At 34.3% G+C, this 72,089-nt stretch overlaps 5 protein-coding genes and 1 pseudogene across 5 annotated transcripts; 3 read left to right on the top strand and 3 right to left on the bottom strand.

Annotated features, from left to right (window-relative positions):
- The window catches only part of LOC116132055, a 3,993-nt pseudogene extending 3,246 nt beyond the window's left edge, over positions 1–747 (top strand).
- A 13,788-nt stretch (positions 748–14,535) lies between these two features.
- On the top strand, positions 14,536–16,005 carry LOC116132054 (factor of DNA methylation 4-like). Its single transcript, XM_031417730.1, has 5 exons — positions 14,536–14,541; positions 14,653–14,838; positions 15,061–15,267; positions 15,469–15,678; positions 15,775–16,005. Exons 1-5 carry the CDS (start codon positions 14,536–14,538, stop codon positions 16,003–16,005), a joined length of 840 nt encoding a protein of 279 aa, XP_031273590.1.
- Positions 16,006–18,840: 2,835 nt separating this feature from the next.
- Positions 18,841–26,520, bottom strand: LOC116132061 (expansin-A6). Its single transcript, XM_031417736.1, has 3 exons — positions 26,256–26,520; positions 25,834–26,152; positions 18,841–19,196 (listed from the first exon to the last, which is right to left on the bottom strand). The coding sequence occupies exons 1-3, from the start codon at positions 26,407–26,409 to the stop codon at positions 18,887–18,889; spliced, it is 783 nt and encodes a 260-aa protein (XP_031273596.1). The 5' UTR covers positions 26,410–26,520; the 3' UTR covers positions 18,841–18,886.
- A 5,913-nt stretch (positions 26,521–32,433) lies between these two features.
- LOC116132053 lies at positions 32,434–36,572 on the bottom strand. Its single transcript, XM_031417729.1, has 4 exons — positions 36,456–36,572; positions 34,665–35,682; positions 33,342–33,528; positions 32,434–33,275 (listed from the first exon to the last, which is right to left on the bottom strand). Exons 2-4 carry the CDS (start codon positions 35,673–35,675, stop codon positions 32,434–32,436), a joined length of 2,040 nt encoding a protein of 679 aa, XP_031273589.1. The 5' UTR covers positions 35,676–35,682; positions 36,456–36,572.
- Positions 36,573–36,979: 407 nt separating this feature from the next.
- On the bottom strand, positions 36,980–42,044 carry LOC116132067 (RHOMBOID-like protein 1). The gene is made up of 6 exons (XM_031417746.1): positions 41,526–42,044; positions 40,310–40,473; positions 38,764–38,927; positions 38,414–38,673; positions 37,840–37,966; positions 36,980–37,257 (listed from the first exon to the last, which is right to left on the bottom strand). The coding sequence occupies exons 1-6, from the start codon at positions 41,924–41,926 to the stop codon at positions 37,132–37,134; spliced, it is 1,242 nt and encodes a 413-aa protein (XP_031273606.1). The 5' UTR covers positions 41,927–42,044; the 3' UTR covers positions 36,980–37,131.
- A 5,663-nt stretch (positions 42,045–47,707) lies between these two features.
- Positions 47,708–49,672, top strand: LOC116132052 (xyloglucan galactosyltransferase KATAMARI1 homolog). Its single transcript, XM_031417728.1, is given in 1 exon segment — positions 47,708–49,672. A coding segment is annotated over 1 exon segment (1,965 nt).
- Positions 49,673–72,089: the final 22,417 nt, after the last annotated feature.

Here is a 72,089-nt window from a genome sequence, read left to right as displayed (position 1 = left end):
AATCTTTTTAGTTCAGTCAAATGTTATATAGGAAAGTATTTCCCTCTTGCATGCATAAGTATGTACATTGTTACCTACCTACAAGCATATATGGACTCGTGATTACTATCTTTGGTTTTCCGATTCAAAGTTTTAATTATCTAATGGTTTGCCTGCAATACAAAATGCCCTGTTAAACTAAATCAACTTTAGAAACGCCCTATGTATAAAATAATATGAAAAAGGACTCCTGCTTTCATCTCTGATTTTGGTTGTGCTAATCTGTTCAATAAATATATTCTTTCCTGTTGTTTTATCCAAAGTGAAAATAGTTCTCTGAAACATCTCTCGATTTAAGCTGGTTTTTCTCTTTTAAAAGATATGCTTCACAACACTGCTAAAAGTTTTATATCAATGAGTAACTATGTTAACATGATTACCTGTTTCGCCCTGGTACCAATAAATCATAACCATGTTGCAAACTGTTTCCTGCTGTGATTTGTTTGCAATAACTAAGATTCTGTGGGTTTGCTCACGCACTTTATTATTGTTTATACAACGAATATTGTTTATATTGCCTTCCCTTTTCTCATTGTTTTTTCGTTGGCATGGTCAATTTTGCTGCGATATAATGCCATTCACTTGTTTAGCACTTACTCAAATATTTATCCATGTAATTTGCAGGCGTGGTCGTGGAAGGGAAGCGGTCATGGTCATGGGCTAGTTTTAGATCTGATTGGGCCAGTCCAAGTCCAAGCAACTGCTTGAATGCTAAACTTTGGAGGTACTCTTTGGTATCTATAGTTGAAAATAGTATGGGATGCCTGTTCAGCACTTGATCTTCTAAAGTTAAATGAACTTTAGCTTAAATTATTTATGGCAGCGGTTAGTTACTTTATGATTTGTACAAGATTGGCAATTTGATCTTCTGTAGGTTGCAATTTTGTAGAGTATAGATAGATGTGAGTTTATCACTATGTCCTTATTTAATGTTTATAATTTCGGAGTTTTTTCTTTTTTTAAAATGTCAAAACTCTTTTCTATAAATATAGAGCAGTGCATTCTTTCATTATGATTTTTTTGGCTTTGCTTGTTTTCTAGAATTAATTAAAGAAAGAAGTTTTGTTGTTAAGGTAGCCCTTTGAAGTTCGTTGAAATATGAGTTTAAAAGACATGATCTGTTAGAAGAATGAATAATATATAAATCCTGATGAGGTTTCTTAAATACAAAAACCTCTCTAATCGTAAGTCATTACATTTTACACTATATATGATTTTATAACTATTTATCGAATTGCTTTCTTGTTGATAATTTAACACCCTAAAACTTATAGGTTATTTCCATTGCTTTCTTCTTCCTTCTTCTCGTCTCCTCTTTTATTTCTTCTAATCTTCTTCCTTCTTCTCTATTCTTCTTCGTCTCCTCTTCTTTTTCTTCCTCTGTTCTTTTTGCTTACTCTCTCTTCGTCTCCTCTTCTCTTTCTTTTTCCTTCCTCTCCCCTTGCTTCTTTGCATGGTAATTTTAGAGTAAGTGAAGAAGAATAAAAGATGAAAATGAAAGATACATTGGTCTTTGGAGATGAAAAAATGGTATTGAAAAAAATGGAGAATGTTTGCTGGCTCAATGAAATGAGAATGAACGGTGCTGCAAATCTGGTTTAGGAATTAGGGATCAGATTAACCCTAAATAGTGAACCGATTTAAGCTCCAAACCGGCCAGACCGACGTTTTGTACTACTCCACTAGTCTATAACCGGTTCAAAGCGAGTTGTATGTTATTTCTGGTTTTTATGTTAACTTGAACCAAAGTTAAGGTCGGGTCCCGATCGAGCCAGTTGGATCGGTCGTGGTCCGATCTGGGTTTTTAAACAAGTTATTTCATAAAGCTTAGGGTGAATTTTATTATTTAGTCAAAATTTTGAAGAGATATATTCATAATTTGAACATAAAGATTGACTCATAACCAAATCTTGTAAACTTTCTCTTACCAACCTTGACATGTCAACTTATAATTGGTCAGTTTGCAATGGGTTTCGCCTCTCTCCAATTGCGAACTTGATCAGTTGCAAGCTACTACGTCGTGGTTGTGAAGAAAATTATAAAATTGGATTGTAATGTAGTATTGCCCTTAGTCTAGATGTTTGGATTATAAATCAAACGGTATTATAATTTGAATGATACAATTGCTAGCTAAACATATATCAAACGTGTACTGCATGTGGACTAGTCTATTCATTTAACTACCTTATAACTTGTCACATCAAAAGTTTTATATTCTTATATTTTGGTATAACAGACACTATATCCAATTTGGATTCATGTATCATACATGCATATGTTGCCATATCAAGGAAGCATTAATTACAAATTGGCTTTTAATCTTCCAATAACATATTGTTTTAACATTAAGAGCATCTCCAAAAGACTCTTTATATGATTTAAACTCTTTATTATGAATGTGTATCTATAAAAACAAAAGTCAACAGACTCTTTATTAATATAAATTAAAAGTGAGTTTGACTCTTCACATCTACAGAGTCAAATTTACTCTATCCTAATTTTAATTAATAACTACAAGTTTTATTGCATTTTATTTATTAATTCTCTCTCATATTAAGTCTCTTTTTTGAAAAAAAAACACTCTTTATTAATTTGATAAAATTTTGTTTTTTATATTTATAAATTATGAAGATGTTCTTTTTTATATAAAAGATGCTCTTTAAATAAAGAGAACTATTAGAGATGCTTTAAAGAGCATCTCCAAATGACTCTTTATGACCAAACTCTTTATATAAAGGTTTATCTATAGAAACAAAGTCTAATAACTCTTTATTCTTTAAATATAATTAAATGAGTTTGACACTCCACATTTAGAGAGTCAAATTTTACTCTCTATCCTAATTTTAAATAAAAATTTCAAGTTTCTATGTATTTTATTTATGATTTATCGTCTCCTATTAAGTTTCTTTCTTGAAAAACATATTCTCTCTCCTAAAATTTAATTGTCTATTGGATTTAAATAAAACTTTGTTCTTATATTTAAAAATTAATGAAGATGTTTTTTTATTTATATGAAAGATTCTCTTTAAAATAACGAGCACCATTAAAGATATCTAACACTCTCCCTACTATTTTTCAATTATTGTACTTCTAAAGAGAGTTATATCTTAGAATAGATCAATTTTTTTAGATATTTCCTTCCTTGTACAAACAGAGATATCTTCAAACGGTAAGACACAAGTTAACTTTTCTCTAAATCAGTTGTTTTAAAATTCGCCCGGGTGACTTCGTTTAATTGGGAACCGAAGCTTGGGCCGGGTTTTAAAGGGATAAATCTCGGAATATGCAATTCACTGTGGTATGACTTGCAGTTGGATCGGGGTTATTGTAGCTAACCTTCAGTTCAACCGGTTTTGGGACAAAACCAGTTACTGCATAAAAAAATCCCCAATCCCTTTTCATTTTTTCAAATCTCAATTCGATGACATTAGATGGATTCAACCTCCACGCAATTCATTTCTTCATCTTCATTTCAATCTCAATTCCTAAATTAAAATCCTTAAATCCTATTCTTCAATTTTGTTTCTTCCCTTATTTTTAAATACTTCTCTATCTGCATTTTCAACTCTAATATCAACAACAACCGATTAATCACATATAATTCAAATCCCAAATCCAATACATTTTTTCACATCCAGCTTCAATTTTTTTCAAATAAACTTTAGTAATACAAAATAAATCGAACCCATAAACCTTTCATAAATCCTAGCTGAGAATTCTACCAGAATAAATTTTTAGATTCATAAAAATAAACCAGGGCAGAAAGAAAACAAGAGAAAGAAGGGAGAAAAAGAAAGAGGAAGGAAAAGAAAGAGAGATGAGAGAAGTTACAAAAGAAGGGGAAAGTGATAGAAAAAGAAGAAGTGACAAGAGAAAGAGAAAAAACACAAATATAGATTGCTACAGTAAGGATAGGGCGCAAGGCTGATTGAGGTTGGTTGGGGGATCACCCGTCCCACCTCATCCCTGGGATAGGAGGTCGAGGAATCCCCATCCTATCCCTCCCTTGCCCTGCCTCGAGGTTAGGGATTTGCGGGCATTAATCCTCGTGGGAAAATTCTTCCCAGCTCTTGGCGGGGAATTTTCCCCAAATGAGGATTATTTCAAACCTTTTTTTTTTTTTTTTTAAATACATTTGATTTTGTATAATTCTTTAGTGATAATTCTAGATAGTAAAAGAAAAACTCATTGAAGGATGAATAAATTATGATATGAAATTGTTATAAATATCAAAGTCGAATATTTGTTGTCTATAATTAGATTAGAGTAGCTGTTGACAATTTATTTTTGCTAGCTGTAGGATCTTTGCTACTAGTATAGGATCATTGTAGGATTTTTAGAGATTGATTAGTTTACTAATTATTTCTTTCCTTACTTAATTTTCCTGTAAATCCTATAAATACCTACTATTTATATCAATTCAGTATAAGATCATATGACTTCGATTCCAATTCTATAGTCTTTATGGTATCGAGCAAGGCTTTTTTCTAGGAATAAAATTGTTAGAAAAAATTCTTCACTATGTTTGAGATTTCATCTGTGTCTCCCCCTGTTGTAACCCACAAAAACAATGAAACCAAGATTACCCATACCGAGTCCCATTCCGTCCAGTTATGACTATTCGACTCAAAGAAGGAACTTTATTCGCTGGTCCCAATCTGTACTTTGTGTATCAGGGAGAGGCAAGATTAGGTACTTGACTGGTGAAATCAAAGAACCTGAGAAGACAGATCCATCATACACTACATGGAATGCAGAAAATTCCATGATTATGTCATGGCTGGTGAACTCTATGGATGAGGACATCATTTCCAATTATATTTGCTACCACCCCACTACAAAGAACTTGGATAGTGTTTTGTTGAGATGTATTCTGATCTTGGAAACTAATCTCAAATCTATGAGTTACAACAAGGTGGGAGAAATCCACAAGGAAAGGCAGCGTGTCTAAGTACTTTAATGCCCTTAAGGGCCTTTCGCGAGATCTGGATCTGTTTAACAATTATGAGTTGGAAGAATTCAGATGATTGGAATCACCACAAGAACCTGGGAGTGCAAGAATTTTTAAATTCTTGGTTGGACTAAACGTTGAGTTTGATGAGGTTAAAGGAAGAATCCTTGGCAGACAACCTCTTCCTTCCATTGGAGAAGTCTTCTCGAAGTAAGAAGGGGAGAAAGTTGTCGAAGCGTTATGCTGGGTAAGAGAGAACTACAAGATCAGGATCTACTGAGAACTTTGCCTTGGTTACTATCACAATGCTGAAATTCCGCATTTGCTACAAACTGGTCACAATACAACAACCAAAACCAGTAAAGGCTTTATGAGAAACCACAGTATGGGGTGACTACTGCAACAAAGCACATCACACTAGAGAAAATTGTTGGAAAGCTCCTTGGAAAACTAGCAAATGGAAGGCACAGACCTAGAGATAAAAGTAGTCACATAACTTCCAAAGCCAATGCAGCCGAAACTAATCATTTGAGCAAGGAGCAGTTTGATCAACTTCTTCAACTACTACAATCCAATCTCCATCATCAGGTATCCCTCTTGATCTGTTGCCCCCATCAGGTAGAATTCCTAATGTTAACTCTAGTGTTTTAGCCTTTGCACCATGGATCATTGATTTAGGTGCATTCGATCACATAGACTGTATTCCTCATTTGTTTAAATCATATTCACCTTGTCCGGTAATAATAAAGTTAGGATTGCAGATGGAAGCTTTTCATCCATTGCTGGAAAAGGCTATAAAAATTTCAGAAACAATTGAACTAAAATATGTTCTTCATGTTCCTAAACTCTCTTGTAATCTTTTGTATGTGATAGATTACACAAATTCTAATTGTCATGTCACATTCTTTGATTCGCATGTGAATTTCAAGACCAAATTCAGGACGATGATTGGCAGTGCTAGATGATTGATGGCCTATACTATTTTGATGAACAACTTCAACAATAAACACTCAAGGTTTGAGTGGTAGAATCGTTCAATCCCTGTGTGTGAGCAAATAATGCTTTGGCACCTTAGACTAGGACATCCTAGTTTTGCTTATTTAAAACTTTATTTCCTGATTTGTTTAAGAGTTTTGATTATACTTCGTTTGATTTTGAAACTTGTCACTTATCTAAAAGTCATTGAATTTCTTATAAGTCAAACCATATCGTGCATCAAAGCCTTTTTATTTAATTCATAGTGATGTTGGGGTCCCTCAAAATCACTACTTTATCTGGGAAAAAATGGTTTGTGACTTTATATAGATGATCATACTCTCTATTTGTTGGTTTATTTGATGATTGAAATTTTGAAGTTGGAAAATTGTTCAAAGACTTTTATAGTATGATTGAATTCGGTTCCAACAAAAATTTGTATATTTCGAACTGATAATGGTATAGAATATTTTAACACATATTTGGGAAATTTTTTGAAAGAAAAGGGTATTCACATCAATCAGCTTGTCGTGATACACCACACAAAATGGCATTACTGAAAGAAAAATCGGCATTTTATTAGAGGTTATGTTCCAAATTTTTGTGGAGGGACGCTGTATTAACTGCATGTTTACTTGATTAATTGGATGCCTCGCGTGTTTTGTAGTATACACTCCTCTGTCAATTTTTGAAATATATGTTTTTCTGCAAATAGATTACTTTCAGACGCTGTATTGCACTGCTTTTGTTCACATTCCTAACTCCCTTAGAAGTAAACTTGATCCAAGAGCAGAAAAATGTATTTTTCTTGGGTATGCTCCAAATAAAAAGGGTATAAGTGCTTTAATCCTAGAACAAGAAACCTCATATAAGCATGGATGTGGTGTTTTATTAAAATCAAGCTTTTTACCAAAGTAATCTTTAGGGGGAGAAAAGCAATGAAGATCAGCTTTGGCAAACTACCACACCTATGCCTACTCTTTGAAGTTTTTGAAAAAACTCTTATGAAGAAAGAAAAAGAGGTTTTAAGTAATGAAAAAGAAGGAAATCCTAATTCTCTAGATCTAGGCATAGATGTACCCACAGTAGGGGGAAGAGTCCTACTTTCTTTTTTGAAACATTATTTACTTATTTGAAGTTTATAATAATATCGACTTGATTATTAATGTGTTATGCTATTTTTTAGAAAAAAAGGATTATCAGTAGATGAAAGAAAAAAAAGAACAGTTTCTTTCATCTACTTCTATGGCCAATGCGGAAATTCAAGTGTTGTCGAATGATGTTGTTATTACCCAGGTATGTGTTATGTATGTTGCATAATTGTAATTGGCTTAAGTTTTCTACAATGTGTACTAAATTGTGGTTGTTAAACAATGACAGTTGTCCATTAGTCTGGTTTAGAATCTCGCAGGACAAAGTAATTTCTATATTTGATAGAAGTTTGTAAATGATGAACATGTCTCGTTGGGAGATGTTTGATATTGTTGACAAGGTTAAGCATATAAAATTGTATTTGGTAGAAATTATTCATGCTTTGGTTAATTTGTGTCGAACGCAGTTGAGTTGTATGCTGATTTAGTTGTTTTGTTTTTAGTATTTTTGGTCATTGGTTGTGTATGAGTAGTCTATCTGTTGTAGGGTTGTGAATTCATGATAATGACCTTAATGTAACTTATTATGAATGTTTTCTATATATATTATCGTCACATTGCAAACTCTGGTTATAGGTGGAATTTTGGATATGCATTTCATTGGAGATTTGAATTTTGATGTCTTTGGGTATGTCCAATATTACATATACATATGCATTCAAAAGAGTATTTGAGATATGTATAAACAAAAGGCAAATCTATTTATAAACAAAAGGCAAATCTATTTATAAACAAAAGACAATCTTTATCAAGAACATCCGTTGAAATCAATCTATTTATAAACAAAAGGCAAATATAATCTTCGTACATAAAGTTTAATATTTGAAGAACACATAATCAAAATTAACATTTATAATGCGTTCCCCAAGAATGTTGATAAGGAGGAGGCTGTTGAAAAATTCTTCATCATGGTGCAGGGGATCAAGGTTGATTGAAGGAGGAGGAGGATGTTGAGAAGTTCTTCACCATGCTGAAAATCTCTGTCATGCGTTCCCCAATGATGTCAACTGTTTCTTTTATTCTTGATGTGAACGAATTGAAATCACTTTGTAATTGATCATATTGTTCTTGCATTTTCCTCTCAATACGTGAAAACGCTTCTCTTGAAACTTTTCCATCCGCTCAAATCTGCTTACTATTTCGTCTAAAGTATGAGAAGACATATCTTCTACATTCTGAGATGATCTAGGTTCAAAACTCGTTCTTCTTCTTTTGCGCACATAGACTTATCTTTCATTATCCCTTCTGGAACATTGATACCTTCTTGAATCATTGCATCTCCTTCTATTTCAGCCCTAATCACAAACCATTCTCTTGTCATATTCTTTTTAATCAAACCTATTTTATACAATGTCACATCTCCCAACATATTATTTACAGAAAACTTAATCTTATTTGTTGCATCATTAGGGGTGATCTCAATACCCAACTTCTCACATATTAACGTAACAAACATCCCCCAATATATTTTTTCATTTTTCTGCTTGAACCTCTCCAAACTTCTTAATCAATAACTTTGTTGAATTTACTTGCCTCACTGCTATTGCTGCTTCTATGGACATTAAATCCTTAACCGTCACATTTTCATTTGTCTATTTCCTACTATTAAATGTGTAAGTCAAATATCTATGAAATACTCTCATACGGGATTCTTTAACTTTGTAGATTTACACCTATGTGGATGGTAAATCTCTATCCCAGAAACATCTATCCAAGCTTGTTTGGAATCCCACGTTCTAGATACGTTATCCAAACCTTCAAAATCAAATTCTATCCAGGTTGCTAAATCTTGTGGTCTCACTATAAAGTTCTGATTCTTTAATCTAAAAAATATTGTATATGCCGGAAACTCATCAGTATCTATCTTTACAACCTCCAAATTACCAAAAAAACTCATAGATCAAATACTTATATCCATCATTTCTAATCCTCACCAACCGGTCTCATTTCAAATTATGAACCTAATCATTGATTTCATCACCTAAATCTAAACTTGTTATAAGTCCTAAATCCAAACATCTTCCAAGGAAAATATCTCTTTTCGACACCTTTTCGTATTGTTTTTTATGTCGCAAGTCTCAAAATTGGATTCCAGATGATAATGCACCTTCATGAGGAATGATTGTATTTTTTGCTCTCACCATTTTCTGCTTTCTTCTAAAACCTGTATACATAAAAAATTCATCATCATAATCAGTCATAACTAAATTTATCATCATCCCTTATTGTTAGTCTACCAACTGATGATGTACATGGTTAATAAGATAATCCAAGCTTACCTATCAACAAGGATATTTCCCACAAACAATCTGCAAAAATCCAGGTAACAGAATCGGTCTCTATTTAGCAAAACACTCAATAATTCATAACTCCCTTAGTAAGTGGAAGCATCATAAATTTGTTAATCCAAAAAACAAAAAACATTCTAATAAATTTGGATTTCTAAGGGCATCTCCAACCCACGCTAAAATGGTGCAAAAAACACCAAATTGGCATGGGTTGGCAGTCCAACCCGCGCTAAACACTGCACCAAAATGGCGCGGTACTGTAGCAAAAAAATTTATATTTTTTTTAATTTTGGTTTTTTTGTTTTTTTTTTTTTTAATTTTGTTAAGTTAATTTGAGTATTAAATTTTACACCAAAAATCACACCAAATTTGAGTACTTGTATTTAATTTAATTTGATTATTATTTATAATAATGATATAATTTAAAAAATGATGAAAAATTAAAAATAGAACTTTATTCAATGCAAATATTAAACTACAATAACTCAAAATAAAAATTAACACTAATTTAAAAATACTAAAATTAAAAGAAAATACAACATAAACTAAAATAATAATTTAGTATTCCGATAGATTAGTTCCGGATCCAGTAAGATCATCAAAATATTGAAAAAAACTTGAATAGATAACACATCTTTTTTTTTTTTTTTTGTATAATTTTATATTAGATGTAATGTTTTTCTATAATGTTTTTCTATATTAAATGTAATGTTTATTTGATTAAATAAATGCTTAATTCTATTAAATTAGTATAATTTTCAAAATAATTATTGTTTAATAAAAATATCATTCCTAATATTTAATTAATATATATAAAAATAATAAGTGAAATAGATTAATTGTTGATTATTACAATAAAAGAAAAAAAGAATATTCAAAAGAATATTCTAAGGAATATTCTTTTTGGTGCAATATTTGGTGTTGTGGGTTGGAGATAGAATAGTATTTTGCACCAAATTTTGCACCAAATTGATGCAATGGGTTGGAGATGGTCTAAGACTTATCTTTTTTTCCGTCTTTAATACTACTATGGAAGGCAATTTGGACCCACTCATCTCAATGCATGACACAGACCATTGATAATTTTAAGAAGACAAAAAGCAAATGAAGGACATTTTATTTTGATCACCGTAAGCAAAGACTTAAATCATCTTTCAGGCTATCCCCAACCATCATGACTTCATTGGGTTGAACACCCCATGTTGAACAAATATGTAGTAGCGGAGCTGGATCTGGTTTATAAGGACGAAACTCCCTGCTTAGTGCAGGAGAAAACGTTACCCGTAGCAATGACAAATAATTTAAAAGATTTATCATTACACTTGGAGCATAAATTTGGAGTAATTCAAATGATTAAATCATTTGGAATAGTAAAAGAAACCTTAAAGGTAAATGCCCCTCATACTAGGGACTGATTTGAATTTGGCTAAGGTGAGGTGTGATGAGGGTTAAAAAAAAATGAGAATCTTTGTAAGAGGAAAAATCAGGAGGATATTTCCCTCACAAGAAGTTTGCTCCTGATGAGAGAGAGAGAGAGAAACACCAGAAATAATTGTAGCTGAACAGATACATTGCTGAGCTAATAAAAGTCATTTATAAATTATAATTGTCAGTTGCAACTTAACAAAGCTCAAAATAGGGGTTCAGGGAGTGAATTTATTAAGAACCAAAATTAGATTAGTCTCTAGCTATGCTAGTCATTCATAACACAGATACTGAAAAGGGAAAGAGCATAATCTAACCATTTCTTTTTTTTTGGATAAGGTAAGTATGTATAAAAGACAAAAAAATACAAATACGAGGGGCATACCCCAAGAGGATGACTGATAACTATCAGTCAAGAACACGTGGGAAAACCCACAAAGTCATGAACAGCAAAAGAGAGCACGCAGGCTCCCCACAAAGCAAGAAGATGCCATAAAAAAAGCCACAAACCGGCATAAAGAGCACGCAGGCTCACCACAAACACAAAGCCACAAACCGGCAAAAAAGAGCACGCAGGCTCACCACAAACACAAAGTCACAAACCGACACAAAAGAGCATGCAGGTCCCTTACAAAGCTAGTCAGGAAGATGCCATATCACACGGAGCTGAGACGAGATCTCGTACTTAGGTGCTAACCATTTCTTTTAGTCTACTAAAACCTATGTTTGAATATGATACTTAAAACCTGCCATTAAGTAGTCCGCACACTCCCCACATCCAGAAATGTTTCATATGGGATGAAAATGTCAATTAGTCAGACATAGGTTTTGGTATTTCTCTAAAGATGCAAACAAACTGTCTACCACCTTGAAGTTTACTTCACAAGGTCACTTTTATGTTGGACGAAGTACAACACTTTCTGCACATTGATTGGCGACACTCAGAATGAAAACTCACTTGGAAAATTACAATTTACACAGACTAGGGTCTTCCCTCAATATTCCGACCATGGTAACCTTTTCATTAAAACACAATAAATAAATGATATCATCCAAACATTTGTATATCAATAAATTCATGTTTAATATCAAAAACTTGTACAATATCCCAGTAACAAGCTTAGAAAAAAAACTTACCCCAAACCGCTGATGAAATATATCAACTGCTTCCTTAAAATTGCGAGTTATCAATCCTCTTATGGATAAAGGAAACCAAAGAATAGTCACAACCACTACAACATGACTTCTAGTCGGCCAATTCCATTATCATAAAAGACACTACATTAACAGTACGAAAAGCCTAAGCAAAGTAAACTACACGAAGTATAAGAAGAGTCCCATAAATTCAGCAGGTACACCATGAAGTTATTGAATATACAAAATGAACTAAATATTAAAATCAAACTTGACCTTATTTTCTTTGAATCAAGAAACCCACAAAGCTGTGCTGCACCTGCACCATCATTAACCACATAACACAACCTGAATCAATAACAATATCCTTATAAACAAAAACACATCAAAATGCAGGAACAGAACAGAGACACACTTATAAGCTTCTTGCGAAACTTATATCATATTCAAATTATACAAGAATAAAATCCCAAGCATTAAAAACACATAAATCAAGCTCAACAAATTGAACGCTGTAAAACAAGCTCAATCATCAATCAAAACCAATAAAGCGTGATTAACAGAAACCAAATAGACTAAAACACTTACAATAATAATGGCAGATGAAGAACTTGAAGAAGAATAGCGGTAGACGAAGAACTTCGAAAAGAAGAGCGGCAGATGAGAACTTCAATGAAGAAGAAGAGCTGAGATGAGTAATGAAGACGAAGAAAAAGAGCGGAGATGGGGAATGAAGACGAAGAAGAAGAGCGCTATTTTTTAAAATTATTAGGGAGCCAAATCAATTTGACCTAAATCCCATTTAAAATACTCAGCGTCCACAATGGACGGGCATCCATATAACAAGGACGCCCGTCCATAAAATATGGATAGGCGTTCATAAATTTTTTTTATAATTTAACGTCTGGATGGGCATCCAAAATTCAGGGACGATTGTCCATAATATATGAATGGGCGTTCCTGAATTTTGTTTATAATTTTTTTAAACCATTAATAATGGACAGGCGTCCATTAACATATGAACGCTTGTCCATTAATTTTGTTTATAAAAATTTTATCATTTAAAGATTGGACCAGCGTCCATTATATATGGACGCCCGTCCATAACCTATGAACGGCCATCCATTATTTTTGTTTATATTGTTTTTCCTATTTACTGATGAACGGGCATCTTTTAAATGTGGACTCTCGTCCATAGTAAATGGACTCTTGTCCATATAATATGGACAGGAGTCCATCGTAAGTGAACGGTTGTCCATAGTTGATGAACGGCCGTTTACTAGCAAAATATTTGTGAATGTGAAACGTGGCTGGTGTGAGTCACGAGATACGTAATTCGGTGCACAGTTCCGGTGCCCATAGCATTATTGTTTCAGGTTTTGTAGTCATTGTCGTCAGTCTCATTCTATCATTCCTTTTATATAATTGTTTGTACATTCTGATTGATCAACTAGTATTGGAAGTGAAATTGAAGGTACTTTTCATAAGTCTTACATCAGAGAACATTAACTTTATTATGCAGCTTGACACAATTTTTTTTTTTTTTTTTTTTGAAACAGAATATGCTCACCCTGAAATTCTTTTCAGCTCTAACGGAAGTAGCGGTAAAAGATGAGACATAAAATCCCAGAATTGCTTCTCTTTTGTCACCATTATTTTCATTTGGAACCCATATTCTGGCAAATCATGTTTTCTCGACTAAGCTTTTATTAGCCCCCTGTGACCATGGGAATGGATTCATATCGCTTGTTAACCGCTCTATTAGTGGATACTTTCATTTCTAATTCCGAGACCATTATGACTACACCCTTTTACCCCCAAGTAAATCAAACTCTTTCACTGATTTTCTATTACAAATTAATTTCGCTAATTTTCTATCACAAACTTATATATGATAATTGATTGTTTTACTTGTTCATCAAATGAGAAAAATAATCAAAAGCTAATTATTATTAATACTAATTATTTGTGGTGATGAGTTTGTGAGAAAAAATCTGTTTGTGAGAGTAGATTACCCATTATACACATCATATTATTTCTGGTAATTTTACACATTAATTAATTAAACTCTACTAGAGGTCAAAGTAATGAAGAAAACAATTTTTCTAGAATAATATAAAATTTGTAATAGGAAGATGAAAGTGAACAAGATAAAGTTGGCAGTGTGAATCCAGAAAGGTACGAAGAGAAAAGGAGCCGGATCGAATTTGCGAAACGGTAACGTCAGAGCTTCGCGAACCGGAATTAATTAAACTGAGATTATCCAGAAAATATGATAAATGATGATACGATAAGTCTATTTCTGCTTACTTTCATTAAAGAGTCTCGAAGTTTGGGTACTGTGTTTATTGGATCTCTCTTCGATTTGGTGTTTGACGATTATTGATTGTCTTGTTAGTTGTTACAAAGAACAACTCAAACTGGGTTGTTTGTACTTTCTGGATATCAGGATAAGAATGTAATAAATTTTCCATAAGATGATATACTCATAATAAACTCAAACCTAATATACCAAGAGGCCTTAAAAAGTGTTGATGATTGGTAAAAAAGCATTAGAAGATCGCATAGCACAATGGAGGTATGTAATTGAGCTCAAGTTCACTGAGTTTGAAGTGAAACTGCTTAAAACTGTACCATTATCTTTTACGTTGCTAAGATGTTTAATTTATATTATGTTTATCTGGAATAGGAATTAAGAAAGATGATGCAGGATGGACGACGTGATAATTTTGAGAAGATACTCCTCGAGATTGAGACGGTTTCACTGCATTTGAATACGAAGGAAAAAGAATTAGGGAAGCGTGAGAAGCAATTGCTACATGCAGAAGCACAGAATGAAATACAGAGGACAGAACTTCATCATAACAGAAGAAGGGTAAAATACTTGTTCTTATCATATGTCTACTGAATTTATTATTGTTTGAGTTTCAAAACCAAGAAGACAAAACATCATGCATTAGTTTTAAAACTCATAATTTTCCACCTTTTTTTTAAAAAAAAAAATTTCCCTTTTATCTACATGTATTATATTGGTTACTGTTTTTTATTTATCATAATATTTGCTTTAAGAATTCATCGGACCGACTGTCTATGGCAGAGAAAGAAAATGTGCAGAAACATAATGGAGCTACGAAAGAAACTGAATGTTGAAAATGTACAGGCAGTTGAAGTAGAGCGTATGAGAGAGGCTTTACAAGTGATTAAAGACATGGCGCTGATTGTCAGGCAACTTAATCAGGCGCTTATTGTCAAAGAACGCAAAAGCAAGGTTGAATTGCTGGAAGCCCGCAGGTTTTTAATCAAAGTACGTCTTTCATCCCATTATTAAAAAAAAAATTAAAAAAAAAAAAAAAAATGTTACAGTGATTGTTTATAATCAGTCATGACTAATGAAGCTTCACTGGAATCATAAGTATGTCCTGTATATTTAGCTAGCTGCAGTGATATGATAGACGGCTTATAATTTGTGAGTAATACAGTTTTTAAATAACTATTGTTGTTGCAGAGTTTGAGAGAATGGAAATGGGGTGGTAAAATTGGAATAAAGAAAATGGGAGGGCTTAACATCAAACCATTCCGTAAAGCAATGAAGAGAAAATTTCCAGATGAAGGGGAGGAGAAAGCAGTAGAGCTGTGGTCATTCTGGGAGAGTTATTGTGGAGATTCAAGTTGTCATCCTATTAAAATAATCGCAGATAATAAAGGATTGTGTAAGGTAAACTTTTTATCTATTATTCAATTTCTATTAAGCTATCCAATTAACCGTTGAGTATCTTAATATTGTGCTTAAATGGTGGCATTAATTCTGCAGAAAATAGTTGATCTAGAGGATGCCACATTTAAACATTTGAAGGAGGAGTATGGTGAAGAGGCTTTTAACGAAGTGGCAATAGCCTTGAGTGAGATGGAATACTACAGGCAAAGTGGTGGATACACAAAACTTGAGCTGTGGAATTTCAGGGAGAATAGGAAAGCAACATTGAAAGAGGCAATATTTCGTATATTGAAGAAATGGAAAAAGGATAAAAATAAGACAAAATGAAGCTACTACTTTATTCTCAATTGTTACATGAGGAACAGTGCTTAGCATATGCTGATATTCATCCTAGTTTTAATGCATATATTACTCCAAATTTAAAACATTTGAATAGTAGAAAAACGTATCTGTTTGGAACCTCAGAATTTTCCATTTTGTAAATTCGATTGTAATTTATACTGGGTTTGGAGAAAGTTTTAATGGGTTTCAAATGACACAAATCTTCAACGAATCCATGACACCATAACATTTATGGACCTTGCCCGGATAAAATGAACATGGGCCTTTTGTATTCTCATTTCAAGGTTCCTGTAACCTTTTTTTTTTTTTTTTTTTTTTTTTAAGCGCCAATATTCCGAAAACCGGACCAGACTATGACCTGTTGGATCGGTCGGTTGGACTGTATTTTATAAAATTATATTTAGTCCTTAAAGGTTTGAAATTCATCAAAAACACCCCTACAATACTCCCTCAAGGTTTGAAATCTGTCTAAAACACCCCTATCACGCGAAGAGACTGGTGAGTGCTGGCGATAGTGACGATCGACGGCCAATCGAAGTTAGAACCATGGGGCTTTTGATGTATAGATGCCGACGAATCTGATGGTGGTGCTAGGGAGTTCCATCGGCGTCAAAACTCGTCGGAATCAACAAAAGAAATTCGACGGTCACGTAAACTTTAGGTGGATGGCGAGCGACGAAGGCTGGACGACGGCCACTGAAAATGGATGGGTTTGGTCGTGGAGATACCGTCACATCGAATGACGGTGTTTTCTTCGTTGAACGATGCCGGAATCTGGCGAGATTGAGCGACGATTGGACCGTGACTCGGCAGTATTCCGGCTTTCCAACCGCGGCTCAATCCGGTTTAACGGTAAATGCCCATTTTTATGAGATACCGGACTGGAAATACTGTCGGCTCCTAGGTCGGACCGGTCCGGTTCAGTTTTCAGAACATTGGTTTACGTATCTCAATTAATCTCTTAGGATCGTGAAATGAGCAGTCGGATAAATCCTCTCAATGATCATCCGTATTAATGTTTAAGGAGATTGGAATTCAAAAACTCATGTTGGATCCTTTTATTCTTTTACTATTAGGTCACCTAGTGGTGGCTTTCTGTAACCTTTTGGTAAAGAAGAAGAATTAGCATACTATGAATAGACACACATCACGAGGAATCATGAATCTCTGTTCTGCTTGTGGATGAAATGTGAAAAGAGGAAATTTACGTAAAGGTATCCAAAGCCTTAGAAACCCTTTAGCTTTTACCAGCTTTGTCTTTTGAGGAAGTTGGAATCCAAAGATATTTGGTCTCATAAATTCAACAAAACCACTTACTATATCCACATGCATTAACAATCCCCCCTAGCCCCCCGTCCCCACCGCCCATGTGCTTCTTCTTCCCATGTCTCTTTCCTCACCATTTTTCTCGCTTTTATTTCTTCATGCTTTGGTTCTCCAAAACTTATCTTAAAATTTCCATGTTTTCAAAGACACAAATAGCTAGCTGGCCTTCAGTAGTAAATACTAAACGACATTATCATCTACTAATTCTAAATGCAAAACTTGCGTTATTCAAAGGGCATTGTGTTTTGGTCCAAACTTCATTGAGGTCAATTCTCCTGTCATCGTGTAAACAGAGTCAAGTCGCCTTCAAATTACTTGGATTGGTCAATGTAAAGGAAACGAAACATCTCAGAATGTTCATTGAAGTTTCCCAGTAAATAAAGTATTGGAAGTTCAAGGTTGAGCTATTTTCCTTTGGTTTTGGAGAGAATCTTAAAGATATTGTAGTACTATCTTGTTCGATTAGCGGAGAGACCTTCATGAAGGATAAGTCCAAAACTGTCCATTACATGAACTTGGTACAGGGATCATTCATGGAAGCTATAGCTTAATTGACGTTTTGCAATGAAATTCAAAAGGGAAACTTCTCTACCAGGTGTTGAGAAGTCAGTATTGTCAATTAACTTGTCTTTTGATCATTTGTTTTTATATTAAGGTTGTAACGTATGCACCCAAGTACATGTTGATTCTTTTACCAATTATATAAATACAATTTTGTTTGGTCAAGAATTTATTCTCTTGTAATATTATATACAAGTGAACTACTTTTGGGTGGTTGAATGATTCAATAGAAACTTTTGAATGTATTATTCAAAAAGTTATGAGTTTGAATCCCTTTTTGGTTCTAAAAAATTAGTTGAAATGCGGATAAATTGGCACACACCCCCGCTCCCTCAATATACTGCCATTTCGAAAACAGTAAATTGAATCCAATTTTGGTTGAGTAAGAACACTTATTTATATTTATATTGATGGATGGATGAGTTTGGATTGGATCTGAAACAACTGTAGAGATTAAACAAACCAAACTATATAAGTTACCACATTAATAAACTTCTCATATATATATATACCAACATCATGATCATAATACACTTAAAATTCATATAACACTAGGAATATATATAAAACTAAGGCTGCGGGCCACATCTTTAGTGCAGTCACTTCAGCTTTCCTAAATTTACTTTTCCTCTCTCTCTCTCCCCCATTCACTACTCACTCAAACATAGAACAAACCCATTGGGTCACTGACCCACCAATCAATAAAGTCATAAATCAAAATTCAAAAAAAAAAAAAAAAAAGGTTTCAACAAAGTTTACTCTTTACCCTACCGAATTCCCTTCCAATTTCCCTCCAACCTTTCACATTTTTCCACATCCATAAGTCAAATATAATATTAAAAAGAAAAAATAATAATAATTATCTGAAAAAATTGGCGGCATGAAGGGTATACTTGGAAGAAAAAAACATGGCGGGGAAAGATTAATTAGTTCAAACACTTTTTTTTTTTTTTTTTTTTAAGTTTTTTAAGTTTGTTAATCAAACTCTGAAGTTCTTTCCGACGAATGTTTGACCGAACTGCCAGTTGGCCGGAGCGATGTTCCATGAAGTGGAGCTGCGTCTGTCACTTGCCTTAACTCTGAAGGAAAGTGGTTGACCGACCAAAACGGCGTTTGACTGCCAGTTTTGACCCCAGTTACGGCTCATGCTCATCCACCCGGTCCTTGTTCCTTTAACGCTCACCTTCACGATGTCTCCTGCTCCCGCCACGTTACTGACCAAAACCAAGTTGAAATAACGGAAACCGTTGATTGTGAACCTGATGCCTCCCCTCTTGCGGCATGGCACGCTGCGAAAATAAAAGAAAAACATCAGGGGCAGTTTAGTCATATATGAAAAAAAAAAAAAAGAGTAATTTTAGCATGAAACGAGGAGCGTGATTTGGGTCTGTTGGGTCTAGTGTTTGACCATGTCTGACACAAAACAACACAACGACATCCGTGTGGAAATATGTGTCGTCCGATTTTCACTCTACCGGAAAAAAGTATAAGTACGGACGGTTCAGATCTTCCCAGTAATAAACACATTATGGTCAAATGCAATTAAAGTTGAGTTAGGTGACACGTTTATGTATAAAAGCAAGTATAAAATGGGCAATTTGAAAATGAAACCTTTTTTTTTTTTTCCTATCCACGTTCTTTTAATTGGCCATTTTGTGGAGGAAAAATGAAAAAAACAAAGACGGGGGATAATGTGTTCGTTGAGAACGAAAGACAGAGAACATCAGAGTAAAAACAAACCACCGAAAGTGACCATAAACGGTCCACTGAATTCAACATTATTCAAGCTCCACTAACATACAGTTGCTCTAATTAACCCTATCAATGTAGCAAGAGAAAGTTTTTTTTTTTTTTTTTCACAATAAAATTTAAGACCAGTCGTATAAATATATTTAAAGATCATTTTGGTTCATTACGGATTTGATTTATAAAGAAAGAAAGTTAGAAACCCAGATAGGATCGACAGAAGATAAACAAAAGTCATAAAGGTCCTGCTCAGAATCCGAAGTCCGAACCACATTAACAGATCCGGACCCACCCACATGCATTAAAACCACAGAAACACAGTAGCATAGAGATATAATTACTTTTTTTTTTTTTTTCAACTAAAACTTTACCATGGCTATAAAATTACACAAAACAAGCAAAACAGAGAGAGAGGAGGCAGAGCGCTTACCGCGGAATGAAACTGGGACAATACCAGCACGGTACTCAGCAATCTTGAGAAACATAGGCATTCGAGGTCAAAATGTGGGCGAGGAGGTTCACCACCCGCCATTGTCGCTGGTAGGCGTAGTGTGTGGGCAAAAGTTTGTAGCGTAATGAAAATGGAAGGACTGCCTGAGTGACACCATGTTGGGTCACTTGCACACTTGATTTCAAAGCATGCACCGCAACTGAACCCATTGTTAAAAAGTGCTGTGCTTAGTGCCGCTGTGTTCACGCCGTAGCCTTGGCTGTATATACCATACCCACATGCTCCTCCTGCAGTAAAAAATTAAAGTTTAGTCAGAACTATACTCAAAAAACCTAAACTTAACGTTAAGGAGCTGTTAGTCTGCATTGTATGTTATAAACTTAACATACCCATGGTGCCTGAGCATCGGAACCACCGTAAAAGGTAGCTGGGCACCTTGCCATGCGCCGCCGGTGTAAACTCCAGGGATTCTTGCTTCAGCCATCCCCATTAAGTACGTAAAAGACAGAATCAAGCCACCACTCAAACGCAACATTGCCATTATTTTCTTAGAAAACAAACACAATGAGAGAAGTTGGAAGGGAAAGAGATAAAAAGGACCAAAGAGTGAAGGGGATGGATGAGGAGTTAAAGGAGGAGGGAGTTGAGTTCTTATTTATGAGAGGCTCGGTAGCGCCACAGGGGTATTGTTTGTAATTTTTCAAACCATTGTTGTTGTTATCGGTGTTGAACCGGAAGTTTTTTTCTGTTACATCCACTCGCTTGCTATTGCCATGTGCATCTCACCCTCGTTTTTTATTGGTTATGGTTTCACATGATTTGTTACACGTTAACTGCTAGAAAGCAAGATTTAGTGCTCGCACAAAGCCAATCCAAAGATATTCATAACGCTCATCGCTTTATTTTCATTTGACATTAATATCCCTAAAGATACGTGTAGCTCATGCTGAGGTTTACTATACATCACCAAAAAAAGGATAGGGCAATTTAGGAAACGTAAATTATAAAACAAAGAGTACAGGTAGTACTAATCACTGTGGATTACATTGAAAAGGACTTTAAAAATTGGCCCTTCGCCAGTTGGCCCCTTGCCATTGGTTATGGTTAAAGGACACCTTTACGCGTGAAATGTGAATTCTTAAATTTATTTTTTATAATAAAATAATAAGTGTGTTATAAAATAGATATACAATTTAATAATATGTTTATCTTAAAATTTCTTAATTATTTAAATGATTTTTCTCACATTTTATCGAAAAGAAAAAAAAAAAATATTTTTGATTGGATTATTATGATTAGAGCGGAGGTGTAAATGTTAGAAATGAATAATGGAAAAAAAACAAAAAAGGGTTAGCGTAAAGCAGAAGCGGAGGCGTGACGGGCGGTTGGGATGTAAGGACAGGTGGGTCCATAAGATTTGATGAGGGTATGAGCAGGATCAAGCTAAACCCCACTAAGGGGCATCTAAATCCAACTACATGGGAGATTCCAGTTTTTAGCATCCAACGTGAATGATAGACCCACGTAAATCCCGTAATCATCGGCCCATATAAACCGCTAAGCTTTAACTGTAAGTGGGTACACCCAATCTCGAGCCACACGCGCACACCTGATTTTTTCCTCTCACGCCAGTCGTTTTTGTTATTACCATTATGCATTGCATTTCATGTTCTAAGTTGTGTCATTTCATTAGCTCTTTTTATACATGAACCTTTCACTTTTGATTATTCAGTTGAAGCCTTAATCCATTTTTTATATTAATTTTTTTTTTTTCAACTTCGACGGAAAGTTAAACAGTTAGGTATAGCAAAAGCTATTGAATCAAAGCATTCAATCTTTGAATAACACTTTAATTTATTAATTAATTATCTAAAATCAGCCTTATTTTATAAATATTTAAACTTGGGAAATGCTAATTAGAAGCAAGATTATATTAATTAAAATGATTATTACAAGCAAATTAGGTGAAAAAAAAAAAAAAATCGAAGGCAGAGGCAGGCAGCTTGCATGAATGCACCGCCTTTGGTGCGGTGTCACGTCCAAGGATCGGACTCTCACTCAACCAGTCGTGGTCCAACCGACCATATTATATATTTGAGAATTTGATTTAATTGACCTCTCTAAGCACAAAAATTAAATTAATCTTAGGTAAGTTATTGGAATTATAATCTATCTGGTGACCGAATAAGAAATAAACACGTGGGCCAATGGAATCGCTCCCATAATGTCGGTGCATGGAGAAAGATTTGATTACAGGACCAGCATGGAAATGGTGATGATTACTTGTGATTAGACATGTGTTTGCTAATCATTTTAACTTTGCTTCATATTTTCTCAAGTCAAAAGCTATTAAATTACTTTAAATAAATAAATAAAGTAAATTGATCGCAATGCTGTAAACTGATTTGAACACGGTAGTTATTAAGAAATAAAAAATATTATGTATAATAAGACCTGCATCATATAATTAACAAGTATAATTATGGGTGGTCAATATGGGTTATATTAACTTGATTGAAATAGATTAAGGTTAAATCTGATTTCTTTAAAGCTTTATGGATGTAGACGTTTAATCTTTTCCGTGAAGCATAATAATCATATTGGATTGTCTTACGTAATATGAATCGAGATTGGTTCAATTTATCTATCTTATATGTTGATATAAGTATACTTTTTCGAAGTTTTCTACTTGGACATTTATCCAATCAACTACTTATCTTTGTCTAATACATATATCCCTTTGTTTTTATTCTAATGAAATGATACCCAATACTTTGGTTTTGGATGTTTGTATTTGTAATTTGGAATCTAAAAGAAATGCCAAGTTATTTAACATGATTTGTTATTTGACAAAGAGCTCCAGGTATATAGAATTTTAAAGTTATATACTGCTTTGGTATAACTTTTGACTAGTGAAATTATAATACTAAACAATTATCATAGTAGGCAGTTCAAATTTGATTTGTTAAATCTTTTAGGTCGCCTACAATTTCCTAAATCAAATCTCTATCAAATTACAATCTTTTTAATACGAATAACAAAAACCCTATACTGGTCAATATATATCAGTTTATACTCTTAAAGTTAGATGTTGATTAAAGTTATTTCTGGGTAATTAGGTGGTCACCTGGGACTCTTGAGTGTATTATTCAAGAGATTTGAGTTGGTTTCCCCAATACATAAGGATGATCACTGGAAGGTTTACCTGATTGTTAATTTAGGGCCTGGGAGATTAGTCGAGACACATGCAAACTAGCCTGAATATTCAAAAAAAAAAAAAAAAAAAAAAAAATTACTCTTATTAACTTTGAAGCAATAAAGACTATGATATATTTATGATCACATGTAATAAAGTATGGGAAAAGAAGACAAATGCGTCACGAAGGGCAACATTCAACAAAGAAATTATATAATGGAAATTATTACTACAAATTGGGTCAATGATGAAATCCCTAAATAACAAGACAATATTTTTAGGTAGGGTTATTTATTGCTTCCCCTTTTGCTCTAGCTGACTTTGATTTTTCTATAACTTTATGGATGACTTTGAATATAAAAATAGATTAATTTCATAATTATGAAGTTCCCATTCCTCACAACCATATTAAAAATGCACATGGAATTTGAACATTCTTTGCTGCAATAATTGTTTAAAGTCTTGGTCGTGTTATCTGTGCCGCCAGTTTTGGCACGATCATTGGAATAAGGCAGCTGCCCCTGGTCTTCGTCACTCACTTAATTTATTACACTAGCAACTCCCATTATGAATACATTAAAATGGCCATGCCATCTTACTCAAATCCCCTTTGTATAAAACCTTTTAAATCACTTTAGCTGTTCATTTCTTTTACCAATCGTCAACTCTATCTCTTTACTGTTTACAGGGTCAAGGTTAGGAATATATGACCGAATCCAAGTATTTCTACGTAAATAAACATGAAATGAATGCAATAATGTAGTTTGAATTGGAGTCAAAGTGTGGTTAGAGGATAGAGTTGAAATGTTTGAAAGGGTTAGGATAAAGCTGGCGAGCAAGCACCTGCAGGTGGGTGAGAAAGATAACATAAGCCGATAAGTGTAAGCATGTGGGAAGCACAGAAAACTTAACAAAAATTTGTCCCCACCATTCTTATCTATGACTAGTCTTCTCCATGTCATGTTCTAATAAATTTTTTGATGCATCATCTGATTAGTTTATCAAACTTGGAGAAATATATATGACCCATCTTGGGTTAGAATCTTATCTAAAGATTTCGAGTTAAAAGTATGAGAATATATGCATGGTGTATTAATGAAGGAGAATAGGAGAGATTATGGGTTTGTTAAGGTGTTGGGTTACAAATGCCTATCTGAGTTACTGATTTTGTGGAACAAAAGTCTTACACTTTGGAATAAATGGACAGGGACATTCATGGAGCTTTAAAGCCTTAGTTTGACTAAAGTAAAGAGGGGGAGACAAGGTTGTCAGCTTAGTGGATAATTGATTGCTGAAATCTGGAACATCAACTCCATAGTGGAAACTAGCCAAAAAGATGCCTGCTATTTCCCACTACACATATTTTGAAACACTTATTATATTCGCCAGTTCATGTGCACAGAAGAGGAAAATTTCTATGCAAATTGTACAGTCAAAACAGTGAGCTCAGCTAGCCGGCAGCAATAGCATCGGGAAACATTGCCTTACATCAATGGTAGAATACTATTTATGGTTATGTTTGGTTTAGTATTTTTATATATATTTTGGATCCTATTCTTTTAGTAGAATACTTTTTACGACTATGTTTGGCTTTGTATTTTTATCCATATTCTGTATCCTATTCTCCAAATAATGTTTGGCACATTATTTCAGAAATATTACCCTATTTTTTTAATTACTTTTAGACCCCATAAGGTTATTAATTTCACTAAATATCCCCTGAAAAAAAAGTTTAAAAATTAACAAAAACACCCTCATCAACCCAGCTTGTCAGATTCTGGCAACCACCGTCGGTGATAGTCAGAATCTGTACAACGGCCTAATTTCCGATCAGAAATGGCCGGAAGTTCACCAATGCGGTATTTTCCAGCCAGATCCACCACGAATCTGGCCGAAAAAGGCCAGATCTGGCCTTCAGTGACGGCCAAAGAAATGGCCGTCGTTGACCGAAAACGGCCGTCGACGTCTATAACAAACCGTAGATATGGCCTTTTTCGACCATATCCACCATGGATCTGGTCGGAAAAGGTCATAACGACGTGTTACAACACAGATCCGACCGGTCTGTGCCGTAACAAAATTTTTCGGCCAGATTCCGGCGGTGGTGACTGGAATCTGACACTTAGGTGGTGGGGGTGTTTTTGTCATTTTATCTGTTAGGGTCTTTAATTAAATTAGTAAACCTAAGGGTTTTTTTACAAATTTTTAAAATTTACCTCGTAATACTCCCCTATCCAATAACNAAGATCATTTTGGTTCATTACGGATTTGATTTATAAAGAAAGAAAGTTAGAAACCCAGATAGGATCTGACAGAAGGTAAACAAAAGTCATAAAGGTCTGCTTCAGAATCCGAAGTCCGAACCACATTTAACAGATCCGGACCCACCAGCACATGCATTAAAAGCCACAGAAACACAGTAGCATAGAGATATAATTACTTTTTTTTTTTTTTTTCAACTAAAACATTTACCATGGCTATAAAATTACACAAAAACAGAGCAAAACAGAGAGAGAGGAGGCAGAGCGCTTACCGGCGGAATGAAACTGGGACAATACCAGCACGGTACTCGGCAATCTTGAGAAACATAGGCATTGCGAGGTCAAAATGTGGGCGAGGAGGGTTGCACCACCCGCCATTGTCGCTTGGTTGAGCGAAGTTTGGTGGGCAAAAGTTTGTAGCGGTAATGAAAATGGAAGGACTGCCTGAGTGACACCATGTTGGGTCACTTGCACACTTGATTTCAAAGCATGCACCGCAACTGAACCCATTGTTAAAAAGTGCTGTGCTTAGTGCCGCTGTGTTCACGCCGTAGCCTTGGCTGTATAAATTACCATACCCACATGCTCCTCCTGCAGTAAAAAATTAAAGTTTAGTCAGAACTAGTACTCAAAAAACCTAAACTTAACGTTAATGAGCTGTTAGTCTGCATTGTATGTTATAAATTTAACATACCCATGGTGCCTGAAGCATCGGAACCACCGTAAAAGGTAGCATGGGCACCTTGCCATGCGCCGCCGGTGTAAACTCCAGGGATTCTTGCTTCAGCCATCCACATTAAGTACGTAAAAGACAGAATGCAAGCCACACTCAAACGCAACATTGCCATTATTTTCTTAGAAAACAAACACAATGAGAGAGAGTTGGAAGGGAAAGAGATAAAAAGGACCAAAGGAGTGAATGGGGATGGATGAGGAGTTAAAGGAGGAGGGAGGTTGAGTTCTTATTTATGGAGAGGCTCGGTAGCGCCACAGGGGTATTGTTTGTAATTTTTCAAACCAGTCCATGATTATTGTTGTTGATTATCGGGTGTGAACCGGAAGTTTTTTTCTGTTACATCCACTCGCTTGCTATTGCCATGTGCATCTCACCCTCGTTTTTTATTGGTTATGGTTTCACATGATTTGTTATACGTTAACTGCTAGAAAGCAAGATTTAGTGCTCGCACAAAGCCAATCCAATAGGAATATTCATAACGCTCATCGCTTTATTTTCATTTGACATTAATGTCCCTAAAGAAGTAAAGATACAGTACAGCTCATGCTGAGATTTACTATACATCACAAAAAATAAAGGATGAAGGGCAATTTAGGAAAAGTAAATTATAAAACAAAGAGTACAGGTTAGTACTAATCACTGTGGAATTACATTGAAAAGGACTTTAAGAAATTGGCCCTTCGCCAGTTGGCCCCTTGCCATTGGTTATGGTTAAAGGACAACCTTTACGCGTGAAATGTGAATTCTTAAATTTAATTTTTTATAAATTAAAATAATAAGTGTGTTATAAAATAGATATACATATTTAATAATATGTTTATCTTAAAATTTTCTTAATTATTTAAATGATTTTTCTCACATTTTATCGAAAAGAAAAAAATAAAAATATTTTTGATTGGATTAATTATGATTAGAGCGGAGGTGTAAATGGTTAGAAATGAATAAATGGAAAAAAAACAAAAAAAGGGTTAGCGTAAAGCAGAAGCGGAGGCGTGACGGGCGGTTGGGATGTAAGGACAGGTGGGTCCATATAAAGATTTGATGAAGGGGTATGAGCAGGATACAAGCTAAACCCCACTAAGGGGCATCTAAAATCCAACTACATGGAGATTCAAGTTTTTAGCATCCAACGTGAATGGTAGGACCCACGTAAATCCCCGTAATCATCGGCCCATATAAACCGCTAAGCTTTAACTATAAGTGGGGTACACCCAATCTCGAGCCACACGCGCACACCTGATTTTTTACTCTCCACGCCAGTCTTTTTGTTATTTACCATTATGCATTGCATGTTCATGTTCTAAGTTCTGTCATTTCATTAGCTCTTTTTAATACATGAACCTTTCACTTTTGATTATTCAGTTGAAGCCTTAATCCAATTTTTATTATTAATTTTTTTTTTTCAACTTCGACGGAAAGTTAAACAAGTTAGGTATAAGCGAAAGTTACTTGAATCAAAGCATTTCAATCTTTGAATTAAACACTTTAATTTATTAATTAATTATCTGAAAATCAACCTTAATTTTATTAAATATTTAAACTTGGGAAATGCCAGTTAGAAGCAAGATTTATATTAATTTAAAATGATTAATTACAAGGAAGAGGCAGAGGCAGAGGCAGCTTGCATGAAATGGACCGCCTGCTGGTGCGGTGGTCACGTCCAAGGATCGGACTCTCACTCAACCACTCGTGGTCCAACCGACCATATTATATAATTATGAGAATTTTGATTTAATTGACCTCTCTAAACACAAAAATTAAATTAAATCATTTAAGGTAAGTTATTGGAATTATAATCTATCTGGTGACCGAATAAGAAATAAACACGTGGGCCAATGGAATGACTCCACATAAATGTGCGGTGCATGGAGAAAGTTTGATTACAGAGACCAGCATGGAAATGGGTGATGATTACTTGTGATTAGAGCATGTGTTTGCTAATCATTTTAACTTTGCTTCATATTTTCTCAAGTCAAAAGCTATTAAATTACTTCAAATAAATAAAAGTAAATGTGTATGGACGTTTGATTCTGAATTAGCACAAAAATAATACCATTATCTATGATTTATCTGAAAAGTTTTGATCTAATCGAAATTTGATCTAATCAAAATATTAACATATAATAAGACTTGTATCATAATAAGTATAATATATGCGTGGTCACAGTGGGTCATAATTAACTTGATTGACATGGATTAAGGTTAAATTTGATTTTTTTAAAGTTTAATCTTTCCCGTGAAGCATAATTAATCATATTGGATTTTCTTACGTAATATGAATCGAGATTGGTTCAATTTATCTTATCTTTATATGTTGAATATAAGTATACTTTTTTCGAATGTTTCTACTTGGACATTTATCCAAATCAATTACTTATCTTTGTCTAATACATATTTCCCTTTGTTTTTATTCTAATGAAAATGATACCCAATAACTTTGGTTTTGGATGTTTGTATTTGTAATTTGGAATCTAAAAGATAATGCCAAGTTATTTAACATGATTTGTTATTTGACAAAGAGCTCCAGGTATATAGAATTTTAAAAGTTATATACTGCTTTGGTAATCAACTTTTGACTAGTGAAATTATAATACTAAACAATTATCATAGTAGAGCAGTTCAAATTTGATTTGTTAAATCTTTTAGGTCGCCTACAATTTCCATCAAATCAATTCTCTATCAAATTACAAAGGATGGTACCATATATATATATATATATATATATATATATACACACGAATAACAAAAGCCCTATAGTCTGGTCAATATATATCAGTTTATACTCTTAAAGCGATTAGATGTTGATTAAAGTTATTTCTGGGTAATTAGGTAGTCAACTGGGACTCTTGAGTGCATTACTCAAGAGGTCTTGAGTTCGATTTCTCCAATTATTAATAAGGATGATTATTGGAAGGTTTATCAGGTTGTTAATTTCAGGGCCGTGGGAGATTAGTCGAGGCATATGCAAACTAGCTTGAACACTCGATCATAAAAAAAAAAGAAAAAAAAAAAAATTACCCTTATTAACTTTGAAGCGATAAAGACTATGACATATTTATGATCACATGTAATAAAGTATGGAGAGAAAGAAGAACAAATGGGTCACTGAAGGGCAACATTCAACAAAGAAATTATTATAATGGAAAATATAATTACTAGCAAATTGGGTCAAATGATGAAATGCCCTAAATAACAAGACAATATTTTTAGGTAGGGTTATTTATAGTAGTTGTTTCCCCTTTTGTTCTTGCTGACTTTGATTTTTCTATAACTTTATGGTAGATGACTTTGAATATAAAAATGAGATTAATTTCATAATTATGAAGTTCCCATTTCATCAACAACCATATTAAAAGAATGCACATGGAATTTGAACATTCTTTGCTGCAATTAATTGTTCAAAGTCTTGGTCGTGTTATCAGGTGCCGCCAGTTTTGGCACGATCATTGGAATCGAAGGCAGCTGCCCCTGGTCTTCAGTCACTCACTTAATTTATTACAACTAGCAACTCCCATTATGAATACATTAAAAATGGCCATGGCCATCTTACTCAAATCCCCTTTGTATAAAAACCTTTTAAATCACTTTAACATGTTCATTTCTTTTACCATTATCGTCAATTCTTATATCTTTACTGTTTACAGTATCAAGGTTAGGAATATATTAACCAAATCCAAGTATTTCTACGTAAATAAACATGAAATGAATGTAATAATGTAGTTTGAATTGGAGTCAAAGTGTGGTTAGAGGATAGAGTTGAAACTGTTTGAAAGGGGTTGAGGATAAAGCTGGCGAGCAAGCACCTGCATGTGGGAAGCACAGAAAACTTAACAAAAATTTGTCCCCACCATTCTTATCTATGACTATTCTTCTCCATGTCATGTTCTAATAAATTTTTTGATGCATCATCTGATTAGTTTGTCAAACTTGGAGAAATATATATGAACCATCTTCGGTTAGAATCTTATCTAAAGATTTGGAGTTAAAAGTATGAGAATATATGCATGGTGTATTAATGAAGGAGAATAGGAGAGATTACGGGTTTGTTAAGGTGTTGGGTTACAAATGCCTATCTGAGTTACTGATTTTGTGGAACAAAAGTCTTACACTTTGGAATAAATGGACAGGGACATTCATGGAGCTTTAAAGCCTTAGTTTGACTAAAGTAAAGAGGGGGAGACAAGGTTGTCAGCTTAGTGGATAATTGATTGCTGAAATCTGGAACATCAACTCCATAGTGGAAACTAGCCAAAAAGATGCCTGCTATTTCCCACTACACATATTTTTAAACACTTATTATATTCGCCATTTCATATGCACAGAAGAGGAAAATTTCTATGCAAACTGTACAGTCAAAACAGTGAGCTCAGCTAGCTGGCAATAGCATCGGGAAACATTGCCTTACATCAATAGTAGAATACTGTTTATAGCATTTTCTGGAGAATTATCTATTTGACATACAAGTTTGAGTCTTGAGATCAATCATTCTGACACAAGCATGCTGAAATATATACTAATAAATCATCTCTAATTAGCTTCTCAGGATTTTGTTCAGATAACATATATGCGTGTCCTCTGGCTTGATTCATGCCAACATAAAATGATTGAATGGACACAAAACCTGAGCCTCAACATCAATTTCTTTTAAGTGAACATGTTAAAGACTTAAACAGATATGCAATTAACATCTATATATATATATATATAGACAAAGATGAAGGAAACAAAAGCAAACTGTTAATGAAATTAGTAATTCAATTATATATATATATATATATAGACAAAGATGAAGGAAACAAAAGCAAACTGTTAATGAAATTAGTAATTCAATTATGTGAAATAAGTGTGCAGTAAGTTAGCTTAGCATGGAAGCCATTATTTATTTTTCTTGCCTGGTCCTTGTCTACCCATTAGTTGGTAGTAGGGACTAGGGACCCTTTTACTGCATCCTCATTTGATACTCTGCATGCTTACACTATTTGTTTCAGCTTTAAGCAATGTATAAGAAAAAGAAAAGCTGGACCAAAAGAAAGAAAAGAATTGAAAACAAAAGCGCATTCCAAGTTTCTCAAACAAGCAAAAAAAATAGCATCATATCTGTAAAATTTCTGTGTTCCCAAATGCACCACCACCACCATCCCTACATTAATAAGTTCATCTTTATATTATATATATTCTTTCACAAGCTTAGTTATAGCAATGAGTAAAGACCAACCACCGCAACCAATTTAACTACCTTTCATTCGATTGTGAAGGGCAAAAGATCCCTTGTAGATAAGAAGTGTGGTTTAAAATTAATTGATGTTAATAATAACTGGGGACTCACTTAGCACATGCTTGGATATGACAGAATAATGACCCGACTTCTCATCATTAAATTTGTTCCTTCACTGATAGATAGATAGATAGATATATACCCTCTTTCTTTTCACTTGATGAATTATTACCAAAATTCGTTTTGCAGTTGTCCTTCTTTACTGAACCAAATTGGTTTTGTGTCTCCATGCTTTTTCTTGATGCAAATATGCTACACAAGAAACTGATCACTTGTTTAGTTTTCAGGATTCAAACAGTGAAAAAACAAATTTTTGGGTATTCATCATTTATCATATATCGCATAATCTTTATGAAAAATGGAAATCAATGTTATAATTAGTGGGGTTATTACAATAATTCAGTTTACATTTACTAAATTCCATTTTTAGATCTATTAGTAGAATACTCTGTTCCAATTATTTTCCAAGTGTTGATATTAGCTCTGTTAGGCTTTTGCTTTATCTCAAGCCCACGAGCGAGAAAAAGTTCAGCCCTTAACTCGATGCAATAAAAGTTCTGATAGTTGGGCTTGAGTGTTGAGCCCAGGTCCAGATCAGTGTATTTTAGAAATGTAAAGTATTTTAATGTTACAAAGAATCCATTTGTAAGCCAATCAATCAGCCACTGTTAAAAAAAAATCATTCCGGATTTCATAATAGGCAAACACAAAGAAATGGTGGAAACCAGAATTCTACAACCATTACTCTCTACCAATTCAAATAATAACACATTTCAATTGCTACTGTCAGAATTTGCTGCTTCCCAGCAAAATGACCTGAATTCCAATACCGCATACTGATTAGGGATGCCTGCACAAATTTCATTTCAATACTATGCTCCGCAGCACGGATCGACCAGGTCTCTTGTCAGCTGGTAGCCTTGCAGTTTGATGGTCCTTGGAGACTGGTCTCCTAGAAGCAGGAGAGGAATATTTAGGAGGCTTTGTGGCAGAAGACGACGGATGATGATCCAACTGATGTTCCCTTGATCTTTTATAAGAATCATGATGCTTAAACTCATCTTGATGCCGGGATCTTCTATAATTGCCACGGTGCTTAAACTCATCTTGATGTTGGGATCTTCTAGAAGTATCACGATGATTAAACTCAACTTGTCGCTGGGATCTTCTGTAAGAATCGTGATGCTCAAACTCATCATGATGGAATCTTCTATAAGAATCGTGATGCTCAAACTCATCATGATGGAATCTTCTATAAGAATCACGGTGCTCAAACTCATCATGATGGAATCTTCTATAAGAATCATGGTGCTCAAACTCATCTCGATATCTCAGTTCGACATCCAAAAACTGTTCACAATGATACCGAAGTTGGTCCCTTCTATAAAAATCTGTCTCTAATGGAGGGAGCTCAGAGGCCAATGGCTGGTGCATAGAGTGGGGTAGAGGTGGATGTGCCACCGGAGATGCATACAGCTCCCTTCTATATTCCACAGGATCCACTGAATACAGCTGGTCCCGGGAAGAAGCAGGATGCCTTTCTTCCCAGACATGCCTATGACCATGGTAAAAAAATTCCTGGGTTTCCGCTCTTTCATTTTTCCAGCTTCTGCGAGGCCGTTTGGACAAATGATCCACAAATGTCGGAGCTTCGGCTCTTGAACTTTCATGCAACCGCTTTGATTTGGAGCCTTTGCTGGAAACTTTGAAAAGTTCGCACAAGGCTTTCACCTATTAAAACAATACAACAATTACACATAGTCACAAACAACAACGACATATAAAAGGAAGTCCTTGAGAATTCAAGCCACTAAATCCATAACTAAAAAAAAAAAAGACCTGTTTAAAGGTCAATTGACAATCGAACTTGTTCGTGCTGTAATAATTATCTTTGATGATCTTCTTAAACTTTTCCTCTGCTAGTGGCAAGCAATCCTCCAGAACAGTGAACCGTACCTACCACAAACAAATTTAAAGTTCTCCCTACAATTAGCATCCCAAACCAGGTTGAAGTGCTGCATAAAACTTAATACTTTAACCTAAAATTAGATTACAAGAACCAAAATATATAGATAATAATAAAAACAAAATTAAACAGAGGCATCCGGAATCCAAAATATATGTTCTTAGGATTGAACACTCAACGGGAGATATAACAGCTTTAACTGTTATCTAAATCACAATGCAAAAGAAAAAAAAAAAGGAAGGTACATTAATCAGATACAAAGGCACCCAAATCTTGGTTTTTCACGTTTAGATATTGACAGGAAATGAATGAGTTTAGTTAGACTATAGCAAACATGGGAGATATGCACAGTAGAAAATATGTAGAACAAATTAGAAGTTAAAGCTTGTAAGACAATAAGCATAGACATCGTAGTTTCACAACTTAGAAAACATCAAAGAGCAATTCACATTACTTACAAAAACAACATCAATGCTTATCAAGAAGCATTTAGCATTTACAATGTGATTTTACTTTTTGAAGTTTCATAAGCCAAATTTACATCCTAATGTGTATGGCACATTAAAAAGAAAAAGATTCACAGGGTTTTATCTGTTTAAAAGGTTTTGGCAAGACTACAAAAAGATACGGGACCTAGACAATTGCAGGACCACCAGATATTTAAATTCTGCTTTCTTAGATATAACTTATGTTAAGCACACACATTCAGTTTGCAATCTCTCAGCCCCTCATTGTCCTTCTCTAGCAATCTTCCATCTTCCAAGCCAGTTTTTCTCTACAATGTTAGCCATTCATACCAAAGTGACCCTACTTAAAGACAATGCAAACAATGCACTTTGTCCTTTAGTGAAACAAACCCCAGACACAAACTCAACTGCCAGCAATCAATTCATGACCTATAATAGGATAAAAATTGCATTTTACAACACATACATGAATTTATACCTACCTATGAACATAACTAGCATGATTTACATTAAGATAACTTAACCTTCAACACATAGGAGCTTGTCACACAAAGTTGATATGTACAAATCAAATGCCAACAATAGAAAAAATCAAACATGAGGTTCATATGCTTGAACCATTACTGATAACAGTATAATTGAAATGAAAAAGCACTAACCTGAGATGGAAATGCAGACTGGAAAGCTTTGGGCTCTATATTATAGCCACCAGGTCCTGCAGCTTTATAAATGCCATACATCATTTTCAAATCATAATCAAACAAAAATAGCCTCATTCCTTCATAAATTTTCAAAACCATGTCTCTCTTGTTAGCAGGCAACCCAAAAACATTATAATGAAAACAATCCTCCTTCGTCTTAGAACTGCACATAAATATCATCCCTGTAGTATTATCCTTCATTCTTGTCTTATTAGAAGATTCTGGATTCAGTCTTTTCTTGGCAACCACTTCATTTGTACGCCTCAAAGCCATCTTCTTTCTGCCTGTTTTCCTCAATTCACTCACCTTATTCTTGGAATTTCCTTCTGGTTTTTCTTTGTTTTTTGCCTCATTCCTTGAATCAACTTCATTCGTCACCTCCTTGTTCGTATTTTTTTCAAAATTCCTATCTCCTACTTCAAGTTCTTTTAGATGTTCAACCTTGTCCTGAATCCAAGGAACTGCATTTGATTCTTTACTGTTCATCTTCAAAGCCATCTTCTTTTTGCCTGCTTTCCTCAACTTCATTTGCCTAGATGTAGCTATTCCAGTATCAATATTGTCAATTATACCATGTCTGTTAGATGTAGCCGTTCCACTTGCAACATCATCAGTTAGATTGTTTTCATCATGCACTGATACCAATATAATTGATTCTTTGCCATTCATCACTGGATCTGAAGGAACCATTTCAGTATCAACATTATCGGTCACTCCATCCCCTTCCACTTTTGATATAGAGATAAGAGCACCCTTAGCTTTCTTCCTTGAAGGTGTTCTCTTCTTTCTTCTACCCACCTTGGTCAATTTCTTCTTGGACTTTGACTCATTTCTCTTGCCCCGAACTCCATGAACCACATTGGATTTTTGATCATTTGTGTTCTCAGGATCTGATGATACCATCGCTATATCAACATCATCCTCATCCAGCTCAGATAAAAGAGCATCCTTAGCTTTTACATAAGCCATAATCACCCTGTAGGAAAGAAAGGGCTTATCAAGGAACAAAGCAAGAGAACCTTTGAAAAAGAAACACGTATGAAACATAAGAGGAACCAAAGAACTTTAGAAGTCAAAGAATTGAACTCAAAAATCTTTTTGGTAAGGGTGGTAACACCAGTCCCTGCAAACTACGTAAGCAAGAACAATACTACTTGAAATAAACATCGAGTGATTTATTGAACCAAAGGGAAAACAACTAATCACTTAGACACTCAGCTACTGTTAGTGAAGTCCCCTATACAATCTGCCACAGACTCCATCATATTAAACAACTATGTTCCATGAAAGCAATGTCAGCACAGCCTGTATTCACTAACTCTCTAATGCCTAATTACTTATAAACAAGTGTTGGCTAATTCAAACTACTTTATTTTGTAAACTCAAAAATTGAACGTTGAATTATAAAAGCATCACGTTTAATGACTCAGACCTGTTTGCATAACACAATATGAGCAAGTTAAGTAAAAAAATTGCAAATAACTAACTGGAACAAATTCATTCCAAATGCGAGTCAAGTCTTTAAAAGCCAAACCAAGACATAGATGAAAATGCAATGAAAACAATTGATCGTGATAGAAACTAAAAAATCTATTAACTACAAATCAACAGAAAAGAAACATTACACTAAATCAGACAGACGAAGAAAAATTACAGGTACCTAGCAAATCATAGCCAGTGATAATTGCAGCTCTATTAAAAAAAACAAAAAGAAGTTCAAAAATTTGATAAAATGATAGTGAAACTGACCTTTAACGAAATGCTTAAGCGTAGAGAAGAGTGAGAGCGGATCGTTGCGTGAATCCTAAGGATTGAATACGATGCAGTTGACACTTGACAGTAAAGGAATGAGAAGAAAGTTATTTCTTAGAATGTTAGTTCATGACTTCAAGTTGACTTGGGAGAATCTTCGTGGACGTCAACTGAACTATGGGTATGGGCCGTCGGCCCACTCAGAAATCTCTCTGATGGACTATTCTCGTATTTTTGTACGTCCTTTATTTGTATAAATTTTTTTACATATACAGTATTATTAATAACCGTTAATATTCATATTAAAGATGACAGAAGATTAAAAACAAAAAAGAAATGATTATTGTTAATAAAAATTGTACTTTATTGGGAGGATTTTCATTTCAATTTCTCATAAATTTGAAACGTTTTCGTTATAGTATGTTTTGATGATTATTGTTATTATTATTTTTTAATTTCTGTATTCATATTTGTGGGGGATATCTGAGCACCTGACTGAAGAACAGCAAGAAGATCTATATAACAATTTAAGGGGATTGGAAAAATGATTGCCGGAAGAATGTACTTTACGGATACAGAAGAACATGTTTCTCTACAGATAACAAATGACTTACAACAAATTGTTAAATGAATCGGCTCAGGCAACCAATAATCTTCTCCTCCATGCTCTGTGTCAACTACAAAACTCAGAACATAGATCATCAAGCTTTGCAGGATTATCAGCCGCAGACAATGGATAAATGTTGCTTTTTCCAGAGCCACTGCATGTCAAATTCACTTCATTTCCAATTTGGGTCGACTGCAACAATCAAAGTCCATAAATACAAAGAATATATCCACAATGATTATAGAGTACTGATAATAAAAGCATATTACAAATGTAATTTTCTCTAAAATCATGGTTTTTTATCAGTTTAAGCTGCATTACATCCAAAACCCTCCCCTTGACTCAGGACTTCTGCACACATGGAGACTAAACAAATTATGTTCCAGGTTAAACAGTTAGATTGGCCACGTCCAGTGATAATCATATTACATGTGTCACTTCCTACGCTTTTTAATAGTGAAGAAAGACAAACAGAATATATTACTTCATTCAATCCCAAAATTTATTTTCGTAACTTAATTTCCTTGAGAATTTATAAAGTATTAGCTGCATTCTTATGCTCCATTAATAAATTTCCATACTTATTTGAGATTTCATCTTCTAAAAAAATTCCAGTTTAACAGCAATGCATCAAATATCTGTTGCCTACTTATCGTTCTCAGTATTCCAATGGAAGTTCATTTCGCAGCTTAGTCTAACATGAACACCACATAACGATAGGAAGTTCACGAACAAAATGAAAACAAGAAGAACAAGAGTGTTTGCCTCATTTACCTGACAATACACTTCTTGTGCTTTGCAATTCCATAATGAGGTAGGGATACAACTCATATAATGACACCGGGAACAATAATCATTCATGTTAACTCCACGGCTTAGCTGAACCAGACCAAGCGTAAATCTGTCAAAATTACAGATCTTCTGTTAAGAGAATTCTTTAAAGGCAGTAATAGCAAACACCCCAGAGCATGAAACTAATAATGACGATGACTTCCCAACTGGCTCATTGCATTTAATGATCGATAACTTAACAATGCCTTCTATTAACCATTTTGTGCCATCGACAACAAGAGATCCTTTACAAAAAAAAGGGTAAAACAAAAGACGAAAAAGAAAATAAAACTGATATACCAGTCTCAGCAATAAAATATAGTCTAGGAGTGGTAAGAGTTGAAGAGATCCGAAGAACAGTTTTATGAGCATCTCAAAAACTCAAACTAATACACAAAAGTAACTTCCTAGTAATGAGCCTATTTATGCACTTTCAAAGGTGCTTTTACGGTTCACTACAAGGAATAAAACAAGTTATACGAATTCAGAAACTGCACAAAAGGATTCCAGGTCTTACCCGACAATCAATAGTATCAGCGAGAAAACCCACAGTACATACTGATATGTCTTATGTTTAGACTTGACTGAAGTTACAGTGTATCCTGGAGGAACACTTTTTTGGCTAACCCATCCAAACTGGGGGCGGATCAGTAACACAAATCCAAGAAGAAAACCAGAAAAAAATCCTCCTATATGAGCAAAGTTGTCCACGTGTGGAAGGATTCCCATGGCCAAATTTACTACGATGATGAAAATGAGAGTCAGCATCGCAGCGAACTGCACACAAAATCCTTAACTGTAAGCTAATATGAAGATATGAAATATTTGGTAGAAATTTCTGTTTAGTTTAGAGGAACTCTTATGTACCTTATTTGCATATATGGTCCAATTAGCAATAAGCTCAGAAAGCATGGCTCCCAATAACCCAAAAAGGGCACCAGAGGCACCAACAGAGATACTTTGTTGAAGGAAAAGAGCCGACATTACACTCCCACCAAAGCCAGATATGACATAGAGCAACCCAATTCGGACTGTAAAGGAAAATTCCATAATAACTTTAGAACTTCAAACCAAAAATATTATTTGACTGAAGGAGTTCCACATGCAAGATCAAAAAACTGTTACGTCTTTTTCTATATATAGCAACCTCTTCTTTCAAACAGTTTCATCATAAAATGGAACAATTATCCAAATTTAAAAAGACTAAATAATAATTCACCAGGGATACATTAATCCTGCACCTATCCTAGGTTAACCAACTTGCTTCTTTTCTGCACATTGTTTTTGACAACCCTTATCTAGTAAAGTTGCAAGCCTATCAAATCATATTCAACGAAATTATAACAGGCGTATAACTGCCATAACAGGATGGGAAATCACTCAATCACTGCAGAGTTCTTATTTATTTATTTATTTATTTTTCCAACTTAATCTATTTAGAAGAATATGGTATCAGATACAAGAGGCGAGTAAAAGTATGCATGAGGCAGCCGTGTGATCCTAAAGAGAAGGTGTACACATCACCTAGGTATTTCAATATCACTATTATTATCAACTCTTGCAATGTGATTAAATAGAACTATAAAACTCAATCAACACAAATAAACAATGGCTAGCATGTGGTTTAAGTTTACAAAGTGTTTACATATACTTTAAACAGTTTTATCGTAAGATGGAACAATTATCCAAATTTAAAATGACTAAATAATAATTCACCAGTGATACATTAATCCTGCACCTATCCTAGGTTAATTACCTTGCTTCTTTTCTGCACATTGTTTTTAACAACCCTTATCTAGTAAAGTTGCAAGCCTATCAAATCATATTCAATGAAATTATAACAGGCATATGACTGCCATAACAGGATGGGGAATCACTCAATCACTGAAGAGTTCTTTTTTATTTATTTATTTTTTTCAACTTAATTTATTTAAAAGAATATGGTATCAGATACAAGAGGCGAGTAAAAGTATATATGAGGCAGCCATGTGATCCTAAAGAGAAGGTGTACACATCACCTAGGTATTTCAATATCACTATGACTATCAACTCCTGCAATGTGATTAAATAGAACTATAAAACTCAATCAGCACAAATAAACAATGGCTAGAATGTGGTTTAAGTTTACAAAGTGTTTACATATACTTTAACATTACACTATCATGTTTGATCTAAATAGGTTGACCCGGCCGGCATGCAACATTTAACATTTTGACATCAAATGTGTTTCGGAAGAAATAAAGTTTCATGCTTCAAATGACAGAATAAGTCATTATTAAAGATTTATAGGTAATAATCCTCCCTCAGTAACTAAGGAGAAACTAATTAAAGGCTTTGTCAACCATTTAGTCTAGAGATTATGCAAAAACAAGACAATTTCAATAACAATGAAGATGAGAATCTAGATGCATACCAAACCCAAATTCTTGTTCAAGCCGAATTCCGATGAATAGAAGACTCAACATATTTGTAAGTAGATGAAAAACCCCGCCATGCAACCACACGCAAGTTAAAAGGCGCCATGTCTGGTGTTGTTTTGTCATCTTCACTATTACCATAGCACCCATCTTCTCTAATCTGAAGAAATAGAAACATATAGAAATAAATTAGAGTATAACACATCAATTTTCATATATAATTACTATGTTCTTCATATGTATATTCAAACTTCATAAATTAATGACATTCAAAATTTTCAATAGCTCCAACAAAAAAAGTTTAAACAACATATGTTGGATGTACACATTCAGTAGCCTAGAGATAGCCCTCTGGCAAAATATCCTAGAACATTCTAGCTCAACAGTTTCACTTTTTCCCATATTCGTCGAGAACTAATAATCATGTAACACGAGAGGAATAAAGCCCAAGATCATCACATAGAAAGCGATTACCACCGGAAGTTAAAAAGCAATGCACCTAATATGAGAGAAATGACTAATTCCTAACAGAAGAAACCTGTAAACCATTTTCCATACAAAAAAATCTCCATATAAAAGAGGGGATAAAAAGGAGAAGTAACCATCCTGCAACGTCGTAAAGCAAAAAGGACCAGCAAGCATGATCACCCCATTCTTCTAATGTAATCCATACTGAGAACTGATCACATACTTCCTCATCTCATTTGTATACAAATAAAAAAACTTCGTATACTTCCAGATTAATAGCTAGACTAGTCAATCAAAAACTTGAATTAATCTGATTATTCGATAGTACTCCCAAACAATATAACTCTAAGCCACATATATAAAACAATTCAGTTTCCCAAAGTTTCACTAAGTTTTTAAACTCCATCTAATCCATTCCAAAACTCACTTAACAAATTTAGTTCAAAATCAAAGCTCTTGCTAAACTCCACAATCTTTGATAAACACGAAAATAATAGCTTAACGCCAGAAAATTTCTTCAAAGAATCTACCCCATACTTCCTCTACATGAAAGACAATTATCACAAAGGCCAGAAAACACACGACACACTCAAATCATTAACTCTTCCGAAGCATGACATGATGATATCCAAAAGTCTTTATGATCATTCACAGCCAGAAAATCAACAAATAAAAACATTAACACACTATCTCAAAAACAAATTAAAAAAATTATCTTAAAAAAAAAAAACCCCCGAAACTCACGTTTGAGAAGAAGGTCCAAGAAGCGGGTTCTGTTTCATAGGCTGAAACGAAAATCTCCCCAAAAATTTACCCAAACAAGAACTCCCAGTATTCTTCGGACAGTCATTAACATACATTGTAATTATAAACATAACAATGTTAGCTACAACGAACGCCGGTACCAGCCACGTACAATACCGCTTAAACGGCCCGAATTCGCCCCAATCATCCGCCTGCGACGGCCTCGGCATCAGAGACGGCGGCGACATTCCGGATATTGCCGATGCAGACGCTGATGACGGTGACACTCTTCTCACCGGCGTTCGTGATGTGGCCATCGTCCCCGACGTCGATGCCATGGGAGGTCCTCCTCCCGTCGGTTGCACCTTGATTTCAAGGCCACGTGGCGCATCTCTGGACATGACGGATCTTTCACTTACTAACAACAACCGTGGATATTTGAAAATCAGAAAAATGGATTAAAAACTTGTTGTAATTCCAAAACGAGAGCATGTTCAGCAACAACGAGAGCATCAAATAAATTTAATTAATTAATGTTAAGTATTAGGCTAAAATAAATCTTATTGATCTTAAATTTTTTTTTTATATATATATATACATAATTAATTAATTATTACATGATATTACTTGCTTTTGTTATTGCGGGAATTTTGCGTCTTAAAATTGACCGGATTAATTAAATGTATTTTTAAATAAACAGAATATTCACACTACATTGCGTCATTGCCAGTATTTGCCACCCCACAGTGACTCTAAAGATTCCACTTTTTTCTTTATTAAAAAAAATATTAATTCATGCTTGTTTTTCATAATTTATATTATTAATTATATTAATTTTTTTGGTATTATTTCGATATGAGGGATTTAAAAGATAAAAGGAAGTTGAAAGGGCAAGGTACCTAATTCAAGTTATGAATAATTGATGGTGCTATCATGTGACTTATGTTGCTTTCATTAGCTTTCTCAACTTTAATTATTATTATTATTATTATTTTCATGATTAGGTTTTTTAGATTAATTTGTACATACCTTAATTAATTCTTAAAATCTATTAAATATCTTATAAGTTTAAAAAATTAGGTAAATTATAATGTCTAAGGTTTAAATCTAAAACTTAAAAAAATAAGCAAACCTTTTTAAGGGTTGGGAAGCTAGAAACTCAACTGTAATTATTAATATCTAATAAAATTAAAATCATTGCACTTAATTATAAATTTATTTAATTTTTCTTTATGAATTGGGTAAAAGATAAGAGCAGAATATGCCTTAATTGGCGTGTTGTGATGACTCACCAATTCCATTTATGACTCATACTTGGCGTATTCTGCAATTGTGCCATGTTTGGATTTTCCTGGAAAAGCATTGGAAAAGCAATGGAACATATTGGAACATTAGTGGTGGGTTTATTTTATTATTTTGGATGAGATTTTTGAAAAAGATGAGTTGGGTGGTTATTAATTTAAAAATTAATAAAAATACTTTCTTAAGTTTGTTAATTTAGTTAAATATTTCTATAATAAAATATTAAAAATTAACAAAAACACTCACACTTACCTATTAAATACCGACAGTCGGCTTCCATTGCCGGAGGGTGTTCAACAGTTGTCATAATGGTGTACGACTGACTGGATTTGGTCGATCGTGTACCGATATGGCTTTTTTTTGCCAGATCCATTGTGGATCTGGCCATAAAGTCGAAAAATGCCAGATCTACGGCCATATTTGGCCACATTTGGTTTTCAACGATGACCAAAGATATGGACGTCGTTGACGCCATAGATCTAGCCAAATCCATAGTGGATCTGATCGGAAAATGCTAGATTGACGCACTACTAGCCAGATCAAGGTGGTAGTGCGCCATTACGCCATATTCCGACCACTTTCTGGTGGTGATGGCCGAAGTCTGACAAATATGGATGTGTAGAGGTGTTTTTGTCAATTTTTAAACTTATTTTTTTGGGGTGTTTAGTTAAATTAACAAACCTGAGGGGTTTAAAATAGTTGAATAAAATAGAATCAGATTTTCAGAATAGAAAAACAACTATCTGTTTTGGATAGGATAGAGATAGGATAGGGTAGAAATAAAGAAACAAACACAGCCAAGAGACACGAAGAAGAAACACTTACAAAAACAATCAGAAACCCAAGTTGTCATCTGCATTGGGCAGTAGATTAAGACGTTTTCCTAACATGGAAACTTCACTGCCCAAAGATATCAAAATCTTCCGGGATTGTTGCAAAAACTAATTGCTTTTAGATTGAGCAATTTCAGGATTCTTTATTGGAATGAGTTTGAGAAACCTAACAACAATGGTCACAATTGATAAAAGAGTTTACCAGACAACTATGCCTAACCCCTTTGCGGATGCTGGCGGCTAAAAAATTAAGATCCAGGATTCAAAGTTGCAATGTATATAGATAGTTTAGATGGATACGTTTTCTATAACAGCCACTTGAATCTTGAGAAGGGATGTTGGTTCAATCTTTAAAGAGTCTTTGTCAAGGGGATCCATTTCTACCCAAATGGGGAGAATGACATTTTCCCACCTAAGGTTTGGCGAAACGACACTTTCACACCCTTCAAGTTTCAAAATGACACTTTCCCACTCTTTCTTAGGTTTTGTTATGTTTTCTGGTAATGTTTTACTGAAAAGACTTAAATAGTTGACTTTATAAATTTTTTATTATTTTTTAATTAGCCAAAAAGTCAAATATTGAAAAGTAAAAAAAGATAAAATGGTTAACCCTACCTAAAAAGTTTGGAGTAATGTTATGAAATTGTTTTAAGTTAAATGATCTTCATATTTATTTATTTATTTATAATGTCATTAATATTCCATCACTATTATTCAATAATCTACTAAATATATAATGTTTTTCATGATATAATGTTTTTCATTTTTACTAATTAACATAAAAAATCAAAATTCCTAATTAAGTAAATAAATAAAAGAAAAAAATATATCTTTATGCTTGAACTAATAAATAATTGAGTAAAGACTTTGACTTAACTAAATTTTTATTTATAATAAACTAATTAAGAAATTAACTATTTAAGGGTATTTTCGTCTTTTTAATCAAATATTAATAGAAAGCACTAACAAAACTTGACAAAGGGTGAGAAAGTGTCATTTTGAAACTTAACAGGTGGAAAAGAGTCGTTTCACCAAACCTTGGGTGGGAAAATGTTGTTCTCCCACCCAAATGTGGCAATTGGACTTTTATCAGTGTGTCATTATTTAATCTTTGAGGGCTTAGTCAGAAGTTTCTGTGGCAGCTGTGGGCATTACCAAGTGTAATAATTGACCCATGCCACGCCCACCCAATTAGTTTCCTAAGGTCTTGAAGTTAATGGTCAAGTTACCCTTTATTAATAGTTGTAGAGATTCAAACTCATAACCTTTTGAGTAATATAGTCAATAATCCCAGGCGAACCACGTTAGATTTTTTAATCTTTAGAAGGAACTGTTTAGCTAACAAGTTTCTTATTCTCTATAACAAAAACAAAACCATTTTCTGTTAGAATTTTCCGACTTCTGTTTTACTTCTTTGCACCCCCGATAGTTTGCGGATTACAACAACTTTCACCAACTTAAACAATTTTCTGACCTAATGGTTAATTTTGCCTTTTATGTTTGTCATATAAGGTATGGCTATTTATCCTCTTATTAAATCAATTTCTGATTCTATTTTGAGATACGTAGCTAGGTATTTACAGCAGTTTCCTTACTAATATTCAATGGACGACAATCTAAAATGGATCCTCTTCCTTTTCTGAGTTATACCTTCCATATACGTCATCAAATTCTTAAACCCAAAACGGTTCCCATTTCTTGTTTTGGTTTTCCTGTGACATAATGCGTTCTAATTCAAAATCTTTGATGAAATATTATCATAGAACTNTCCATTGCCGGAGGGTGTTCAACAGTTGTCATAATGGTGTACGACTGACTGGATTTGGTCGATCGTGTACCGATATGGCTTTTTTTTGCCAGATCCATTGTGGATCTGGCCATAAAGTCGAAAAATGCCAGATCTACGGCCATATTTGGCCACATTTGGTTTTCAACGATGACCAAAGATATGGACGTCGTTGACGCCATAGATCTAGCCAAATCCATAGTGGATCTGATCGGAAAATGCTAGATTGACGCACTACTAGCCAGATCAAGGTGGTAGTGCGCCATTACGCCATATTCCGACCACTTTCTGGTGGTGATGGCCGAAGTCTGACAAATATGGATGTGTAGAGGTGTTTTTGTCAATTTTTAAACTTATTTTTTTGGGGTGTTTAGTTAAATTAACAAACCTGAGGGGTTTAAAATAGTTGAATAAAATAGAATCAGATTTTCAGAATAGAAAAACAACTATCTGTTTTGGATAGGATAGAGATAGGATAGGGTAGAAATAAAGAAACAAACACAGCCAAGAGACACAAAGAAGAAACACTTTAAAAAACAATCAGAAACCCTAGTTGTCATCTGCATTGGGCAGTAGATTAAGACGTTTTCCTAACATGGAAACGACACAGCCCAAAGATATCAAAATCTTCCGGGATTGTTGCAAAAATTAATTGCTTTTAGATTGAGCAATTACAGGATTCTTTATTGGAATGAGTTTGAGAAACCTAACAACAATGGTCACAATTGATAAAAGAGTTTACCAGACAACTATGCCTAACCCCTTTGCGGATGCTGGCGGCTAAAAAATTAAGATCCAGGATTCAAAGTTGCAATGTATATAGATAGTTTAGATGGATACGTTTTCTATAACAGCCACTTGAATCTTGAAAAGGGATGTTGGTTCAATCTTTAAAGAGTCTTTGTCAAGGGGATCCATTTCTACCCAAATGGGGAGAATGACATTTTCCCACCTAAGGTTTGGCGAAACGACACTTTCACACCCTTCAAGTTTCAAAATGACACTTTCCCACTCTTTCTTAGGTTTTGTTATGTTTTCTGGTAATGTTTTACTGAAAAGACTTAAATAGTTGACTTTATAAATTTTTTATTATTTTTTAATTAGCCAAAAAGTCAAATATTGAAAAGTAAAAAAAGATAAAATGGTTAACCCTACCTAAAAAGTTTGGAGTAATGTTATGAAATTGTTTTAAGTTAAATGATCTTCATATTTATTTATTTATTTATAATGTCATTAATATTCCATCACTATTATTCAATAATCTACTAAATATATAATGTTTTTCATGATATAATGTTTTTCATTTTTACTAATTAACATAAAAAATCAAAATTCCTAATTAAGTAAATAAATAAAAGAAAAAAATATATCTTTATGCTTGAACTAATAAATAATTGAGTAAAGACTTTGACTTAACTAAATTTTTATTTATAATAAACTAATTAAGAAATTAACTATTTAAGGGTATTTTCGTCTTTTTAATCAAATATTAATAGAAAGCACTAACAAAACTTGACAAAGGGTGAGAAAGTGTCATTTTGAAACTTAACAGGTGGAAAAGAGTCGTTTCACCAAACCTTGGGTGGGAAAATGTTGTTCTCCCACCCAAATGTGGCAATTGGACTTTTATCAGTGTGTCATTATTTAATCTTTGAGGGCTTAGTCAGAAGTTTCTGTGGCAGCTGTGGGCATTACCAAGTGTAATAATTGACCCATGCCACGCCCACCCAATTAGTTTCCTAAGGTCTTGAAGTTAATGGTCAAGTTACCCTTTATTAATAGTTGTAGAGATTCAAACTCATAACCTTTTGAGTAATATAGTCAATAATCCCAGGCGAACCACGTTAGATTTTTTAATCTTTAGAAGGAACTGTTTAGCTAACAAGTTTCTTATTCTCTATAACAAAACAAAACCATTTTCTGTTAGAATTTTCCGACTTCTGTTTTACTTCTTTGCACCCCCGATAGTTTGCGGATTACAACAACTTTCACCAACTTAAACAATTTTCTGACCTAATGGTTAATTTTGCCTTTTATGTTTGTCATATAAGGTGTGGCTATTTATCCTCTTATTAAATCAATTTCTGATTCTATATTGAGATACGTAGCTAGGTATTTATAGCAGTTTCCTTACTAATATTCAATGGACGACAATCTAAAATGGATCCTCTTCCTTTTCTGAGTTATACCTTCCATATACCTCATCAAATTCTTAAACCCAAAACGGTTCCCATTTCTTGTTTTGGTTTTCCTGTGACATAATGCGTTCTAATTCAAAATCTTTAATGAAATATTATCATAGAACTGGATGCTTGTTCAACTTGAAAACATTTGGGGATGCCATGCTGCGGAGAACGATGTTTGGAATGTGTCACAATCGATTCTGGTACTTCGTTTTCACATTATCTTTTTCGTGGGTATTCTTTCTTTACTTGTTTAGATCTTCTATGATGGTTAGCCCCAAGAATCATAATGTCACCTTGTTAGGCGACAATGGCGATGCCAGTTTTGTTGATTACCAAGCGTTTCGTTCTTCTCTTCGTTTGCATGAAATCCCTACTGCAGATATTCATAATATAAGTGGTGATGAACCCTCTAACGATACAAAAAACTCAAGTAGTCCTTATGAATATTTATCCATGAAGACGAGTGACTGGGTTAAAATTGCTGATGAAGTTTTTGCGTCTCTGGTAAAAGAAGACGGCAATAAAGAGATTGAAACTCAACCTATTGAGAAAGCTAGGGGCCGAAAGATTGAGAAGAAATCTAGCAAAAAGAAACAGGATAAACCGGTTAAATCATCTCGGATTGTGAACGAAACAACTAAACCAGTTGCCGAAGAATTACCTGAAAGAAAGAATGAGCCAGAAATTGAATTAGATTTTGAAGCCTGTAAGGGTCGATTCATTTATATTCCTCGTATTCCGAGGAGATTCAATGAAGACTTGCTGAGGCATTGTGATTCACTTAGTTTTTGGTGTAATATGTGTGAGTTCATATCAAACAAGGGTCTTGGTCCTCGTCTTCGAAATTCTGAGAAAATTTATTCAAACACAGGATGGTTTGCCACGAACCAATTCATGTTAGAGGTGATTTTCCACAACAGAATGAAACAGTACAAGTGTTTGACAAGTAACTCATCTTTGGCTTCAGCAATCTTTCTTCCATACTACCCTGGACTCGATCTCAATCGATACCTTTGGTACAAGAATACTATGAAAATGAAAGACATTGAGGCCCTTGAATTTGTCAAGTGGCTGAGGAGAAGACCTGAGTGGAAAAGAATGCATGGTAGAGATCATTTTTTGGTTGGAGGAAGAGTCTCTTGGGATTTCTTGAGAGCAACGAAGAATGACTCTGATTGGGGTAACAGGCTTTTGCGTTTGCCTCAAACTAGGAACATGACAATGTTGGTGATTGAGTCAAGTCCTTGGAACAATAATGACTTTGCAATACCATATCCAACATACTTTCATCCTTCAAATGACAGTGAAGTCTTGCAATGGCAAAACAGAATGAGGGAACAGGAGAGGCCTTTTCTGATTTCTTTCGTGGGCGGTAAAAGATCCAATTCGCATAATTCAATAATCCGAAATGAAGTCATTGATCAGTGTCGTGCCTCTTGGAAATGTAGGCTTATGGAATGTAGTAAAAGACAGAACTTGTGCTACGAGCCAATCCAGGTTATGAAGATGTTTCAAAGTTCTGTGTTTTGCTTACAGCCTGAAGGGGATTCATACACCAGAAGATCAACTTTTGATTCCATTTTGGCTGGATGCATTCCTGTTTTCTTCCATCCTGGTTCTGCTTATGTACAATATACATGGCACTTACCAAAGGATTATACTAAATATTCTGTGTTCATACCGGACATTGATGTAAAGAATGGCAAAGTTAGCATTGAAAGTATACTGGATAAAATTCCAGAAGAGAAGGTATCAGCAATGAGAGAGGAGGTGATAAGGCTGATACCAAGGGTGATATATGCTGATCCAAACGGTAGATTGGAGAGCCTTGAAGATGCATTTGATATCACAGTAAAGGGTGTTCTTGATAGAGTTGAGAAGATCCGGAAGGAAATGAATGAGGGTAAGAATTTGAGTACTGACATAGCAGAGAGATTTGCTTGGAAGTATAATTTGTTTGGGACAGTAGGGAAACATGAATGGGATCCTTTCTTTGTACAACCAGAATAATATGAATATGAGCAGTCGGAGGAGAGTTAAAAGAGAGCAAATAGTAGTTGTAGTTTTGATTTAATGTAATGTAGAGTATTCCATTTTTTAATACTGTTATTTCTAAGCATCGATACTGGAGTTGTTAATCTTTCAAAGCTGGTTTTGTGTGCATTCTGAGTTTGGCTTTTTGCTTATGTTTGTTGCTCTGTTTACTTGTTTTGATCACATAACAAATGTTGCTTATTTGTGACTGAGAACTCTTCCGATCTTAAGTCTTGTTTTAACTTGAACAATCCCTGTTTTGACTAGTTGAGTGTAGGAGTGAAAATCGAGCCGAGCTTAACTCGATTTTGGCTTGAGCTACTCGAATACTTATTCGAATCGAATTCGGTCAAGATACAACTCTACTGGAAAAAGCTTGATTAGAACTCGATTAAAGTTCAAATTTTAATTTTAAGTACGAATTCAAGTTCAAACTTGATTCCTTAGGCTCGAATTTGAACTCAAATTTGATACTGTAGTAATCAATTCGAGTTTGAGTATTTAGATACTCGACTTGACTCGATTTCACCTCTAATTTGAGATTAAACTGAGTGTAATCTCAATATTAGGGTTGTGGGGCAACCCAAATGCAATTCTACCCCAGCCTGCTCCACCCCATTCCTTAAAATTCAACATTGGGGTGGGTTGGGTGGGATATATTTGGGTTGTGTTTTCCCCAACCCAACCCACTTTGAATCAATTTTATACTTTTGTTATAAATGTTTAACATTATTATTATAACATATTTTAAAATATTTATTTTTGGGCATAATTATCACTAATATTGTCATAAATAATTAAAAAAATATATATATTTTTATCTCTACAGTTGATTTTAGATTTATAAGATGACAAATATATCTTATATCATTTTTACAAAATAAACTTAAATAGGAATTTAATTTATTAAATAAATAATTTGATAAATATATAAATACATTAGAAAATATTCAATCAACTGCAGGTCAACCAGCAATCACCACCGCCATCGGTCAATTGCAGGTCAACTAGCAGTCAACACCGATCAAGTGAGTATATCAGTATAACTTACATGTTTTAACACTAAATTTCCACCCAAATAATATAACAAATAACAACCAGTAATGAGCAGGAAAATATTCATAAATTCCCAGTTTTGACTAGTTGAGTGTTTTTGCCACCCAAATAATATAATTTTTTTATAACAAAACAATGCAACATTAGAACGAAATGTACACGACATAATTTAATTTTTTTTATATTATTAATCTTAGCATGTGTAATAGAGCGAACCATTTGACTTCTTTATCTCGAACTTATTAAACGGGGGTGGAATGAATCGTGAGTTATCCTTTGTAGTCCTTGTGGTTTCGATTTATTACCTGTAAGGACAATTGTTTCAAATACTTTTTAGTCTTTATCATTTCAAAATACTACTGTATCAGTCCTTTGACTCAATAAAAGGTTAATTAACTATTAAATTTATATTGAAATGACAAAAATACATTCTTTTAAAGTTATTAAAATTTTATTAAAAATTGATATATAAATGAATTTTAAAAGAGGTTTAATAAAATTATACACACACACACATTTGAAAATCAAAATTATATAAATCTGATGAATTTGTAATCTATAATGTGTTTATTTAATTTAGTGTTATTTGTGCAAGTAATTTTTCATTTTTTTTTTTTTCTAAAAGGCGCATTTTTATCCTTTCATTTTAAATTTAACAATCAATTAACGTTTTATTAAATTAAAGGTGTAAAACAATAGTATTTTTAAACGAGAAGGATCAAAACTCCTGTATTTGAAACTATTGTCCTTCACTGTAGTAAACTGAAACTATAGGGACTACAAAGGAGTGAACTCAATGAACAATGTACATTTGTTGTTGTGATGTGGTTCCTTGACTATGTTGACTGTTTTTTATATAAAAAATAAAAAAATCATTTTCTTTTTCCGTTTTAGGATTTGTTCGATGATGAAGAAGGAGAGGCAGCCAACCAAGGGATGAATTTTTTATCATTATGCTAATAACAAGGATTGCTAATAACAAGGATTTCTAGTCATTTGTCAAAATGGTCTACTGGCTGAACGTTTTGATATTGAATAGAAGATTTTTTTTTTTTTTTTTTTTGGTAACCAGGGTATCCGAACTAGCTTGCGTGCACCTCAGCTAATCTCCAGGGTCTATTGAACACCCTACAAGCCTAAAGGACCAGGTAAGTCACAAATGTAGCAACTCCAAAGGGTTAGATTGGCGGTAAAAAATGTTTGCCCATTTCATTAACTTCCTAGATTCCTAGGCTCGAATCTTAGGGTCATCTACCACATTTGTGACTTACCTTGGAACTAGGTCTATCAGACAAGCCGAGTAGCTTGCGAGCCGGCTCGACTCGACTAGTCTAAAGCTCTTTTAGGGCTCGACTCAACTCAAACTCGGTTAATAAACCGAGTCAAGTTCAATCATGGGGGGCTTGTAAGCTCGCAAGCTTGGAGTGGCTCGCATAAGTAGGGTCCTTTTGTGAGTTTTATAAACCATGTAGGGCTGAACTGTTATATTGCAGTAAAAAAAATGACATTTACCCCCCTAAGTGCAAAATAGTAAAACGACATTTACCCCCAAACCTAGTTAGCAAATATGGGTACGGCAAAAAAAGGGTACAGGTATGATACGAAAAATGGTGAAAAATAAGTTTGTAAAAATTCAGTCATAAAATTTGGATACGGGAAAAATACGGTACCGGTATATACGGGTTTAATATGGCACATTGTCAATAATACATTTTAAAAAATACGGTAATATCAATCCTGGTTTTAGCACTTTTCATGGACCACCTAGTTAAGATCAATATAGCATTTCATTGTCTTTATTGTTTCTTGTTACACATGTATGTAAATCACTATGGGTTATTATTCTTATACAATTTCTTGTTGTTTTATTTGTTTAAAAATTCTTATTAGGTATGCAATATGGATAAATTTCTCAAAAGAAAATCAATAATAAAACAATCATCCTCATCTGTCTAAGAAAATAAAGCCAATGATAAAGAAAATGATCCATTAAAAGAAAGTCATGTAGAACTAGAAGCCATCTTAAAAGATCTTCCGTTTGATCCAGCTCTAAAACCTAAAATCAATCATTATCATCCTAATTATAGGGATCCAATTCAAAGATTTTACTTGCAAAAGAGTTGTTGCCAGCCTCGAAATCATGCATTTCCACTGACCAAATTTAGAAAAGGATATCGTCAATTTAATCCTGCTTGGTTTGATGTGTATGGCGATTGACTTGAGTATAGTGTGACCAAAGATGCTGCATTCTGCTTGTATTGTTATCTTTTTAGACTTGCCATTATAAGCTAAGCTGGTAGTGACGCTTTCATTAGTGAGGGATTTTGTAATTGGAAGAAACCAAAACGCTTTCAAATTCATGTTGGCTAGCAAATAGTGCTCATAACCAAGCACGACAGAGTTGTGTGAATTTAATGAATGAAAAACAACATATCGAAGTGGCTCAGTCAAAGCAATCAAATCAAGTTATGACTAAATACCAAACTCGCTTGACTACATCCATTGTTTGCATTAGATTTCTTTTGCGTCAAGGGTTGGCATTTCGTGGTCATGATGAAACTAAAGACTCGAAGAACCAAGGTAAATTCCCCAGACTTCTTCATTTTCTAGCTCAGCACAATGAACCTTTTACAAGTGTTGTTTTGAAGAATGCACCTGGAAAACTTAAATTGATAGCACTAGTGATTCAAAAAGATACTGTGAACACTGTGGCAAATGAAACCATGAAGGCTATCATTAGTGATTTTGGAGATGACATATTTTCAGTTTTGATTGATGAGTCTCGTGATGTGTCAATTAAAGAACAAATGGCTATTGCCATACATTATGTAGATAAAAAGGGTCATGTGCTTGAGTGATTTCTTGGCATTGTACATGTTAGTGACACAACTGCAATATCACTTAAGATGACTCTTGAGTCATTATTTTGTAAGCATGGATTGAGTTTGTCAAGATTACTTGGATAAGGTTATGACAGGGCAAGTAATATGCAAGGAGAATTTAATGGTCTAAAAAGTTTGATTTTGAGGGAGAATGAATATGCTTATTATGTTCACTGTTTTGCTCACCAACTTCAGTTGACACTAGTAGCCATTGCAAAAAATCACATTTCTGTTGCTTTTTTTTTTTTTTTTCCAGCTTGGTTACTAATTTGATAAATGTTGTTGGAGATTCATGTAAGCGTCGAGACATGCTTCGGGAGAGCCAAGTTAGTAAACTTGTTGAAGCACTAGAAATTGGTGAAGTTGGCAAGGGACGAGGTTTGAATCAAGAGACAAATCTAAAACGAGTTGGTGATATGCGTTAGGGCTTGTATTATTATACATTAATCAACTTAATTCTTTTGTTATCCTCTGTGGGTGATGTGCTTAAGGTTATTGAAGAAGATGGTTTAAATCCTGAACAAAGGGTTAAAGCATATAATCTATTAGATTTAATCTATTCCTTTGATATTGCATTTAACTTACATATGATGAAAAGTAAATTGGCAATTACTAATAAGTTGTCACAAGCATTGCAAAGAAAAAAATCAAGATATTGTAAATGCTATGGCCCTAGTCAAAGTTTCCAAACAACGGTTACAACTGTTGAGAGATGAAAGATGGGAATCTTTGTAGAGTGAAGTTTCTTCATTTTGCCAAAAGCATGATATTGCCATTTTGAATATGGATGATATGTTTGCAATTCGAGGGTGGCCACGACGGAAAGTTGAGCACATGACAAATTTGCATCACTATCGAGTTGAATTGTTTTATACTATGATAGATATGCAACTTCAAGAACTTAACACTCGTTTCATTGAGGTTAGCACTAAGCTACTTCTTTGTATGACATGTTTAGATCCAAGTAATTCATTCTCTGCTTTTGACAAACATAAGTTGATCAGTTTTGCCCAGTTTTATCCATATGATTTTTCTGCACTTGAGTTGATGGTACTTGAGAACCTGGCTGAGACTTATGTTATTGACGTGCGTTCTTGCGATGAATTTGCTAAGTTACAAGGAATTGGTGATTTGGCTAAGAATTTAGTTCGGTTTAAAAAAGACATTTTGTATCCGTTGGTGTATAAGCTTGTGAAACTTGCATTGGTTTTACCAGTTGCGACTATGACCGTTGAAAGGGCTTTTTCTGCAATGAATCTTGTGAAAAGTCGGTTACGCAATCGAATGAGAGATCAATGGATGAATGATTGTTTGATCACCTATAGTGAGAAAGATGTATTTGATACAATTGATGATGAAATGATTATCCAACGTTTTCAGAATATGAAAACTCATTGAGGACAATTGTAGAAAAACTGTTTTATTTTTATGAAAATTGTGCTTTTTGAAGATATTTATTTATATTTTGTAACTTTTTGTTGAAGTTCATCCTAATGAAAAAAAAAAAAAAAAAAAGTATGGCTATCATTGGTTTTAATTTTTTTTTTTTTTTAAATTTTTTGCCCCCATCGAGTGAAATTCCTGGATCCTCCACTAGGTGCGTTTGGTTCAAGAAATATTGTATTATTGAAAATGTTATATTAAGGGGAAGATAAATTACCTTGAAGATTATTGGGAATGTTATATTAAATGTGTTTGGTTAGATTGGAATAAATTGATGAGTATGTTATATTGATATATTTGGTTGGGAGAAATAAATTGGTAGATATGTTATATAGATTACTGAATACCCTTCTATTTATATTATTATTTAACCCCCTATATTTAAGAATTGAGCTAAAACACCCCCATAATATAAGTTTAAAAATTAACAAAAAGACCCTAGTCGGATCTGGCCGAAAATAGCCAAATCTATACTGGCCGTTAACGGCCAGATCAGCGTATAACTAGCCAGATCCAGTGTAAACCCCACATTATTATTCCGATGCCCTAAGGTATGAAATTTACCTTTTCAAATAATTTTCTTTTTTNTTCTAGAAATGATATTTATTTAATAAAATATATAAAAAGGTCCTTTATTTTGTTCTTTGTACAATTAAATAATAGATATATAATTTATTAAATATATATGATTTTGTTTAAACAAGAAGTATTGAAACACAAAATAATTAACAGTAATTTAATTTAACAAACAAATTTTAGAAATGATATTTATTTAATAAAATATATAAAAAGGTCATTCATTTTGTTTTTTTGCCTTATATAAACAACACCTCCTCCAAATTAACTGCAATAAATTTATATTATAAGATATTCAAAAATTTATTTACCTTTTACAGTAAAGAGAATACTACACCACAACCTCTTCTCACAAACTTTTCTCACAACTCCAATGTGAAAGCTCAGAATGGTCAGCCATAATTTATAGGTGGGACTCAGGTGAGATCCATTATAAGCTGACCAATTGATAGCTATCACGTAAAATTGTGAGAGAAAGTTTGTGAGAAGAGATTGTGAGGTAGTATTACTCGTTAGTAAAATATTATACTTTATTGTAATTTCAATTATGTTTTGACCTTTTAAAATAATATATAAAATGCAGATTTTGTATTATCTTTTTTTTTTTTAACTTCAATAGTTTGATATGACCCTTTGTGGGTAGTCTATATCTAGAGGTTATAACGAATATGGATAGTGTAGATAGTACACGGTCTCAAGTTCGATTGTCCGATTGAGCATCCACTATTTAAGTGGGGACTATATATACAGTCCACCAATTAAACTGCAATAAAATTTATATTAATAAGATATTCAAAAATTTATTTACCTTTTACAGTAAAGAGAAATACTCACCACACAACTCTTCTTACAAACTTCTCTCAAACTCCAATGTAGCAGTCAGAATTGGTCAGCCGAATTTATCAGGTGAGACTCATTATAAGTGACTAATTGCTAGCTGTCACGTAAGGGTTGTGAGAGAAATGTGTGGAGAAGAGATTGTGAGTGGAGGATTACTCGTTAGTAAAATATTATATTTATTGTATTTCACTTTTATGTTTGACATTTTAAAATAATATATCAAAATGCAGTTTTTGATTTTATTTTTTTTCCTAACTTCAATAGTTTGATACGACCATTTGTAGGTAGTCTAGATCTAGATGGTTATAACGAATTAGGATAGTATAGAGTACACGGTCCAAGTTCGATTCTCCGATTGAGCACCATATTTAAGTGGGGACTATATATATATGATTTTGTTTAAACAAGTAGTATTGAAACACAAAGCAATTAAGTAATGTAATTTACCAAAACGAATTTATGTTTTAGCCAAAAATAAATTCGAATTAGAAGATAATGGAAAAATTGCTTGAAAGTAACGAACTGTATGGCATCCACCTTCTTAATGGAAATTCCCATTTGTTTCTAATTCTAATAAACCCCTGAATAATCTTACTACTGAAATTCCTTGTATTGTATGAGAAATTGAATGAATTAAGTTAAGAAGTTTAGTAGGAGAATATAGTATGATTGAGCATGGAATATGTTAGTCCATATGTTTGCATTCATAATGGTAATGCATATAGCTTATTTAGTTGTCTTATGAAAAATTTATGAAATGTTAAAGAATGAATTCCATGAGTCTCTTGAGGTATAAACCAAGATCAGAGGAATGGAATTCTTATGGAAACCATGAGTCCTTTGAGGTGACGACCAAGAACAAGGTAATGGTTTAAATGAATCCGATCGGATAACAAAGACTAATGAAACCATCAAGTATAAAGACAAAAGAAATAAGCATGCCATGTACATGAATATTTCATAAATCATATATGTTCTATGTTATATTATGTATGGTTATGTTATGACTTATGTTTATGAGAAAAGTCCAAAGTGTATGATATGTTTTATGAACTTGTTATGTTAAAGAATGAAGGTCATGTTTTATAGGTAGGTAGGATCCTAAGTAATATACTTGTATAATGAACCTTAATAGTTTACAAATGGCCATATTCCTTACTAAGCGATTAGCAATCACCCCACAAAATGTTTTAAAATGTTTTGCCGGTAAAGATTAAGGCATGAAGCTGGGAGAGGATTCCGAGGGACGCTATGAGCATGAAGGGATGTTTTTATTATGACTTTTGAATGGTTTTACTAGTATTTAGTGTAGTAATTATGTATATATCTTATAATGTAGTACATATGTCCATGTTATAATGGAGTATATATTGTTTGTGTTAATAAAGGAAATCAAATTGCTAGTAAATTTTGTAAAAGTGTGTATATTCTAGTAAGTATTACTATAGATTTCATAATTTACTCCAAGAAAGGAAACTATATTTTTTTATTATACAATGAACTTATTATAGTTAAGGAAAAAAAAAAAAAATTAAACACATATATCTATATATGTGTTTTAAACTACAAGTTTATTCTTTAAATAGGATTTTAAAATAAACTTCTTTCCTAGGCGTGCGTTTTCTAGGTTCTCAATGGCCAAGAGATACTTAGGAAATACCCAGCTAGGGAGGGGTTTTACATCCAGTCAGTCATGCACTGTTCTGGCGTCGACGGTTGGCAGTGGTGGCCAGATTAGGCCACCAGTCTTGGGTAATTTTTTTTTTTTAAGTTCAAGGGTATTTATGTACTAAATTTTTTGTATATAAGGATAAAATAGTTCATGAATATTTTTTGTAAACTGTTTTCAAAACAAGGGCATTATTGTCTAAAAAATTTAATAGTTGTAACAAAAATAAGATTACCAAATAATCTTAAAATATCTAAGAAAATTGTGGTATTCAGATTATCACTTATATAATCAACAATAATTACTATTGGTTTTGGAAGATTACCGGAATAATAGACTACTTAACAACCAAACATTGTAATGTAAGTAATAAAAGATGACATTACCTTAATAATCTGAAATTAACTCCAACCAAATGCCCCTTAAGGAAACTTACAAAAAGGTTCAACAAAAGGTGAAAAACATTATGATCTCTCAAAAGATAAACAGCTTATCGAGAAGAAACCTAGGATTACCAAGAGATAGACGATATTCATTTTTGTATCTCAAATTTTATAATCTTGCGTTAAGAGGTATTTATCATGTATTATGATAAGATTTCGCTTCCATTTTTTAGTTTTAAAAATGGTTATGTCAACGAATATGATGAAGAGAAATTTTAAGGGCTTATTTAAAACCCAAGCTTTTTGGAAAGCATTAAAAAACTTTTCCATATTAAAATTTAAAAATCCCTCAAGACGGTTTTTTGATGCTTTTTGTGAAAAGCTTAAATGTGTTTCAAATTAAACAAAACAAGAGTTAGCGACAATCACCGGGGTTAAAGTTGGGATTTAATGCGGCAATGGGTTAAGAGTTGGTGACTATCACCGGGGTTACAGCTGGGATTTAATGCGGAAATGCCTCTCACGTGCCTGGGGGAGGCATATCTTCTCACGTGCCTGGGGTTTATTTATACGGTTATACCCCCAACCCCACCCACCCCAGGCACCAAGACCATCTCTCTTCCATTCGACACTGACGGCCAAGACATAGCCAAGAAAACTCAATTTAGGAGGCTCATACATGAATTAAACTTAACAATACAATTATAAATAAACTTATAATAAATAATATATTGGATATAGGTTATACAAAAATATAAGTATTTATTTATAATATTTTTTACTATTAGTATATTTATAATTGTGTTTAATGATATAGAATAAATTTATAATATTTTAACAATTGTAAATCAAAACCAAAACAATTTACTAATGAACAAATTATTAAGCCTATATAAACAACACCTCCTCCAAATTAAACTGCAATAAAATTTATATTAATAAGATATTCAAAAATTTATTTACCTTTTACAGTAAAGAGAAATACTACACCCACAACCTCTTCTCACAAACTTTCTCTCACAACTCCAATGTAGCAGCTCAGAATTGGTCAGCCGTAATTTATCAGGTGAGACTCATTATAAGCTGACTAATTGCTAGCTGTCACGTAAGGGTTGTGAGAGAAAGTTTGTGAGAAGAGATTGTGAGTGTAGTATTACTCGTTAGTAAAATATTATACTTTTATTGTAATTTCACTTTTATGTTTTGACCTTTTAAAATAATATATCAAAATGCAGATTTTTGATATTTATCTTTTTTTTTTTTTTCCTAACTTCAATAGTTTGATATGACCCTTTGTGGGTAGTCTATATCTAGATGGTTATAACGAATTATGGATAGTGTAGATAGATACACGGTCTCAAGTTCGATTGTCCGATTGAGCATCCACTATTTAAGTGGGGACTATATATATACAGTCCACCAAATTAAACTGCAATAAAATTTATATTAATAAGATATTCAAAAATTTATTTACCTTTTACAGTAAAGAGAAATACTACACCCACAACCTCTTCTTACAAACTTTCTCTCACAACTCCAATGTAGCAGCTCAGAATTGGTCAGCCGTAATTTATCAGGTGAGACTCATTATAAGCTGACTAATTGCTAGCTGTCACGTAAGGGTTGTGAGAGAAAGTTTGTGAGAAGAGATTGTGAGTGGAGTATTACTCGTTAGTAAAATATTATACTTTTATTGTAATTTCACTTTTATGTTTTGACATTTTAAAATAATATATCAAAATGCAGATTTTTGATATTTATCTTTTTTTTCCTAACTTCAATAGTTTGATACGACCATTTGTAGGTAGTCTAGATCTAGATGGTTATAACGAATTATGGATAGTATAGATAGATACACGGTCTCAAGTTCGATTCTCCGATTGAGCATCCACTATTTAAGTGGGGACTATATATATATGATTTTGTTTAAACAAGTAGTATTGAAACACAAAGCAATTAATAGTAATGTAATTTAACAAACAAATTCTAGAAATGATATTTATTTAATAAAATATATAAAAAGGTCCTTTATTTTGTTCTTTGTACAATTAAATAATAGATATATAATTTATTAAATATATATGATTTTGTTTAAACAAGAAGTATTGAAACACAAAATAATTAACAGTAATTTAATTTAACAAACAAATTTTAGAAATGATATTTATTTAATAAAATATATAAAAAGGTCATTCATTTTGTTTTTTGTACAATTAAATAATAGATATAAAATTTATGAGTAACGTTATAACACTTCTCACTAACTTTCTTTCACTAATATTACATGTCAGTTCACAATTTATTAGTTTACATAGATTCTGTCTGTCCAATAATAGGTTCCGTCTAATCAAACCAATCACAAACTCCCACATGAGATTAGTGAAGTTAGTATTATTGAAAATTTATTATATAATTCATTAAATATATTTATAGGATTTTTTTGTAAAAACTAAAGAAATTTAATGTGATATATTTAATAAACTTAAAAGTTAATTTCATATATATATTTATTTATTTTTCAAAGTCAAGCATGGTGATAGATGACCCTTCGTCCCTGACGCAGTTTCGCTTCGCCTCATGTTGTTAAAAAATTTTAGAAATAATATTTATTTAATAAGATATATAAAAAGGTCTTTTATTTTATTCTTTTATTATATAATTTATTAAATATATTTATAGGACTTTTTGGTATAAACAAAGAATTTAATGTCATATATTTAATAAACTTAAAAGTTAATATATATTTATATATTTGTCAAAGTCAAGCACGGTGATAGATGACCTTTGTCCCTTCTGACGCATGGTCATAGAGCCGCAATTTTGCTTCTCATGTCGTTGTAACCCAATTTAGAAATGATATTTATTTAATAAAATATAGAGCAAACGACATGTTCCCCCACAAGGTTTGGCCAAATCCTAGTTCATACCCCAGGTTCTATTTATTTCATATTTTCACCCTTAAACTAACATTGTTAGTTAATTTTAAATTTTGATTTATGCAATTACCATCTTGCCCTTCGTTCTTATTTCACCCCACCCAACCACCATCACCCTCACCATCCAGGCACCACCACCACCTACTAAACCCACTCAATCGCCGTTCAGGCCCAATTTGGCATGATTCCGACGCTGATTGACCAACCCAACACCACCATCAGGATCCTCTAATCTCCCTTTCGAAAACTCCTCTCATCTCTAACTGTTTGCTGCCACCGTTCGTCGACCACCGCGATCTTTTTGTTCGCGTGCTGCAAGCAAAATTCTGGTGGTTTTTCGACTCCCAAATCCCACCACTCACCACCATTAGCCTCTTCACTTCCTCCTGAACAAAACCCCTAACAACATTGACCATCGTTGCTTCCCAATCACCGGCCACCACCTGTTACAATTCACGACTAAACCACCAAGCCAACCCGAAATCAATCCAACCCAAAAAACAACAAAAAAACTTCGAAAACAAGCATAATCAACCTCCAAATCAATCACCCATCCACAAACTCCTTGTAAAATCCTGAATTAACCTCTAATTAAATCTAATTTTCACCAAAATCGCAAAACCCTAAGGGGAGTGACGAACGGCGAATGATGGGCAACCACGATTGGATCTGTTTGGGGTTTTTTGAGGTGGGATGTTGGTGAAGCTATTGGTGGTAATGGGGTTGATTTCCAGCATCGGGAGAGACCAGAATTTTGCTTGCAGCAAGTGAACAAAAAGATCGTGGTGGTCGACGAACGGTGGCAGCAAACAATTAGAGATGAGAGGGGTTTTCGAGAGAGAGATGAGAGGATCCTGATGGTGGTGTTGGGTTGGTCAATTGGCATTGGAATCAGGCCAAATTGGGCTTGAACGGCGATCGAGTGGGTTTGGTGGGTGGTGGTGGTGGCTGGATGGTGAGGGTGATGGTGGTTGGGTGGGGTGAAATAAGAACGAAGGGTAGGATGGTAATTGTACAAATCAAAATTTAAAATTAACTTATAGTATTAGTTTAAGGGTGGAAATATGGAATAAATAGAACTAGGGGTATGAACTTGTGATTTGGCTAAATCTTAGGTGGGAACATGTCGTTTGCTCTAGAATATATAAAAAACTTTGCTTCTCCTGTCGCTGTAACTTAAATTTTAGAAATGATATATATATATATGTATTTTTTTTTTTTTTTTTCAAACTCACTCCTTCTGACGCAGCTTCGCTTCTCCACATGGCTCATGCCATTCGCACGTGCCTAGCGAAAATATCTTCTCACCTGCCTGGACTCTGGAGCATACTTCTCACGTGCCGGCTGGCTATTTATACGGACCCGGGGCGCAGGTCGCCCACCCCAGAAACCAAGAGCATTCATCGCTCTTACATTCGACAATTGACGACAGCTTCCGCTCCGGCCTGGCCGCCGCCTGCTGTATCATCTCCGAGGCCCCGAGGCCCAGGTCGCCCACCCCAGAAACCAAGAGCATTCATGGCTCTTACATTCGACAATTGACGACAGCTTCCGCTCCGGCTTGGCCTCCGCCTGCTGTATCATCTCCGAGGCCCCGAGGCCCAGGTCCCCCACCCCAGAAACCAAGAGCATCTCTCTTCCATTCGACAATTGACGACAGCTTGGGCTCTGGCTCCAGCTGCCGCCTGCTATCCCACCCCAGAAACCAAGAGCGTCGCTCTTACATTCGACAATTGACGAAAGCTTCGGCTCCGGCTCGGCCGCCGCCTGCTGTATCATCTCCGAGGCCTCGAGGCCTAGGTCCCCCACCCCAGAAACCAAGAGCATCGCTCTCCCATTCGACAATTGACGACAGCTTCGGTTCCGGCTCGGCCGCCGCCTGCTGTATCATCTCCGAGGCCCCGAGGCCCAGGTCGCCCACCCCAGAAACCAAGAGCATTCATGGCTCTTACATTCGACAATTGACGACAGCTTCCGCTCCGGCTTGGCCTCCGCCTGCTGTATCATCTCCGAGGCCCCGAGGCCCAGGTCCCCCACCCCAGAAACCAAGAGCGTCGCTCTTACATTCGACAATTGACGACAGCTTCGGCTCCGGCTCGGCCGCCGCCTGCTGTATCATCTCCGAGGCCCCGAGGCCCAGGTCCCCCACCCCAGAAACCAAGAGCATCTCTCTTCCATTGACAGCTTCTGCCGTCGCCAGTGGCCACTTCTCTCTCTTGGCAGGTAAATTTTGTAGCATAAAACTTTTTATTCTGGGTTATGACTTTGATTGTAAGAGAGAGAGATGGGTCTTGTATTGCTGTGTTTCCTGGTTCATTTCGTGGCTAATGTTTGCAATCTTGCGGTTACTAACACATATCAAGGTTCTTTTGATCTTTTACTATCTGGAGTTTCATGTTTGAATTTTATGTCTATATCTCTGAACTAGTATAGTTCTGAGATTGGTTTACAAATGTCTGAATGGTATTTCCCATTTGAAGGGAAGTTACTCACTGAGCTCCATTTTTTCTTCAGTAAAGCAAGTAAATGTTCTAATAATCCTTTGTAATGAGGGAATTCATTGGTTCCCATCTCATATTTTCAATATGCTATTTATTTGGGTGTATCTGTAGACTTGATTGAAATACTTAAATGGCAAATTCATATCACACAGTGTCATCGTGTTCGTGTGAATCATGGATCTAGCTGTACAGGCAAACTGTTTGCAGTTGTTTTCCCCCTCTTCGTTCATCTACATCCTGAGCATTTGTACGTGTTTTTTTTTTTTACCTGTTTTAATTGATTTGGTCTACTGATTACCAACTTTCATATATTTAGTTGGAAAAATATGACCTTGAGGATGGTTCTGCTTTGATTCAAGTATATTTGCATAAATAAAATCCAGGGAATTTATTCCAATTTACATATGGTAAAAAATTGTGAGGTCTATGTAAGTTTTAAAACCTTTTAACTATACTTATTCAGATGAAGAAAGAATGTGTTTGGTTGCATATCATTCGTGTGTAAAGTATGTAAAATCATCTTGAAAGTTTTATTAGAATTGAGACTAAGAGCTCAAGATTAGGATCATGTTATAATTGAGATTAGGAACTTGTCTAGTGAACACTGTTTCCAATTTTTGAATATATGCTTTATTAATTTACTCATCGTTAATCTGCAGGAGTTGATCGTGGGGATGTGATTGTGACAGAGAAAAAGTGCAGAAATTGTGGGGCTGTGATGGTAAAAAATGAAAATTGCAGTGAACAGGGATTCGCCTGTACCCACATAGATTAGGGTATGGGTCTAATCTTTTTGAACTCTTTTAAAATCCGTCTTTTTGATTCGGCCCGTACCCGCCTGGCCCGCCTGCTTCGCCAAGTCTATCAGACTTCACCAATACCTTCCGCCACACAAGCAACCAAGCCATCCAGCTCCAGCATGTTAATTTAAATGATTTATAGAAAACACAAAGGAATTAAAGAAATTTTGTATAATTTTTCAAAAAAACAAAAAGTGGTAATGCGTAGAATGAAAGAGATTGTAATGAGAAAAAAATATTGAATAATATTTTTAAAAAGTGGGATTCCTTTTTTTTTTTGTTTTGTGAGAAGAAGCATGGCAAACTCTTTTAAGTTTATTTGGAAACAAAATTAAGAATTCATTTTTAGTTTCAGGAGAAGGTATAAAATATTTATAGCGACAAAAAATACAGGTTATTGAAAATTGATTTGTTTTTATCAAATTCTAATAAAGACACTTGGTTTTCATTGTAACATTTTTAAACAATTAAGCATTAATCTATATAGTATTTAATGAAAATCTTAAAATCATGCAAAGTACTTTATTCGCAGCCACTTTTCACAAGTATTTGGCATGTAAGGATGAAGTAGTGTAGTTTTCTCCCATCTTCAGTCGTTATCAATATTTAGCTTTAGCCTGTAGCGTAACGTATGCGTTTGAGAAGGGCAAATCATTTGGCAATGTTTAAAACAAATTCAGCTACTCAGGCTGTAAATTAACATAGTGTTCTTTCTATAACTTCAAAGTTTTGCTGCATTCATTCTGTATTTCAACTTGGAAATTGTTAAGCTTTTGAAAATATAATGTTTGCAGGTCCGTGAAAGAACGAGCTTTAAATTTTCCATTTTCCGTTTAAGATCCGGCCTTCTCGTCCTCAACTAGCCATCAGAGCAGACTGCCAGCTTATAAGATTTGTTATTTGTGTTAGTAATAAGATGTCATCCAGCCAATCCCATCTTCAAACTCTAAACCCTATAAGGTTTTACTCTCTTATATGCTCAGTCTCAACTTCTCTTCTTTGATTTAACTATACTGTTTTTGTTTTTTTGTTTTTTATTAATCCCTATACAGTTTCTCTAAAAAATATTCTAACTTTACTCGTTTATCTTTGATCGTTTGATGTTAAGTAAAAACGTTTATTTCATTTACTTGAGTAAGATTGTGTAATTTAAACACACATTATTTAATCATAAGTTTTTTATACTTTTACAAGAGGCAAAGCCTTCATGTCTTATATTCTTTAAAGCTTATATATATCTTGATGGCTTTGCAGCGGACAAGACTCCATCTCCAGCTTCTTGAAGCACTGTAATGACGCCTTCATGTTTCTCATTCCAGTTCTTCTTAGTGCTGTTCAAGTGTGTGCCCAAGGCTCAGCAGCCAAGTCTCCATCGGAAACGCATCTAGCAAATATATATGTTTTTCTATTTGCCACCACCATATTTGGTTTTGCGCTTAAAGCAGGCTATACAAACTTCTCGCAACAACTCTCGGACGTTATTGGTTTTATAACAGGGTTTCTTTCATCGGTTTCTTTGATGTCCATTATTGTCCCTAGCTGGATTGCATATACCATTTTCATTTTATGGGCTTTGGTGTCTACTCTTCTGCTTTATCACCATGCTACTTTGATTAAAGAAGCCTATGATTGGCTCCTCAAAGAGATTAAGGAGACTTGGCTCTACAAGAAAATTTGTGAGAACATAAACAGCTTGTGGAGAGGTCAGACACTGCCATATTAGGTGTGTAGGGAAGCCATAAGTCTGTTGCATTTTAGTAATGCTGCTTACCGACCCAACTATTGATTGATGTGACAAATGAGATCAAGTCTCAAAAAACTCTAATTTAAATAATTTATCCATAAAAATAAGAGTCTAATAGACTCTTTATTCTTTAAATGTAAATTAAAAAGTGAATTTGATTTTCTACAAAGAGTCAAATTTAATTGTTTATCCAAATTTTAATTAATAAATTGTAAATTTCTATATATTTTATTTATTAATTATCTTTTCTATTAAGTTTTTTTCTTGAAAATAAATAACATCTTCATTAAATTTAAATAATTCATTGGATTTAAATAAAAAATTTGTTCTCTATATTTAGAAATTAATTAAGATAATATTCATTAAAATTAAGAACACCATAAGAGATGCTTTGATTGTGATTAGCAAAATTGAGAGCATCTCAATTCTCAAATTCAAATCTGCCTCCCAAAATTCATTTCCCCCAAATTTGTGCTTCAGTCTATAATATGTACCCCAAATCAATTCAAATTTCAGAAACTCTAGCCACCACATTCTACAATTTCAGTCGCACTTTGACACCTGCACCAACACATTTTGCCGCCGTCCAATTGTTTACTAACGCCACCGCAATCCAATTTCAGCCGCACTCTGACACCCGCACCACCACATTTTGCAGCTGTGCTATCCTTTACCAACGCCACCACATTGAGGTTGCTGGCAAGATAAAGGAGCCAACGCCACAGCCTGCAAGGTATTGATATAACCGTTTGGCTAGGCAGGTTATTGTTTTGTTTCATATTTGTTCAAATTGATTTTTTTTTATTTTTTAGCTGAGTTATTGAGTTGTTTATGCTTCTATCACCCTGGTTGATGGTGTGCAGTTCAAATGAGATGGCTACAGCCACTGCGAAGGTGAGATTGGTGTAAAAGTAGCTGGTATCAATTTCTAATTTTCTTTTTTCTTTTTTCTTGTAGGAAAATTATTTACTTTTATGTGTATAATATCATTTGAATATTTGGTTGACAAAAAATATAAGGGTATGTTTGTTTTGTTATTTTAGATAGGATTTTGAGAATAATATTGGATAGTTGAATAGGGTGAGTATTACGAGGTAAAATTTAAAAATTAATAAAAAAAACCTCATAGGTTTGCTAATTTGACTAAACACCCAAATATATATAAATTTTGTAAAATGACAAAAACACTGCCACCCACCCACAGTACTAGATTCCGGTCACCACCACCGGAATCTGGTCGAAAAATGGCGTTACGACGCAGATCGGTCGAATCTGGCCGGTCGTGCATCGCTATGGCATTTTCCGGCTAGATCTCCGCAAATGGTCAGATTTGGCCGTCAGCGACGACCAAAGATATGTCAGCGATGGCCAAAGATATGGCTGTCGTTTTCTGTCAACGATGACCATTTCTTTCAGATCTGGCCTTTTCCGATCATATCGGCCAGTTCCGATCGTTTTTATGTCATTGTCGGTGGTTGCCAGAATCAGGCAACTATGGGTGGGTGGGGGTGTTTTTGTTAATTTTTAAACTTTTTTTCTAATGGTGTTTAATTAAATTAATAAATTTAAGGAGTTTAAAAATAATTAAAAAATAGAATAGTATTTCTCAAATAATAAAACAAACAAGTATTTTGGGAATAGGATTGGTTGGGAATATGGATAGGAATAACAAAACAAACGGACCCTAAGATATTTGAAAATAATGTGAGTTGCATACCAAGTATTTAGAGAAAAAAATAATTGGAAAGAAAAGAAAATCACATTGTTGGCTCCTGTTGGTTAAACTCAACTTTATTGTGATGGCGTTTTTGATCTGCTAGTTAATAGTCATTGATTTGGATACTCTTTGATTAATGTGTTCTGAGTTAAATTTGAGTAATTAAATTGGTTCAATTTTGTTTCCATGGTTACTTTGATCTGATTTTTGCTGTGGGTTGATTCATTAGAGTTTTTTAACAGTTACATTTATAGCTTATTGAATTTGAGTCACTGATAGCTTGTTAATTTTTCTTCTGAAATATTATTGTTAGTATGTATTGGATAAGGGGTACACCCATGATGGGTTACCCCAAGCGACGTGTGTGAGAGAAACTGCCAAATGTAGTTTCTCTCCAACCGCTGCCATATAAAAGGAAAACCTTTTCCTTTTTAGAAAGGTTACGAACACACTGTCACTCTCAAATATTCAAAAGGAAAATACGCTCTCTCTCTCTAGAATTTGGAAAACAGAAACATTCTTCGTGGTTTTCTTCCAGATTAACTTTATTGCTTTAGAGTTAAGGAGTGAAGGTATTTATGCTGTGTAAATTCATTGTAGTTCATTTATATGAAAATGTGATTGCAATGGTGACTATGATCTTGGGATTATGTTAGGATATATGTTATTCTATTTAATTTCCAACATTGGTATCAGAGCCGTGGTTCATATTGTTTGAAATTCATACTGTAATGTTGAAGCATGTTATTGGTTTGTCAAATGCAGTTCTGATTTTTTCAAATTTTGTACGTAAAAAGTTGTTTTTTTGGTAATGATTCTTAGTCCATTAAATTCCTTATGAAATTATGAAGAAAATGGTTTTTGAATAATTAAAAACTAGAGTTAAATGACTTAGATATGCCCTTTTGAAGTTCGGGTTTCGATTGGGTTGTTTCCGGGTCGGGTACCCAGTTGCAGACCCGGACAGAGGGTTGAAGACGACCAAACCGACACGTCGTTTTTATCCACCCTTATGAATGACATGTCGTTTTTACTGTTAGTTTTTTTTGAAAAAAAATTGAAATAGCCGGGGTGGTGAGACTTGAACCCAAGTCTCCATGGTGGAAAGCCCAATACTCTAACCATTGGGCTAGTTTTGTTTTGGTGTTAACCATATTCACAAACCATTATATCCTATCCGGCCAACCCATAATCCATATATATATGGGTCAAGTTGACCCGTGGACCGACCCATATGACCAAAGGGTCAGTCAAACCCGGTAATGAGTCAAACCCGACCCGTAAAGTCAAACGGGTCAGTCAAACCCGTCAACACCCGACCCAAAAAAAGTCAACGGGTCAGTCAACCAGTCAAGACCGATCCGAAAAGTCAAGGTCGGATTAACTCTACAAACCGACCGTGAATATGTGATAGACCCAGTTTAGTGTGGAACGGGTTACCCGACCCGTATTGTGTGAGGCACGTGACGCGCACGTGGAAGCTCCTCCCGCGTGGGTATCCTGTCGGTGCGTTGCCGCTTCTGGGTGGGCGCGTGGGGGCGCGTGACAGCTTCTGCCGGCGCGTGGGAGCGTGAAGTATTGTAATTTTTTTTCTTTGCGAAAGAATAAAAATGCATACTTGGTATATTTTTTATGAGTCAATTTTGTTATGAACCATAAACACGTGTATTATTTATCAAATAGTCAACCTTTATTGATAAATAAATAGTTTTTTTGTATTTGTTACAGAAAAATGTTACGTTATAGACGTGCAATGGTTGCTGAACACCCGCTCAAAGGGAAAGGGTATGAACATGATTAGAACTCTACAAACCCACATTGATTTTAAGAGACACAGAGGATGAGGTGGTGCAACTCGTAAATCATTTCATTCATGTGAATGAAAAGATTCAGGAATTGTCTGGATAGGGGATTAAAGGAAGATGAGTCGAAATTCCAAGTTCTAAGAGAGACTCTGGTTACCCTAATTGTTGGTCTCCTTGATATGGTTGGACCAAGCTGAAAGTTCATAACTTTAAAGATGACAATAAAATTATAGAGTTTGGTCAACAACTATATCAAGAGTACATAGATTGGGGTGCAAAAAGGACAGCTGGGGCATCTATGGTCTCCACTCGTAAAGGACATCACAAGAAACTGGGAGTCCCCTACCTAGGGTTAATTCAAGTTAGATAAAGACCTAGGATAAGGATTATCAGATCCTTCCCAGTTTTAGGAATGTGGATGTACACTAATTTTTGTTTTTTTTGTTGTTGTTTTGGAATTTGTTTGTTCTAATTTTATTACAAGTGAATTCTATTACATAATGTAATTAATTTTGTTTATTAAAATTTAAAATTTATGTGAATTGATGTTGCTTTATATTTATATAATTGTGTCTAAATATTTTTTAGAATTGCAATTAATTATATCTAGATAATTGGAAATTGGAAATTTTGGATGATGATTGTTGACATTGTTAACTTTTGTTCCAAATCTAATATACAATTATTATTGGTATAATTAATTAAATGAATGTATGTTCGAGCATTGAATAACATGCATATCCAACGTGTAATTTTGTTTAGAAATGGCATCTGCATCTAAGAACATGTCGCCGAACTTACAAAGGAGAAAAATTTACGGCGATAATTATGAGATATGGAGCATGAAAATCCAATATGTTTTGGAAGAACAAGAGGTTCTAGAAGCTCTTACTACAACCATGGAAGAGCCTGAAGAGGGAGTCACGGCTCAACATAGACGAGACCGTGCGCTTATGACATATGGAAGAAGAAGAATTCCACTGCTCGCATACTTTGTGAGCAGCATGGACAATGATCTCATGAAGAAGTACCGGGATTATGAATTAGCAAAGGACATGTGGTCCGCACTTGCTACAAAGTTTGGCGGTACGTCCATTACCAAACTCGGTCACTCACTATCAAGTTTGACACATAAGAAAAAGCCGAACAACTAGAGCAGTAATTTACGGCATTTGTCAAACATGATAAGTGAGTTAAGAGATGCAGGTCATGTCCTAACAGATGAAAACAGGTTCAAGCTGTCATAAGATCATTGCCTCAAAAGGGAACATATGAAAATACACCTTACCCACAATGAGGGCATCAGAAAGAAGATGCCATACGCCATTTGGAACTGGAAGAAGATCGCCTTAATGCGAGTAAGGCAAATACTGATGTGATATGCGCTAGTTCCAGTTCACATGTGGGGGGATTTAAACGTAAATTCCAGGGGATCCCAAAGAAAAGGCAATACTGAAAAGGCTCAAGGGAAGAAGAGAAAGTTCTTCAAACACGGAAAAGGAAAGCATCCTGCCAGGAAGAGGAATATGGCAAGGGAAATGCTATAATGTGGTAAAAAGGGACATTTTGCTCGCGATTGTAGCGAGCGAGAAGGTAATAATACTTGTTTGCACAGTAAGTTAATAAATGTTTCCAGTTTTGTTTTCTAACTGAATCTCATCCTTTGTGGACTGTAGATTCCAGCAGCAACAGACCACATAGCGAAAGACAGGAGTGCTTTCGTGGAATTTCGAAGATACCACGGGAAACAAAATGGATATATGTAGGTAACAATTCAAAAGTGGAAGTTAAAGGGATCGGCACATGCAAATTGATCATGCGTGGAGGTCGAATCCTATACCTACATGACGTGTATATGCACCCGATTTCGTCGAAATTTGATTTCGTGTTAGAACTTGTTAAACTTGTGTTTAATTTAATTTTTCCAGTACTGGTGTCCATTATTTTTGGAACAAACTATATGGTTGTGGTTATTTGGTTTTATAGTACTTGATGTTGCTTATAATATAGTAATGTTTGTTTTTCCTTTATTACATCTTCTAATATGATGATGTGAATGTATGGCATGCAA

The sequence above is a fragment of the Pistacia vera genome, unplaced genomic scaffold (genome assembly GCF_008641045.1).
Source record: "Pistacia vera cultivar Batoury unplaced genomic scaffold, PisVer_v2 Contig248, whole genome shotgun sequence".
Classification (NCBI taxonomy): Eukaryota; Viridiplantae; Streptophyta; class Magnoliopsida; order Sapindales; family Anacardiaceae; genus Pistacia; species Pistacia vera.
The sequence above is the reverse complement of the archived record's forward strand: the minus strand, read 5'-3'. Positions and strand labels throughout refer to the sequence as shown.

What these genes read in the sequence shown, in the direction of transcription:
- LOC116132054 (XM_031417730.1), top strand. An exon ending in TTCATCATAACAGAAGAAGG is followed by an intron (nt 14,839 to 15,060) that starts GTAAAATACTTG and finishes TGTCTATGGCAG; the next exon opens with AGAAAGAAAATGTGCAGAAA. An exon ending in CCCGCAGGTTTTTAATCAAA is followed by an intron (nt 15,268 to 15,468) that starts GTACGTCTTTCA and finishes TTGTTGTTGCAG; the next exon opens with AGTTTGAGAGAATGGAAATG.
- LOC116132061 (XM_031417736.1), bottom strand. Translation starts at nt 26,409, where the DNA reads ATGGCAATGTTGCGTTTGAGTGTGGCTTGCATTCTGTCTTTTACGTAC. An exon ending in CGATGCTTCAGGCACCATGG is followed by an intron (nt 26,153 to 26,255) that starts GTATGTTAAATT and finishes TTTTTACTGCAG; the next exon opens with GAGGAGCATGTGGGTATGGT. An exon ending in GTCCCAGTTTCATTCCGCCG is followed by an intron (nt 19,197 to 25,833) that starts GTAAGCGCTCTG and finishes TTATTTTCGCAG; the next exon opens with CGTGCCATGCCGCAAGAGGG.
- LOC116132053 (XM_031417729.1), bottom strand. Translation starts at nt 35,675, where the DNA reads ATGGCTTATGTAAAAGCTAAGGATGCTCTTTTATCTGAGCTGGATGAG. An exon ending in AGTCTGCATTTCCATCTCAG is followed by an intron (nt 33,529 to 34,664) that starts GTTAGTGCTTTT and finishes TGTTTGTGGTAG; the next exon opens with GTACGGTTCACTGTTCTGGA. An exon ending in TCCTTTTATATGTCGTTGTT is followed by an intron (nt 33,276 to 33,341) that starts GTTTGTGACTAT and finishes AACTTTTCAAAG; the next exon opens with TTTCCAGCAAAGGCTCCAAA.
- LOC116132067 (XM_031417746.1), bottom strand. Translation starts at nt 41,926, where the DNA reads ATGTCCAGAGATGCGCCACGTGGCCTTGAAATCAAGGTGCAACCGACG. An exon ending in TGAACAAGAATTTGGGTTTG is followed by an intron (nt 38,928 to 40,309) that starts GTATGCATCTAG and finishes TTTCCTTTACAG; the next exon opens with TCCGAATTGGGTTGCTCTAT. An exon ending in CTGATACTATTGATTGTCGG is followed by an intron (nt 37,967 to 38,413) that starts GTAAGACCTGGA and finishes TAATTTTGACAG; the next exon opens with ATTTACGCTTGGTCTGGTTC.